This window comes from Malus sylvestris, chromosome 10, assembly GCF_916048215.2.
Source record: "Malus sylvestris chromosome 10, drMalSylv7.2, whole genome shotgun sequence".
NCBI classification, from domain to species: Eukaryota; Viridiplantae; Streptophyta; class Magnoliopsida; order Rosales; family Rosaceae; genus Malus; species Malus sylvestris.
Genome location: NC_062269.1, coordinates 6951584 through 7021870, shown reverse-complemented (window position 1 = coordinate 7021870; position 70287 = coordinate 6951584). Strand labels below are relative to the sequence as shown.

Below are 70287 nucleotides of genomic sequence, written 5' to 3'. Positions count from 1 at the left end.
CAAAAAAAAAACGGCAAAGCCCAAAATAATGGGTTGGAATGTTATGTGGAGGGCCAATGCCCATATGCCTAAAAAAGCCAAGCCCTATGGCTCCAAAATTATTCGGTAACCTGATGTTATTATCACCAACCAGGTGATCAAAAGTATGCCCAGTACTCCAAAATTATTCAGCAGCCTGCCACTATTATCACCCATTAGGTGATCAAAAGTACGTCCAGTACTCTAAAATTATACATGAGCATTACTCATGTCAATCATACATAAACATACATGAGCATTACTCATGTCAATCATACATAAACATTCATGAACATCATTCATGTCAACATTCATGAGCATTACTCATGTCAACATTCATGAGCATCAGTCATGTCAACATTCATGAGCATCAGTCATGTCAACATTCATGGGCATCACTCATATAAACATTCATGAGCATCACTCATGTCAATCAACTTCAAAAGCTTCATTTACAGAGCTCTAGCTTCAAAAGCTTCATTTACAGAACCCTAGCTTCAAAAGCTTCATTTACAGAGCTCTAGTTTCAAAAAGCTTCATTTACAGAGCTTTAGCTTCAAAAGCTTCATCAGAGCTCTAGCTTCAAAAGCTTCATCAGAGCTCTAGCTTCAAAAGCTTCATTTACAGAGCTCTAGCCACAAAAAAGCTTCATTTACAGAGCTCCAGCTTTAAAAGATTCATTTACAGAGCTACAGCTTTAAAAGCTTCACTTGCAAAGCTTCACCTACAAAGCTTCAGTGCAAGGTATAGAAATACCGCCTCCGAACAACCGCCACTTCGGCCCATAAATGGATTTAATTTGAAGTCTCTAGCCAATAGACTCTATTGACCGAAGACTTGAGGGACTACATTCTGTACCATATATTGGGCATCAACTGAGCCTCACGAAAAATACTTGGGGGACTTAACCCATTATTTATGTACTGAGGAGCGAGCCCTTATTCTATAAAAGGGACTCCCTCACTCTCATTAGAGAGCACCCATTATTTATGTACTGAGGAGCAAGCCCTTATTTTATAAAATGGACTCCCTCACCATCATTAGAGAGCATCGCCGCCTGCTGAGCAACCACCTCGCCGCAAGCACCAACTCTAGCCCATCATTTTTTGTATTGAGGAGCGAGCCCTTATTCTATAAAAGGGACTCTCTCACCTTCAAATGCCACAAGCCAAGCCAACCAAGGCAACATAAGCCACAAACAGAGTAGCCTCGCAACATGTGCTACTTTTAGTTGAGCATCATTTCAGATTAGGCACCGCCTCATATCAAGTATCAAGTTTTAGACGACATCTAGTTACTTCAGCCCACACATGGACTGAATTTCAAGTCTCCAGCCAAAAGACTCTCTTAACTGAAGACTTGGGGGACTCAAATGTAATTATGCAATAAAGGAAATGGCAAATATGTAATAAGTGAGAGCCTTTATTCTATAAAATGACTCCTTACTCTCCTCATTAAAGGAGGCCAATTCCTAGGCCATGAGGATCCTCACACTCTCTCCCTCACAATCATCTCAAAAATACAATATCAGTGTGGACATAGCCCATACCTTGGGATGAACTACGATACATCTTGTGTTATTTAATTTCTTGCAGATTCACAGTCGAATTTACGTTGTTCCAATACCCCTCCGGTTTTGTGCATCAACAAGGTCAAATTGCAGATATACATAGAAAGTGATTGTCCAAGAATAGGTTTTTGTTCTTACAGTCCAAGCTTTCACTTGGAAGCTTTGATTCTTCCAAGTTTAGCTTGAGGGGGTGTAAAGATGAAGATGTCACATCATGACTACAGTTTGTTATTAGTTTGTTACTAGGTTGTTACAATGTAATTAGTTTTAGTCAGTTACAATGTAAATAGCCGAATGCTATATATTAGTGGTTGTATCATTCATTGATGACTTAATGTGAATATACACTTTTCTTCTTCTGGTAAGATCCAAATCTCTAAGCCCTTAATCAATCTGCAAGTAACACAGAGGATAGAAAGGGAAAGGGAATAAGGAGAGAGAGCAGAGCTCTGAAATGTTTTTTGTTTATATTTCTTTTTATCCAATTAACCACTCCGCAAAGCCATTACAATTGGACTATTTATAGTACTCCCAAACCCACTGCCAGCTAGCAGAATCTAACAAACTTTCCTAATTACTTACAATAGTCCCATTTAACTAACTAATTCAATGACTAACTATGATTAAGCTAATCAGGGTCATAACATTGCCTACCCCTTAAGAACAACCTTGTCTTCAAGGTTAAAATGAAGAACTGGTTGTACTTCTCAATTACTTGCTTCTGCATAACATGCTCCTATTTGCAGCCTTTGCGGTTGCTCTTCCCAGAAAAGATTTATGCCCATAATGTCAAATGGAGACACACCATGGACTGGCAACCCATCTTTTGATGCTGTATCACCAATAATGGAAGTGGAGTTCTTAAAGATTGTCACCTTTCTGACAAAACCAAGCTGCTCAACTGAAGTGTTCTCAACTAGTAGACTCAGATCACCGGTTCCCAAAACATCCACATTTGCTTCCTAAGTTTTGTTTGAACTAGATAGGATGGATTTACCAATCATCAGCAGCAACGGACTTTCGAACCTAGTCACCATATCCACAGCCTTGCTCACGCTTAAATCATGCAAACTCTTCATCTCAGCACTATATCCACCATCTCCAGTTTTTTGCTTTTTGCCTTTATTCAAAGCTTCAACACTTATATCCCATTGTACCATAAAAATACCAAACTTGGTTATTTTCGTAACCCTGTTAAGCCACTCAGCCTTGCCAGCTTTAAAATAGAGTATCATCTTAACAGTTTTAGCCATTGCATCTCCTGGATCCCATAAAAGCCGAAAGTCAACGTTACAAGTGAAAAACAGAGAGAACTCAACATGTAAATCAATAACTAAGGCACTACCAAAATTGCTTTCCAGGTGACTAAGAGAGCATACTAAATCCAAATAGGTGCTCATAGCGCATTCACTCATCTTCAATGTATTTGTTGTTCCGTTCCCAGTAAAGTCATTGCTCTTGCAAGCTACCTCTCTAATTAGAGCTTCAACAACATTTGCCATTTTATGCCTTGTCACATACATCACATCTGAAAATGACCAATCTCTCCACCACATGTAACAATAGCCCATTGCAAAAAGTGCAGCAACTGGAACTAAATATGAAACATAATTCCCACTAGAGGAAGAATTCTCATTGTAGATGGTTACAGGTTGAGATGAGGTTAACTCCGTGATTTCTCGAGCCAATTGTGGAATCTAAGCTTTAATAACTGCACTATCAAACTTCTCCGGCAAGATATCAGCTTCATTTACACCCTCCAGTATATCATGCAGTTTTGCAATAAGATCAGACATTCGCCCATTCCCCAAAACTATCAAACTGGTCAAGCCTTGTTCCATCTCCTTTAGCTGTTTGGCACTAGGAGCAGCATCATTCATATTCCCAACAACCTTCTTAGCCTCTTCTAGTGACCCAAGTTTAGTAAACCCAAGACCTTTTGCCTTGACAGCTTGGAAATAGAGCAACAGCGTAAAAGTTAGCTCATCACCATTTTTGATACAATCAGAAAAACCTTCATAGTTTGCTTGTCCTTCGGTATCGATCATAACAGAAGTCTCCTTCTCATTCAGCCATTTGATCTTCCTAATCACATCGCAGTGCCACGCCCTCGTGTTATGACACATATTGAGCCCTACCATGTTCATCAAATAAATTTCTTCCAAATTGTTTTGTGAACTCAGAAGTGACCCAAATGCATTGACACCATTTTCGTCCAAGGCATTGTCTGAAAAGTCAAGATACCTCAAGACATATCCATCCAAGGCCGAAGAAAATTCGTGCATGACTTTAAAAGCCTCTTCTTCTGACCTCCCTGCAGTAAAATCTAAAAGGTCGACTTCATGCAATTGATCTTTGATACATAACAAGATTGGATCAGTAACACAAACTGCATCCATACCAAAGCTTCTCTTGCTAAAACATATATTGGTACACGATTTTTTATCATCCCTTGATGGTAGTAATAGTTCATCAGCCTTGCCAACATCAATAAAGGACCTGCGACCAACCGAAATATCAAAAACACTTTCACAGGTAGCAAAAGCTTCCTCAATTTGCATCACATGTAGTAAACAAGTAAAATGCATTGCATGATTGATGAAGTGCAGCTGTGGGATAAAAAATTGAGGGTACTTTTCACAATGGTTCTCCTGGTGCTTGGAACAGAGCATCACCCCTAGAATTTTTGCTAATCTACCACTCGGGTCCCATACATTCCAGAATTCACCTTAAGTTATGCAAAACTGAGAGCATACAACCATGCTATGAAAAATAGGGGTCATTCGATCGAAGATGTTTCCTGCATTGTCCCCGCTTTGTCTCTTAGCTATTTCATCAAACACTTTCTATGCATTCAAAACCATCACCAATTTGCCAACCTCATACGTGCCGATCCACCCATTAATTTCATTCAAATAAACATCAGTCTTGACCACCTTGCCATCGGTATAACACGCAAGGAAACAATGGAAAAACCAATGCCACATGGCCTTCCGATTTTTAAAATTGTTAATCAATAATCTCAATACCTCATGTCGACGTATCATTCCTAACTCCAATAGCCCACTCGGTAGCTGACACCAAACATGAAGTTTCTTCTTGATGAAATAACCAATGTTGTCATCGTAATTCAACCGTGCAATCTTCTCCACCAGCTTCATTTGACAATCCTCCAATGACCTAAATTTGGAGTCGCCACCCTTATCCCAAATGCCATTGCAGTAGCACATGTCACGATCAAGAATAACATAGCAACTTGAGTCTGGAATTGCATCAAACAATTTCCATGCACAAAAATCCTCAGGTCCAGTTGTTGTAGTATCGGAGAACGAGTGCGTATGGAGTAAATGCGAAGCAGAGGTCATCGTCTTTGATTCCGAAAGCAAGACTGTAGATGCATTGAAGTTGTTCGAGTGTGGCTTGACGACCGAATTTGCCAATGCTCGCAACATCGGTGAAGATGAGAGCAATGGCGGAATGGAATTGGTGTGGATTGTCGACAAAATTCGTAGTGGGTTGCCGTTTCCATTGTGCGGTTTTTGGTGACCAACCTCGATCGATTCAGCTTCCTCGGAACACATCGAGGCTTGATCAGAATCTCCCTCGACACCGAGAGCCAAGTCATGGTGTAACTGAGCAAGTTCACTGCGGATTTCGGCGAGTATAGGATTCACAGCCTTGTGAATGGCTGTGAGTGCAAAATCCATAGCTTCGCGAATTGCATCACTGATCGCAGCACGCAGCGAAGCTTCAAATGAGTCGATTGCAGCGGAGAAGCGTGCACCATGGCAGGAAGACGGGTCGGGTGGGCGTGCACAAGAGGGAAACCAGGATTCGAGAAAGATGATACCATTGATAAGATTCAAATCTCTAAGCCCTTAATCAACCTGCAAGTAACACAGAGGATAGAGAGGGAAAGGGAAGGAGGAGAGAGAGCAGAGCTCTGAAATGTATTTTGTTTATATTTCTTTTTATCCAATTAACCACTCCGCAAAGCCATTACAATTGGACTATTTATAGTACTCCCAAACCCACTGCCAGCTAGCAAAATCTAACAAACTTTCCTAATTACTTGCAATAGTCCCATTTAACTAACTAATTCAATAACTAACTATGATTAAGCTAATCAGGGTCATAACATCTTCACTAAGAAAAGCTCTCTGAAAAACTTGGGTTTCTATAGCCTGCACACCAAGTTAAGCAGGGGCTCAATATGGCCACCAAATGGAAATGCAAGAATAGCAACATGCCGTTGCTTCGAGCTTTCGATCACGGACATAACTGATGATTGAATGAGGAAAGGTTAAGAAATTTGGATTGAAATCCTACTAACAGATTGGATGGATTTTCAAGAAAAATGTTTTTTGAAATGTTCAACAAACTATATATAAGAATGTTTTGGAGATTTATTTCTAACTGGTTTTGTTTAAGGGTTTTATGGCTTCAAAAAAACTCAAGAGAGACAAGAACGTTCCAAATGGTGAGATGAAACTCCTACCATGAATTCAATCACTAGGAGAGGGAATTAGGAGAAATATATACACGTTTTATGTTTCAATGCCATATCACATGTGTCATTTAGTTCATATCACTAATGGGTCTTTAATTTGCCGGGACCCTTTTTTTTATTCTTTTTATTTTTGTGGCAGATATAGATATTTCATTAATAACATGAAGGTGTCAAATTTGTATATCTTTTCAAATAATCAATTTTTTGATCTGAAGAGGAATTCAAATAACCAATAATTATGGTAAACACATGCTACGTCGGCTACCACGAAAAATAAGCCCCGCATGCACATATTTACCACAAAGACGACAAATCTGTATCCGTAGCATTTCTTTACCATTACCGGTGTCACTATACTACTATATATTACATATACCAATTTTTTCAATTAATTAAGAAAAAAGGTTTAACAATTTGTCTCTTGGAAAATGATATATGAGTTCATTAGTAACATTTACCAACCAGTTTGTAGTTTAGTGATAGTTGTCTCTATTTGACTAAAAAAGATTTAAGGTTTTATTTGATATGAATAGAATATTTTTATTTGTGACTAGTTCAATACCTAAGACTAAGAGTAATGACATTCATTTGACATATTGATTGGATCTGATTTTACACTATCGGCTCATGCAATCAAGGCCATTGAGTAAACATAGTTCTCAACTGTTGGATGGCAGAATAGTGAAGAATTGCAATTCATTTCCAATTCACTAGTCGGCACATGCATACACGTGGAGGGTTGGAATATGTGATCAAGTTGGTTTTTTGATAATGCATGATTGCACCTGGACATTTGGTGGAAAGATCAAGAGTTAAACTTGCATTCGAATTACTAGAGGCAGTGCCCCCTTTATTGCTGAGTCCTGTTGAAATGCATGGCTAGGGGATAAACTTGCATGCTAATTATTTGCATGCCTTGGTTCCAGCACCGTGGAGGTCTTTAGATAGGCTGTTGCATGCTAATTATTTGCATAAAATAAGGAGATAATGATGGTATCTAAAAGATAAGTTGTTGCTTACCTTGAGAAGTCTTTGACTGGAACCCTAGCCGACGATTTTGAATTGAAATCAAATCCTACACTAGTGTGAAGCCGTGCCACACAACATTTGCTTCTATAAATACAGTGTCGCGGACAACATTCAAAGCCTCCAATTCAACACATAAACTGCTCTGCGCAAACTCTCACTCTACACAAAACCTCTCAATAGCCTTGAGATTTTTATTTTCTTTTTCCCGCCGACACATCTTCAGTTTGAATAAACACCATTGTAAAGGCAACCGGTGACATCTTTAGTTTGGATAAACAACACTGGAGCCGTAGAATCAGCCGATTAAAGAGCACCTTCAGTTTGGATAAACAACACTACTTCTCGGCCGATTACCTATCCAAGTCTTGGTTGACAAGGATTTTCGAGTCCTTGTTGGTAGAGGTCATCTCATCAGCTTTCTCGGCAAAGTGGTGTGTTACCAGGTTACTATATTCGGCACATTGAAAGCCGAATCTGATATTGAACTTCGCAAAACTAGCAGCCTTGTCTTCAGGCTATAAAACCTGAAGGCCGATACGTGTTCCTTTCTCGACCACAGTCGCAAGATCAAGAAGTCAACAGTGCGCTCAACACAACATCAACACATTTTACTCCTCAGCTGAGCTCGACCAACGAGTTGGTACACCCCGCACACAACCAAATGACGTAGTTAACTTATTAATTACTCGACCTGCGTGCCAAGTAGGCTTAGTAGATTTTAAGGTCAACACATATATAGGAGAGGATCAGAGTTGTTGAAGTGCAAGAGATGGTAGCTTCACTAGAAAATCACATAAAACTAATTTTTTAAAAAGCTAAAAAACTGAAAGAAATGAAATGGCAAATAGGAAACATTCACTTTTACTTTATTCAGCCGTTCTTATCTCAGCCTGATTAATAACATAATCAATTATCCTAGAAGGCCTCATAGGAGGAGAGTTTTTTAATTTTTAATTTAATTTAATTTTTTTGAAAAGACATAATGGGAAAGTAATTATTTATTTATTTAAAACAATCGATATTATCTATATTAGGGGAAAGTGGTGGACTTAGCCTCACAACAGGCTAGCAACAATATGGTTCAAATTTGCATTTGGCAAGAATCAAGTATAAGACTTCTCACTTACAAGTGAAGAGGAATATTACTAAACCGTAGTACTAAATGACGACATAGTAAGAGAGTTACATAATACTATTTTCTGTTTCCAACCAAATTAATTTAGACATTTAACATTAATTGGTTTAATACTAAAAGATGAAAATTAGTGCAGAATATCTGTTGAGTTTTGGTTTCAATATTTGTTGTATATTTCATTATGAATATTACAAGAGAGTGAAGGCAACTCTTATAGAGAGCCAAAAGAAATCTATAATAGATTGTAGGATAACTACACAAACACAATCCCTAAAATCTGGCCTAACAGGTGGAAAAGCAAAAACCAAATTACAAGTAAAAAAGCTTTTACAAGCAACCAAGAAAGGTTGATGTAAGATGAATGACAAGCTATGGAAAGGTTGATGTAAGATGAATGACAAGCTATGGAAAGTGACTTTAGCCTATGACTTAGCTAAAGTGAGGATGACAACTCATACATACAACCTATCCATAAAAACCAGTTTCAATAATATCACTTGTAATAAAAAAGAGAAAAAATTCATGGGGAGACTAAAATGCTTCTGTAAGTCTTCCCTGCCTCTGAAATTGGTGGATTACCGTGATCCCTCTTTTTAGAGAAAAAGAAAAAAAGAGAAAAAAAATTAAAGAGGTACATTTCAAATAGAAGAAACAAAAGATGGCGAATGCACCAAATGTGTCAGCAGCTGCAAAGAAAATCCCAGAGGTGGTGCTAGCATCGTCGACCGGCCCGAGGAGCAGGCCCGCCATTGGCTTCGGCACAGCAGCGAACAAGTTCGAGCCTCATGTTCTGAAAACAGCGGTTGTGGAGGCCATCAAGCTCGGTTACAGGCACTTTGATACGGCTTCTATGTACGGTTCTGAGCAGACTCTGGGAGAAGCCATCCAAGAAGCACTTGGACTTGGTCTGGTTGCTTCTCGAGACCAAGTCTTCGTCACTTCAAAATTATGGATTACTGATGCTCAGTTGCAAGAGATAATGATATGAAGAGCAAACATGACATTGATTATGGGTTATAAGCATTTCCCTTTGATTAAACCCGACAGCGCATTCATAATGAATGTGCACGTAAAGCCGAAATGGTACGAATAGAATCGCACCCAAACCAACACATCGAAAGATCCCCGATCGAGCCACTAAAACACAACCTACTCGAGGCACTAATGTAGATTGACCAGACATCAGCAAAAAGCAACATATCCATACAAAAAGCTTAGTAAAAAAAAAAAAACAAAAACACTTCTAGGTAGCGAAGAGTCTATGCAATTTTGTTACTCTCAAAACAAAACAAAATTAAATGTCATTGAAACATTGATATACCTAATACAATATTATCCAGTGCTGAAAATGTAAATACTCTTAAGTTGTGTACAGGAATCTTCAACTGAAGTACTTGGACCTGTATCTCATTCACTGGCCCATCAGTGCTAAAGCGAGGAACATTGGTGTACCGACTGAATGCAGAGTAACTTATGCCCATGGACTTCAAGGCTGTGTGGGCAGCCATGGAAGAATGCCAGAGACTCGGCCTCACCAAATCCATTGGACTAGGTAGTTTCTCTACCAAAAAGATAGAAAATATACTCTTCTTCACTACGATTCCTCCTTATGTGAATCAGGTCGAGATGAACCCGTTATGGCAACAAAAGAAGCCTAGAGATTTTTGCTAAGCCAATGGTATAATTGTGACTGCCTTTTCTCCTTGGGGTGGTATAGGGTCCTGTTGGGGCAGTAATCATGTTTTCGAAAGCAAAGTCCTTCAAGAGATCGCTGAGGAATGGGGAAAGACTATCGCTCAAGTAATTCTCTATTACCTCTTCATCATTTTTTTATTCTTTTTTCTTTTCTTTTTTTTTTTTGTGTGGAGGTGTCAATAACGGTATGGTTACTTGTTTTACAAGAATACAATGACAGCTAGGAAAAGAAATCCTACCCTAACAGTATACAGACAATTGTGGTACTTTGGCAGGTATGTATTAGATGGGTGTATCAAGCGGGGGCAACACTTGCTGTTAAGAGCTACAACAAGGAGAGGTTGAAGCAAAATGTCGACATCTTTGACTGGGAACTTTCCGAAATTGACATTGAGAAGATCAACCGAATCCCGCAACGCAAAATGATGCTTAGAGAAGACCTAGTTTCAGCAAATGGACCGTCACACTACAAGTCACTTGAAGATTTATGGGATCAGAGCTATAAGCCTTTTGACCTCTGTTATGTTAGTACGCATGGTGATGGGAGATTCGAATTTAGATTATCTTTCAACATTAAGAAGAGAAATACTGTCACTAAACTAAGAGTTAGTTATAAAATAAACGAATTTTGAACGGGACAAGCATGGGGACTCCCTTGGCCATGGGAATTACAAAGATGGTTAGTTATAAAATAAACGAATTTTGAACGGGACAAGCATGGGGACTCCCTTGGCCATGGGAATTACAAAGATGGTTAGAACTGAATTCAAATTTCACACTGAGAATCTTGTAAAAGCTAATGAAATCCCTCTCACCCAACTCGGCCTCCGCAATAGATATAGCGACCACATTTTATTTCTTACTCCATGTAACCAAAAAAAAAATTACATCGATAAACCGGAAAAGAATAAGATTGATTATTTGAGCGCTATACATATCGATTACATTGATCATTTGATGAACCAAAAGGAAAATATTGCATTGATCACTAGTAGTAATTAACTTTATGGATTATATTGTAGACAAGGAAGAACTGGCAAGAGAATTACCGCTTCTACTGCAAATGCTAGCTTCTAAATGGTCCCGATACTTAAGATTACACAAAATAAAGAGTTTTTAAACCAATTTATTTATAGCTCTACGTCTCTAAACTGTGTACTCTCGATTAGAGGATGTTATAGAGAAGGTAGATGCAGATTTGGGTCGTTTTTGCTTGCTGCTTGTGTTTTGTTCTGTTCTTCAGTTATTTAAGAGGCTTTTGCAGATATTTCTAGGGATTTTGGGGATGGAGTGTGCTTCATGTATCAAGTTTTTGAATCAGGGAAGTGATTTTGGATGCGGGTTTTTCATGTTTGGCCGTTTCTTGCCAGTTTTCAACTTGTTGGGGTTGTTTTCGGTGTTTATTTTGGGGCTAAAGTTTTTGCAAGTTGGGGTTCATTCGGAATTTTCTATGGAATTTTTATTTGATTTTAGAGGTAATCAAGAGATTTCAGAAATCGGGTTTGTTCGAAGTGTGGTTTTGGTGATGATGTCTGTTCTTCAAAGGTGGAATCATAGGAAACTTCGCCAAATGCAGATTGCTTGTTGTTAAGCAAAAATGCTAATGTAGAAGAGAGAGATCATGTCGGTATTAACGACAACGGTGATGGTGATAGTGATGGTGATGATGATGGTGATGGTGATAATATTGAAAATGTTGGTTATGGCGAGGATGGGGAATTTGAAGTGTTTGCATTGAAAAAAAAAATGGTGAATATTGAGAAAAATGTGATAAATGGAGGTATGAATGTCCATTATAATAAGCAATTAAGTATGATCATACCTTTACAACATTGTCAAAGAGAGTGGCTTAGTAGGTATGGTAGGTTTGTTAGACCTTTTTCCTATAAAAGATTGAAGAATAAAAGAAAGAGAAGTGAGAAACATATAAAGGAAAAGAAAGAAAAGAAGAAAGGAAGATAGAAAAGAAAGAAGAGATAGAAAGAAAGGAAAGAAATAAGAGAGATGCAAAAGAAAATACCAGTGAATCTGGCTAGAGATGAGAGAAAATAATGACAATTATTTTAAATAATGAAGCCCCAAAGACGTAGACATACTTACCGAACCTTGTAAATATTGTGTCTCATTTATTTTATTTTGCTGCACACATATCTTCAATTTCAAAACAATCACTAGATTTTGCAATAATTTTTAGAATTTTAGATTTATTTCTAGTTTTTCTTTTTATTTGGATATCCATGAGACATGTACCGTGCGCTAATGCAAAGAAATTATGTCCACCAAAGTTGTAAAATCTTGTACAGCACTCCCTAGAGGCCCAGCAGCCTCTGCTATAATCTCTTTGAGAGCTCTGGCCTTCTCCCTCATCTTCTTCCCTTGTTCACTTCCCAAAACGAGCTCCAAGCTCTTGAGCACTCCACTCTTTGTGAGTATTCCGCCCTCAATTTTCACTCCGATCCCCCACACATCGTCCACCATCCGCCCGTTCATTCTTTGGTCTCCGAATAATGGCCTGCAGATCATTGGCACCCCATTTGCAACACTTTCATACACCGAATTTGTCCCGCTGTGCGTAATAAACATACCGATTGCAGTATGAGCCAACACTTGAGCTTGGGGTGCCCACGGCACTAGTTTTCCATGCTTGTATGTGATCTTTTCTACAAATCCGCTTGGCAATAGGTCCTTAAAATTGTCTTTGAGAGACCAAAGAAATGATACGCCGCTTACTTCCAATGCCTCTGCCAAGGCTATCATCTCATTCGGAGATGGAGCGCCGATCGTCCCAAAACAGATATATGCCACAGACGAAGCTGGTTGCTCATCTAACCACGAAAGGCAACCCGTGGCATCCGAACTTGATGGTGCAACCATTGGGACTGCTGGTAACGAGGCTGTGAGAAAACCTACGTTGAGTAACTTAGGGACCTTCGATTTGAGATCGTTATTCAGAAGTGTGGGATTTATCTCTTGATAGGAATTCAAGACAAGAGCTGTCATTTGATGCAGCACTCTCCCCATTTGACTTAGCATTTGTGACAAAAGTGAGTCACATGGAACTACTTCTTCAGGCAAGTCCGCAATGTGCATTGCGGACAGCCCTGGAACAATTTCCAGTGTATTATCTTCGTGCAAACAATCGTCGTCATTACCAATCTGGTTATCACTTTCGAGGCCAACATAATTTGGAAAGAGCTCGCCGCGGATAAGATCAGTGTAAATGTGAGCAGACAGGTTGCATGGCATGGGTATCCAAAGAGGAATCCATGGAACACCCCAATTCTGAGCCATCTCTCCAGCAAAGACCAAGAATGCATCTGTAATCAAACAAGTAACCTTCTTGCCTGTCTCCGCCACCGCCTTCTCTATTGCAATTTTGTAATTTGCAGGTGTGGCTTTGAGGAATAGCTCCACTACCTCCATTGGATCCCCTTTCAAGACATGATTTTTCGGCACACCATCTGACACATTGTAGTGTTTTAAGTTTCTAGGAATGTTGGATTCTGATTTCTCCGAAAATAGCACGTTATTTGATCTTTCTGAGTTGAGGAAAGAAAAACACATATCTGGGGATGTGCTGCTAGCTAGCCTGCATACCAAGTTAAGCAGGGGCTCAACGTGGCCACCAAATGGAAATGCAAGAACAGCAACATGCCGTTGCTTCGAGCTTTCAATCACGGACATAATTGATTATTGAATGAGGAAAGGTTAAGAAATTTGGATTGAAATCCTACTAACAGATTGGATGGATTTTCAAGAAGAATGCCTTTTGAAATCTTCAACAAGCTATATATAAGAATGTTTTGGAGATTTATTTCTAACTGGTTTTGGTTAATGGTTTTATGGCTTCAAAAAATTAAGAGAGACAAGAATGTTTCAAATGGTGTGATGCCATAAATTCAATCACTGGTAGAAGTGAAAAAAGTTGAGGTTTCACTATAAAAAGTTAGGTCTCAGCCATATAACTGCTTTTAAGAAAAATAAGAGTTAATAATGTTACATAAATTGATCAGTTCAAGAATTTAATACATTTAATACATTTAACATAATTATCTTACACGTTTCCAAGGTTTCAAAGAATAAGAGATCTTTATGTTATTGATTTGACTTGTAAGAGAGGTTTTAGATTGGATTCTCGTCAAAGATTAATTTAAATCACATTATTGCTAGCTCATTGTAAGGCTAAGTCTTTAGTGTAGATAATATTGTGCGTTCAAAGAAAAAAAAAGCATAGAACACGTGACCTTTTCAGGTCTGAAAGTCTATCACTCACACACGACTATAAAATGTCAATTCCAATTTGAGAAATGCATAAGTGGGACTCTATGGAATGAGGATCCTCTCCGGATCCTTTTTGTGATGATTCCGGTGATCCTCTAATCGTGTTCATTCATCGTACATCGTGAGGTCAGAAATTATTTTAAAATTTTTATTTAAAATTGAACACAAATAATACCTAACGAAAATTGACCGCATAATTTACGATGAACGAATATGATTAAAGGATCCTCTGGATCCTCACAAAGAGGATCCTGAGAGAATCCTCGTTCCCCTCTATGAACTCTCCTCAAAGTATGAGAATTGTGCAAAAATATGAGGAGGCAGAGAGTCCATAAAGAGTCTCACTTTTGAGAAAGTGTCTCTAGCATTTCTTTTCCAATTTTCATAAGTTCAAACCTTTTAGCTTAGTCCACCTGATGAGTTGATATTTTACTATATATTTTACCCTATTTTTAGTATTAATTTATTGGTTATTTTGTGAGAAGTTTGATATTTTGATTTATATTCTTAATGTAGGACATTCGACTTCTTCTGGAGCAAAAAGTAGTCAAGCGGATGAATTTGGAGGATGTTTATAAGTTTATTGACTTGATCGTATCAAAGTTTCATAATTTTCTACCATGCGGTTTATTTGTGGCAATGAAATAAAGGAGCAGCATATAGTGCTGTCAAACTGACGTTTTGGGATTCTTTGGGCTTTTTTGACGTCCAAGATGATGTATTTTGTGTTCAAGACCTTCTGCATTATGTTCAGAACATCTCAAGCTTTAATTCTAATCATTTTGGGCTTGTTTTGGAGCCCTGAAGATCCAGAAACGTGGCTATTTTGAGACTATGCAGATTTTGGACGAATTTTATTAGTCAATTCAGGATTATGTTTCCTAATTTATTTTAATTTATTTGGTTTCCTAGTATTATTCTAAGACCTTTTCTAGGTAGGTTTTATTTTCTAGTAGTATAAATAAGGCTTTTTAGCCATTAGGGTTTGGGGAGAAACCAGAGAACGCACGCACTATTTGGAGAATTGCTTTTGACGATTCAAGTTTATTTTCAAGGTGTTTCTATCCTTGTTTTTAATAATATTTTGTTTTATGATTATTCGTAACTAGTTTCGTTTGCTAGGGCGATGCCTTGAGCCTTAGCATGAATATGTAGTCTTTATTTAATTGCTTATGATATTATACATGCATACTTTGAATTATTAATCACTGTGCTCAAACTGTCTCTATATCTTAATGCTTAGCTACCATTAGGATGTTTAGATAAGTGATCGGATGCAATTCGGTCGGAATGCCATCGGAGGATTGAGTATTGTTTCTTGTGATTGATAGTTGTAATTTCACCTAAGGCGAATGCCACGTCTTAGGGGTTTCATGGTTTTTTGAAGGGTTTTCAAAAAGCTTAATGAGTCATGCATGTTTATATTTGATCTGAATACCACAGACGGATTGCATGTTTGATATATGTTCTAGCTTGAATGCCACAAGTAGAATATGCATAAAGAAAACCTAACCTTCAAAGTTGCATGGGTAATTCATAAGTAATTGATAAATCTACATAAGATTGTTAAGGGGATGACGGAACCCTAGGCTTTTACAATTTGGTTTTCAAAACTATTTTCTTTTGTTGTCTTTACTTTGTCAATTTATTTAATCATTTTAATTAAATTCGTTTTTATTATTTTTAAATTCATAATCAACTTTTTCCAATCTTTGTTTTCAAATAATTAATTAAGATTTGGTATTACATAAATTATTCATTCAATCCCGTGGAGAACGATCTTACTAAAGCCATCTATTTTGTTTTTAAGATTTGGTATTTACATAAATTATTCATAAATTATTCATCTCATGTTCCTAAACATGTCCCAAATATTTTGTTTAATTCCCATCAAAGCAGTTGTGACGCTAACTATTGTGTTGCAAAGCTGTCGTAAATAAACTTTGCGACGCTTATAATGCGTAGCAATAAGTTGTGAAAACTTTTGCGACATGGGTTTGTTACGACGCTATCACAAGCGTCGCATGACGATCGTTAAAACGCATAAACGACGCTTTCATGACTTTACACGACGAGTTTTTAGCATCGTATTTAACAAGTTTTTTTGTAGTGCCTAGTTGTTATTTAAATGTAGTTTGAGCTCTCATTTCTCATTTCCAACAAGCTGTTGTTGGAAGGCCTCTGTCTCTCATCTTCTCTCTAGCCTCGAGCCCAACGCCACTCCACTTAATACTCATCTCTCTACCTTCCTTGTATGTCTTAGCCTTCTTGTGAGACCGCACATGAATTTCCTCAAGTTTAAAGGGTTGTGCAGGTGCACAGATTGTTACAGCATCTAAAACATTGATATAAGTAGCCTGCCCCGTGTCCAATAGTTGTCCATGTAATTTCCAAGATTCTGATTTGGTGTGAGCATCCCCATCCAGTCCGTTAGTTTCACTGCATTCCTGCAGTTTTTGTGGTAAAAGTTCATGTAGCACATAAACATGGGCAGCACTCGGTTCTGGGAGGATTTCAGGATCAACATGTGTTGTTTCCTCCCTTGGGTGTGAATAAGTGGCCGAATGCTCCTCAGTTCCTGTACCAATCTCCTCTTATCATTAAAGCTCTTCCCATAGTTTAATGCTTGAATAAAAAAATCCTTGATTGGTTATTTCAATGTACAACTCAGTTGATTCCAACAATTTAGAGAGCTTGTCCTCTACCGGAAGCTCCTATGGCACATTAAATTGCTCAAAATAGTGCTCAAGATGCCTTTGCAAGCTTGGGGTGTAGAACTCTGAATATGGATTGTTCCAATTTCTTTTTGAGTCGTTTCTCATATTGATATGCTCTTGGACAAATCCTAGAAAATATTCCTTATTGGGGCACTACAAAATATCATGGGTCTTCAAGCAACAAAGTGCACAAATTGTAGGTTTAAATCCATAAAAACCCCATTATGCAGATTTGACCCATAAAGGCGGTCCTCGGGGTTGTATATTGAATTCAGGAGGAGGTACAAATTCCATTGTTGCACAAATTGTAACCTAAAAAAAATCAAGTAAATAAAAAAAATATGTACAACAATAATTAACTAAGAGTTGATAAACACAAATTATTTAAAACAATCCCTAGCAACGGCGCCAATTTCTTGATAGGGATTTTACCACCAGTAAAAGTAGGGATAAAAACACGTAAAATACTTGCAATAGTTCAAGGTAATTGTAGTATAGATGGCTCTAGTAAGGTCATTATCCACATGGATTGAATGAATAATTTATGTAAATACCAAATCTTAATTAATTATTTGAAAACGAAGATTGGAAAAAGTTGATTTTGAATTTAAAAATAATAAAAATGAATTTAATTAAAATGATTAAATAAATTGACAAAGTAAAGAAAACAAAAGAACATAGTTTTGAAAACCAAATTGTAAAAGCCTAGGGTTCCACCGTCCCCTTAACAATCCTATGTAGATTTATCAATTACTTATGAATTACCCATGCAACTTTGAAGGTTAGGTTTTCTTTATGCATATTCTACTTGTGGCATTCAAGCTAGAACATATATCAAACATGCAATCCGTTTATGGTATTCATATCAAATATAAACATGCATGACTCATTACGCTTTTTGAAAACCCTTTGAAAAAACCATGCAACCCCTAAGACGTGGCATTCGCACTAGATGAAATTACAACTATCAATCACAAGAAGCAATACTTAATCCTCCAGTAGCATTCCGACCGAATTGCATCCGATCACTTATCTAAACATCCTAATGGTAGCTAAGCATTAAGATATAGAGACAGTTTAAACACAGTGATTAATAATTCAAAGTATGCATGTATAATATCATAAGCAATTAAATAAAGACTACATATTTGTGCTAAGGCTTAAGGCATCACCCTAGCAAACTAAACTAGTTACGAATAATCATAAAACAAAATATTATTAAAATAAGGATAGAAAACACCTTGAAAATAAACTTGAATCGTCAAAAGCAATTCTCCAAATAGTATGTGCGTTCTCTTCTTTCCCCCCTAAACTCTAATGGCTAAAAAGCCTTATTTATAATACTAGAAAATAAAACCCTACCTAGAAAAGATCTTAGAATAATACTAGGAAACCAAATACATTAAAATAAATTAGGAAACATCATCCTAAATTGACTAGTAAAATTCATCTAAAATCTGCATAGTTTCCAAACAGCCACATTTCTGGATCTTTAGGCTCCAAAACAGGCCTAAAATGGCTAGAATTAAAGCTTGAGATGTCCCAAACATAATTGCAGAAGGCCTCAAACCCAAAAGACATCATCTTGGACGCCAAAAAGCCCAAAGAATCCCAAAACGTCAGTTTGACAGCATTAGACGCCAAAAAGCCCAAAGAATCCCAAAACGTCAGTTTGACAGCACTATACGCTACTCCTTTATTTCATCGCCATAAATAAACCGTTTGGTAGAAAATTATGAAACTTTGACACGATCAAGTCAACAGATTCACAAACTTCCACCAATTGGAATCACTCCAAAATTCATTTGTTTGACTACTGTTTTCTCCAAAGGAAGTTGACTGTCTTACATTAAAAATATAAATCAAAGTATCAAACTTCTCACAAAATAACCAATAAATTAATACGAAGAATAGGGTAAAATATATAGTAAAATATCAACTCATCACCACCCACCAAATATTTTTTGGCTCCGCCATTGTTGGCAGTATGTGAAGTAGCCCAACTTACCTAAGACGTGGCATTCGCACTAGTTGAAATTACAACTATCAATCACAAGAAGAAATACTTAGTCCTCTGGTGGCATTCTGACCGAATTGCATCCGATCACTTATCTAAACATCCTAATGGTAGCTAAGCATTAAGATATAGAGACAGTTTAAACACAGTGATTAATAATTCAAAGTATGCATGTATAATATCATAAGCAATTAAATAAAGACTACATATTTGTGCTAAGGCTTAAGGCATCACCCTAGCAAACGAAACTAGTTACGAATAATCATAAAACAAAATATTATTAAAATAAGGATAGAAAACACCTTGAAAATAAACTTGAATCGTCAAAAGCAATTCTCCAAATAGTGTGTGCGTTCTCTTCTTTCCCCCCTAAACTCTAATGGCTAAAAAGCCTTATTTATAATACTACCCAGAAAAGATCTTAGAATAATACTAGGAAACCAAATAAATTAAAATAAATTAGGAAACATCATCCTAAATTGACTAGTAAAATTCGTCTAAAATCTGCATAGTTTCCAAACAGCCACATTTCTGGATCTTTAGGCTCCAAAACAGGCCTAAAATGGCTAGAATTAAAGCTTGAGATGTCCCAAACATAATTGCAGAAGGCCTCAAACCCAAAAGACATCATCTTGGACGCCAAAAAGCCCAAAGAATCCCAAAACGTCAGTTTGACAGCACTACATGCTACTCCTTTATTTCATCGCCATAAATAAACCGCTTGGTAGAAAATTATGAAACTTTGACACTATCAAGTCAACAGATTCACAAACTTCCACCAATTGGAATCACTCCAAAATTCATCCGTTTGACTACTGTTTTCTCCAAAGGAAGTCGAATGTCTTACATTAAGAATATAAATCAAAGTATCAAACCTCTCACAAAATAACCAATAAATTAATACGAAGAATAGGGTAAAATATATAGTAAAATATCAACTCATCACCACCCACCAAATATTTTCTAGCTCCGCCATTGTTGGCAGTATGTGAAGTAGCCCAACTTACTTATAAGCTCATGCAAGGTTCCTCCTCCCATCATTGTGAGATTCATTTTCAATCCCCACCGTCACGTGTGATGAATTTTCAAGCCTAACACAAGGTGACGTGGAGCACGTGTGACCGTTGGGCTTCACACGTAGGACAATCTGCTCTGATACCATGAAGAAAGTTGAGGTTTCACCATAAAATCAGTTGATAGTATGAGGAGTAGCCCAACTTACTTATAAGCCCATGCAAGGTCCCTCCTCCCATCATTGTGGGATTCATTCTAAGTCTCCTCCTTCTTATGTGACGAATTTTTAAGCCTAACATAGGGTGACGTGGAGCACATGTGGGCATTGGGCTTCACACGTAGGATAATTTGCTTCGATACCATAAAGAAAGTAGAGATTTCACCATAAAATCAATTGACAGTATAGGGAGTAGCCCAACTTATTTATAAGCTCATATAAGATCTCTCCTCCTATCAATGTGAGATTTATCCTCAAGAGAGGAGAGGGAATATCAGTCTTGTATTAGTCTGCATCAGTTATACACGTTCTATGTTTCAACTTACAATGACATATCACATGTGATTTAAGTTCATATCACTAACGGGTCTTTAATTTGTCGGGGCTTTTTCTTATTCTTTTTTTCTTTTTGGCAGATTGAGATATTTCATTAATAAGAACATAACAAATACAAGAAGTTGTCGAATTGGTATATCTTTTTTAGTAACTAATTTCTTAATCGGAGAAGAAATTTGAATAACCAGTAATTAAGTAAACTCATGCTCTTTCGACAGTGATGGAGCTAGGATTTCATGTGAGGAGGGGTCTTTAACAAATGCAAAAAAATATGACGAATAACAGTTACACAACTACTAATCAAAACACCATAATAACACATGTATCTATAATATTTTATATTTTCAATAAGCAAAATTGTCTCTCACGAATTTTCATATTTTGAAACCATTAAATTTAATAACAAGAATTAATCAAAAGGTCCAAACTCTAACACTTAAGTAAGATATAAGATAGACGAGAAACAATAAAAAAAAATTATAAAAAGTAAGATAGATTTTACAAATAGTATTGTTTTTGTTGAATTAATTTGATATTTATATGAAAATAGATACGAAATTTCAAGAAATGAGAAGAGTAACAGCTTTTTACTTGGACTCTTGCTCCTGGGTTGACTGTGAAAGAAGGACCAGAGAAGTGTTTTGTTTTAATTAAAAGTGAACGGGTTTAATGTTAAGAGATTTTTTTTTTATTAAAATGTAAAAGGTTATTGATATTATGTCCAATAAATAAATATTAAATTAGTGTTGGGATGGAATCAAATATGGGAGTTGGAATTTTAAATAGGAGATAGTTTATAATGTGTTTTGTATTATTGACTAATAGGAGAAGGGTTGTAAAGAAGAATAATGAAAGATGTTTATAGGGGAAGGCTTGCGAAAAAAATGTGAGGATAGGCCTCTTCTTCCCTCGGCTATCACAAAAACATAAGCCCCGAAGGCATATCTACCACAACGAGGACAAATATGTATCCGTAACATTTTTTTTTACCATTATCATTGTCACTATATTAATATATGTTATATATATTACCAATTTTTTCAATTAGATAAAGAAAAGGCTACCAATTGTTTCTTGGTAAATGATACACGAGTTCATTACTAACACTTACGAACTAGCTTTTGATTTAGTAATAACTGTCTCTATTTGATTAAAAAAGATTTAAGGTTTTACTTCACTAGAAAATCACGTAAAACTAATTTTTTTTAAATTTAAAAAACTGAAAGAAAGAAAATGGCAAATCGGAAACATTCACTTTTACTTATTCAGCCGTTCTTAACCTAATTAATAACATAATCAATTATCCTAACAGCCTTACAGAGGAGAGTTACATAATCCAATTTTCGGTTTCCAACCAAGTTTGACTAAAAAATTCGACAATTAATTAATTTTAGACGTTTAAAAGCAACTTTAATTTGTACCAAAAAGAGAAAAATTAGCGTAAAATATTACTTGTAATAACGAAGGAAAAAAAAATACATTTCAAAGAGAAGAAACAAAAGATGGCGAATGCACCAGATGTGTCGGCAGCTGCAAACAAAATCCCCGAGGTGGTGCTGGCATCGTCGACCGGCTCGAGGAGCATGCCGGTGATTGGCTTCGGCACAGCAGCGGACAAGTTACAACCTCATGTTCTGAAAACAGCTGTTGTCGAGGCCATCAAGCTCGGTTACAGGCACTTTGATACGGCCTCTATGTACGGGTCGGAGCAGACTCTGGGAGAAGCCATCCAAGAAGCACTTGGACTTGGTCTGGTTGCTTCTCGAGATCAAGTCTTCGTCACTTCAAAGTTATGGATTACTGATGCTCACCCTCATCTGGTTATTCCTGCCCTGCACAAATCACTTCAGTGAGTACTCTACTCTCACTATCTCATCACAATGTTTATAATTTAGTTTAGTTTTTCATTATTTCAAGCATGGGAATTTTTCTGTTTTGCTGCAATGCAAAAATTACATTGCAAAAGCAATGTAACATGAAAAAATGGACGGTACTTATCTCAATTGCAATAAACATCGATATGAAGAGCAAGCATGACACTAAATATGGGTTATAAGCATTCCCGCTTGACTAATCCCAACATCACATTCATAATGAATGTGCACGCAAAGCCGAAATGACATGGATAGAATCACACCCTAACTAACGCATCGAGAAATCCCTGATCGAGCCACTAAAACCAAACCTACTCGAGCCACGTGCATGTGACTGTACCTAATACTCTAAATTGTGTACAGGAATCTTCAACTGAAGTACCTGGACCTGTATCTCATTCACTGGCCCATCAGTGCTAAGCCAGGAACATTGGTGTACCCACTGAATGCAGGGGACCTTATGCCCATGGACTTCAAGGCTGTGTGGGCAGCCATGGAAGAATGCCAGAGACTAGGCCTCACCAAATCCATTGGACTCAGCAACTTCTCTACCATAAAGATTGAAAATATACTCTCTTTCGCTACGATTCCTCCTTCAGTGAATCAGGTCGAGATGAACCCGTTATGGCAACAAAAGAAGCTTAGAGACTTCTGCAAAACTAATGGTATAATTGTGACTGCCTTTTCTCCTTTGGGTGGCATAGGGTCCTGTTGGGGCAGTAATCATGTTTTTGAAAGCAAAGTTCTTCAGGAGATCGCGAAGGAACGGGGAAAGACTATAGCTCAAGTAATTCTCTATTACCTTGTCATTCATTTTCTTTAATTTGTTACGAGTAGGTGTCAATGACGGTAATGTTACTTGCTTTGCAAGAATACAAAGAGAACTAGGAGAAGAAATCCTACCCTAACCCTAAACAGAAAACTGTGGTTCTTTGGCAGGTATGTATTAGATGGGTGTATCAAGCAGGGGCAACACTTGCTGTTAAGAGCTACAACAAAGAGAGGTTGAAGCAAAATGTCGACATCTTTGACTGGAAACTTTCCGAAACCGACATTGAGAAGATCAACCAAATCCCGCAGCGCAAAATGATGCTTAGAGAAGACATGGTTTCAGCGAATGGACCGTCACCATACAAGTCACTTGAAGATTTATGGGATGGAGAGCTTTAAGCCTTTTAACCTTTTATTATGTTAGTAAGAACGGTGATGGGAGATTCAAATTTAAGTTATCTTTCAACGTTGAGGAAAGAAATACTGTTACTAGACTAAGAGTTAGTTACAAAATAAAACGAATTTTAACGGGACAAGCACGGGGGAATTCCCTTGGCCGTCGGAATTACAAAGATTGTTAGAACTGAATTCAAATTTCAGTGAGAATTTTCTAAAAGCTATAGAAATCCCTCTCACCCAACTCGGCCTCAGCAATAGATCTAGCTGCCACATTTTATTTCTTACTCCACGTAGGAAAAAAAACAAAGGATTACATCGATCACCCGAAAGAAAACATTGATCACTTGACCGCTATACATCGTTTACATTGATCATTTGACGAACCAAAAAGAAAAGATTGCATTGATCACTAGTAGTTAACTTTATGGATTATATTGTAGACAAGGAAGAACTGGCAAGAGAATTACCGCTGCTACTGCAAATGCTAGCTTCTAAATGGTCCCAATACTTAAGATTACACAAAATAAAGAGTTTTCAAACCAATTTATTTATAGCTCTAAGTCCCTAAACTGTATGTACGCTCGATGACATACTTCTCCCATCTACATCCTCTGTGATAGTACAGCAAACGGAAAACAACCAGGCTGCAAGGGACTTCACAATTTCCTGTCTACGGTCTTGGCTGAATTATCGCCATTAGCTGAGGAAGGGGCAACGTTGGCACCCATGGCTACAACATCAGAGTCTTGAACTTCGCCGTTACTCTGATTTACAACAAACAAAAAATGAATCCATGAAGAAAATTCCAGATATCAAATAAATTAAAAAAAACACCAAAAAACAAAAAAAAAACCAACTTTATCATTTTTCAGGGGGTGCTTGAGGTGATGTACCTGTTCAATTCCTTTTAAAGAAGGATCGTGGATACCTACATTTAAAACCTTAGGAACACCTGTTAGAGATCCCTGCAAAATGTTGAGCATACACTGAGATGAGTGAACAATCACCAGCAATCACTTTCAATAAAGTTTCAGTATCCACCACCAACAAAGATGTCAACTCCATCATATTTATAGTACACAAATGAGATGCAAGGTGGCTGAAATGGTCTTTAGCCTAACGATTGGTAAAAATACTCCTTTTCAAGAACATTGTTTCCATTTTTTGGTTCAATGGATTCAAAAACATTGTTCAACAATGCCTTTTATAGAGGACAATTATTCTACATGTCAGGTCCAGTTTCGCCATACACTTGAACTCATTAATCCACATGCTTATCTCTATCCTTCCATTAGGGGTGGGTTGAAAGCATGAAGTCTTACATCGGGACATTCTAAGCTTTTGATTTCAGTATATAACAATTAAAGTCTCTCCGATTATTGGTAAATTGCCAGCCACCTATTTTCTTTTATTTCAGGACTGAAATTTTGCAAGCTGACAAAAATTTGTTTTGTTCTGACCTTGGACGCATTGTCCACTACATTGGTGTAAAGGTTGCGATTAATAAAAGTTTCTTTTCTTTAAAGAAAAACAATCCCACTGCAGGCGTTTGTCACAACCGTGGAATAAAATCTAAAGGAATAGAAACGGTTACTTATTTCAACTAAGAACTTGTAGACCAAAGAGTTGTTCTCTGCTACGGTCCCCACTAGGAAGTTCTTAGGATTGATATAAATGACTGAAATGCTTTAAGATGCTCTAAGCAGACACTTGTTACACAGACGAAAAGTGACATAAGCGTTAAGAAGAAATTAGAATTTAACCCCAACCTCTCAAAACACTTAAGTGGGTAAGTGAAACAAAAGAATGCAGAAGTGGAGATCACGTAAAGAATCCATTTCTTATTGTGCATTCATTACTTGATGTTTCTTGTGTGGCTATAAGTATGTTGTCTCTCATAATTAGATGGGTCTGTTCTCTCTCATTTACGCGTCTGAATATTCCACAAGGCAGTTATGACAACGCAAACAATATAATGTCTAATTTGCACTCATATATAACTTTTTAAATATGCATACATAGTAAAGACGATTAAAAGACAAAAATAACTAAGGATTTATAAATCCTACAAACCTTGTTGGCCCATTTCAGCCCACATGCATTACATAGAGTCCTTGGACCTGCTGGCCCACGACGCATCATCGGAGTTGACTTTGAGCTTATCCCACAGTGTGTGCACCTGAAAAGGCATTAATCGTTATTTTTCAGAACACAGAGGATGTTAGTATTTGTCTTGAAATAACAAATACACAATTGGAGTACAACAAAAACAAAAATCTAATTGTACTAAAAACATAATCAGCGATATATGAATATGGAATGACACTCACGAAGTTTCCCGCATGCTTTCATCTTGACCAGAGCCCTGTGTTGATGAAGCAGGGCCTCCATCATCGGAACTAGCCTTGGACGATGTAAATTGACCCTTTTTACGCTGCATTCTGAAATATATACACACCACATATTTAAAGTTGGCTAGGACAAAAAGGACTCTGAAATAACACAAACGTCAAGTCATTAAAGAAAAAGGAATAGGAGTAAGGGACAGGTGGTTTTCCATTAATATTTTCCTTAAGCTGTCTATCAGGTCTATGGTAACTACATAGATCATGACCTTCATTTTCATTTCACATCCATGTCATTTGCACTGTGCTATTGAATGAGACAACCTTTACATTTCATTTTAAAAGTACTCAACTGAAGAAAGAGAAAAAAATCATATACAAAATATCTACCAACCAGTCTTTTGCACACAGATTCTTATGCGCTACGAACTAATGGTAATTGTCCTGACATGAGGTTATCAAAATGTCTAAAAAAATCTATACTATTCAAAAGTGAAGGCAATAGGAAGAAGAAGGGAGGATTATTTCCTCACTGTCCTATTGCTTTAGATTTGTGGATGAAGTTGTGTTTAGCGGAGGACTGAGGTGGTAATTCCAGCGGATCGTGTATCTATTTCCTGGGAGATACTTAACTCTTTGGGGGGAGGAAAAAAGGAAACGATTACATGGAACCATGCAGTGTTGGCCTAGTTTGGCTTGGAAGAGAAAAATAAGAAGTTTTGGAAATTATAGAGAAGTGGTCGACATTTCCTCAGATGAAGTAAGGTTGTGATCGTTTGGGCTTCAGTTTCTTCTGAGTTTTGGGAATTATCATCTTACATTTTATTTTCAGACTCGAGGGCGGTTCTAAATTAATTTTAGGAATGTCTTTTTTCTCTCTTAATTGCTTTTAGCAAACTGAAAATAATATGAATAGCTGAATATTAAAAGATAGGCTTTTTAGTCAAAATGGTCCCTGAGATTTTCATAACACATAACTTTGGTCCCTGAGATTTAAAATCAATAGAAGTGGTCCCTGAGATTGTCCACCATCCATTATTTTGGTCCTTCCATTAAAAAACTCCATTAAGCGGTCCTTGAGCTTTTTAATGGAAGGGCCAAGATGATGAATGGTGTACAATCTCAGGGACCAAAGTTATGTGTTATACCCTCAACTTAACAGAGTTTTTTAATGGAATGACCAAAATAATGGATGGTGGACAATATCAGGAACCACTTCTATTGATTTTAAATCTCAAATCTCAAGAACCATTTTGACTAAAAAGCCTAAAAGATATAATATGTACATCAATCCATACAACAAAAATTCCTCAAAGGAAGACATCTTACTATTTTTTAAAATAGTACAGATTGCTTGATGATGAGCATACCAACATCAAGACCATACGAACACTAATGACCGCAATTTACATATTATACCAATTCTCATTCTTCAGTATATATTTTGTCTCATAAAATAAAAAAACTACATTATCAGAAGCTGTGGTGGTATATACATTTCCGAAGGAGACAGAGTGTCTTTGTGAGAGGAAGGAGAAATAATTTTCAATTACGAAAAGTTAAAGAAAATGATTAAATAAGTAATGATCTTGCCATACCTTAGTGCAACTTCTTTCCGGACGGTGTAACGGATTTTCTTATCAAAACAACGTTCTTTTCTCTTCTCGCGAAACCGACTTAAAGATGCAGCTCTCTGCGGTTGAATTGGCTTTGCAGGTAAGTCATTCATACCCTGGAAGAAAAGTCATTACAGCAGCAAAGTGAAAGGAATTAAAAAAGTTAAAACCAACTGAAAAACTACGATTTCGAGAAACTTGGCATGATTTATACATATCTAAAAGTACATACTTGCTGGTTAAGAGGAACCGGCCCCATGGAAGGAATGCCAGAAGGGATTTCATATCCACCCAAAAGTAGCAGTACCGCCTGCACCTGTGAAAGAGAACCACAAAAGCTCAAGCTCCTTATGCAACCCTTTCTCACAAGTTGATCAAAAATCAAACTTTCAGAGAAGAACAAGACATTTCGGGAATGCCAAACTGGTACAAGTCAATCACTACCACAGCACAACTCACACAAGTTGAGCACTAAACCTTACCTTATCAGGCGAAACAGCGTCGAAGACATAAACTTCACCCTGGAAGGACAGAGTAAGCTGATCAGAGGCACCGTTTGCGGCGGGCGGCGGAGGGTATTCGGAGCTGGGAAGGTAGAGTTGATTTGGAGGAATGGCGGTGCTATCTTCGAAGCGTATGTTGGGGTTGTCAATGGGCTCTTCAACGTCGTCGTCTTGGTCGTCAACTTGGTTACTCTGTGTCACTCCTCCGGTGCTGTACATTGAATTCTGGTGATCGGATTCTGCCATTTCTGATACGAAAAATATTTAACCCAGAACCCAAAATTCAAAACGAGTCGTATCACGCGCAAATTATGAGTTGATTGAAAGCAATGGAACTTAATTGGGGAAATCCAAACCCTAATTTTGATTTCCTTGAATTTTTTTATTAAAAAAAAACAACAACAAACAAATTTATCCGAAAGCAGTAGGGAAGGAGATGGGAGTTTGAGGTTGAGGAGGATGACCGGTTGGGAAAACGACCCTGCAAGTTTTTCACATTTACAGGATATGCCACTGACTTGGACAATTATTTTATTTTTTTTATTTATTTTATTTATTTTATTTTTTTTTTTAACAAGAGGACAGTGTAAATTACTTGAAGTTAATTCACAAAATGAGGTTTCGAACTTGCAGACTGTCCTACTAAACTAGCCTTTGGGGACTTTGATAGAAACATGATTTGGTATACCATGTGTTATAATATAAGTGGTTAAAAAAAATTTAAGTATATTACTATTTGTATTATAACACTTAGAGTACCTGATCGTATTTTCGACACATTGAAAAATTTCTCATTTATTGGACGGTTATCTCGGGCTTGTACTGTAAAGAAGAAAATGAAGTCTTGGTGTCCCTCATTTTGGAGTTAGCAAGAACTAGACTCAAAGCATCTCAAAGAAAAAGTGTCTTAGGAAATGCATTGTTCTTCCACCAGCTCCAAGTGTTGGGGTCAACAATTTGTCGAAATTCTTTCTCCTATTAGTCGTTTTATTTTTATCATATAAGTATCTAATAAATTATTGTACTTCTATCTCCCTAAGATAAATTTATTTTGCTCTCACTATGTCTTTTTCTTTTCTCCTGCAAAGTTTCATTTTCTATTTATCAAAAAGGTTCATCTTAGGTTTTTTAATATGGTTATTTGTGCAATGTTGGATTTTCTAATTTTGGTACTAAAAACAGTGGTAATGAAAAAGATGTTTTATGTAAAACTTTAATAATTTTTACTATTTGCTCATCAACTTGATCTAATTTTTCTGTTAAATTTAATACTAACTGGATAACTAAATTATTTGTCCAAAATTGAAATATTTTTTTTAGCTACTTGTGATGCAAAATTTGTAAAACTAACTTGTTCCTTATCCAATTTACTAATTTCTTGTAAAGCTTGAATATATTTCCTATTGATTCGAGAATCAAAGATCAAACAAATAACCCAAGAGTTGTTGAATTAACTTTTTTTGTACTAATTGAATTTTCTGGACTTTTAGTTTTAATTTCTCAACTATTTCTAATGATCTAATTTCTACGTACTTAGGTTTACTATTTATGAGATCAATTGACACACCCCGACCTAAATCAGGGCATACTGGCCTTCACGTGAGAGTGACGTAACCATGTGCACAATTCGGAAGCAAAATTGATATAGAGAAATACGAGTGAATAAAAACCAAACTACTAGTAGTACTAGCTAAGATAAAGTGCTAGAGCGAGATTAAGAGTGAAATACACAACCAGAACATAATTAGCCTAAGTGCAGTCAGGCATACAACACCCAAGGGTGATCCTACATTTATGACGTTCTGTCAGAACCACCATTGAAATCCCATGAGCCACCAAAGCACTTCTACTTAAAACCTGGAGGAGCGCAAAACAGATAGTGTGAGTGAGCAAGAACAAAGTTTTTCAAAATCATTTCATTTCTCAAAAGTTCTAACCCATCATCGTAAAACCTATATAATTTCCCAGAAAATATAATATATGCTATAAAAGAAATCAAGCTCAGGATGAAAATCCATAGAAATATACCATGCCAAAGTATCTAAATGAGATGTCATAAGTAGTCCAATTAAAATATGTCAATGCCATATATCATATCAGCCGAATCCACCTAATGTGACCTGCACGGCTGAGTCTAAATTCTTAATTAAATCATGTTTTTCATGTATGCATTTCTACTATTAAAATATGCATTTTAGAAGGGGTCCACTTACAGATACTCCATCGTTGAAGAGCCGTACGAAATAAAAAGGACTGAATCGCCACTAATAGTCGCACATAAGCACATAAAGGGTCCAATTAATAAAACTTTATTATAACGATTGAATTTCAGAAAACAAACGTCATAAATGGATTCAAGATGCCGAAAAATATAAAGGGAGACCTCGGGTACCCCCACGCGTAGCCGCAAAGTGGCAGCTTCGACAGCCACGTGCCGTCATGAGTCGCCGAAAAGTTAGCTAGAAAATTCGCCCACGCCGCTATGGACGGCGATGCGTGTGCTCCACAAGTTTGGATTTGGGTAGGGTTCAAGGCCCAACAAACGAAGAAGGAAGCCGAAGCTTCCCGAGCTCCGTTCAACGTCGTTGCTCAACCCTAAGACTCGATTTAAGTACCAAAATGAAGTGCAAGATGAGAGGAAGGGTTTCGTACTTATTTCACGTCATAGGGTGGGGGTGGCCAGAGCTGGCCAGATTTTAGCTCGAAGGCCACAGGCTTGCCGGAGAGGTTTGGGTGGCCTTTGGGTGTCTCTGGGCTTTGCAGAGATGAGGGAAAGAGAGAGAGAGAGAGAGAGAAAAGGTTCACACTAGGTGGTGATGGTTTCATGGTTTGTCGTGGGTGGTTGTGTCGTCGGAGGGATGAGTGCACAGAGAAGGAGAGATCTGTGAAAGACAGAGAAAATAAGTTCGGGGGAGAAAGTGAGAGTTGAAAGAGAGAGAGTGAGTGAGAGAAAGAAAGAAAGAAAGAAAGAAAGAAAGAAAGAAAAAGTGAGAGAAAGAAAGAAAGAAAGAAAGAAAGAAAGAAAGAGAGATGGAGAGATAGAGAGTTGACTCAGGGAGAGGGGAAAGAGAGAAGGATATGGGGTGCTGCCACGTGGCATGCAAAGAGATGAAGAGAATTATAAAATAATGACAAGAAAATCTAAAAAATGAAAATGGGATCCGGATAGGGTAAGGGTAAGGGGCATAAATGTCATTTCATAATTCCGTTAAAATGACAGTATACAAAATTTGGGACGGGGTTTCACACAAGGACACTCAACCAACAATCAAAAGACATACAAACTCTGCTCTCAAGCCAGTTCATACCCAGAAAGCTGAAACATGTCCAGACTCGATCCTATTAGCTATAGTTCCTTTAGAAAAGCCATCTTTTGTCTAATGTAAAAGCTATGCTACCTTTCCTTAGTATTGTTGTATCAATTCCCTCATGTAAAACCTATTTAATGCACTTTCCATCATGTCTTCAAGTTATGTTCAACTGTTTTCTACTTAAGAGTCCTATTTGCATTCGAATCTGGTTAAGTTAATAAACCTGGTTTCATTAAAAGTGAACTGTGATCGAGGAAATGGTTGAAAAGGGCTTGAACTTCCTTTATTTTTGACATACAAGATTATGAACTAAAAGTCCTTGTTTAAAAAGCAAGAAAAGAACTTAATACAGACTTAACTCATCTGTGACAATCCTTATAAACAAGAAGTTTGAGTAACTTGGGGTGCAAGTAATCAACTTAACAAACACATATTCGACAATTTGTTATGTAAGGATAACAGTGGCACGCTCAAATCCTTATTAGTTTTGATTGCGAGCCTTAAGGCCTACACCAAAGGCTCCACAAAGACACATTTCAAACTAACTATAAACTTATCTTGCAGCACACCAAGCTGACAACCAACAAAGTGCCACCTCCTCGGGGAGTTGTGCAAGGGAAATCTTACCCGAACATATTGCTAATTGGTTTTGTAAATACTCTCTTTCTCCTCCTAAAGTTTCTAAAGTATGAATACTTGCTTCTAATAACTTATGGAGAGTTTCTTTTACCTTACTAGTAGACTTTAGTTTATTTTACCTTACTAATAAATTTTTATTTCTTTGTGCTAAATATCTCTTATGCTAGTAATAGTAGGGTGTCTAGGACAATAAACTTCTACTAATGGTTTGTAAAATGGATTACAAGGAAAAGTATAAAACATATTCATGCAAAATAAGCGGGTGTGTGATGTTACTTGTTTTGATAACTTATGTCTTCAATGTACTTTACTATTATAATTATACTATTAAAATACTAAACTAGGGATCTGATACCAAATTTAAATTGAGGCTCGGTTTAATAGTCAAATGACCATTATAACAAGTTAAGAACTAGACATAAAACCTTGCACATGAAACTCGATATGGTTCATATAAGGCCAAAATGGCTGAACTAATAGGTACTGAGAATTGTACCCTTGTTGTTGTCAAGTTATCTTTATGGCAATCATTCAACTGTAACATAGTGCTCAAACAAAATATGGTCGTCAGTTTAGCAAGATAATAATATAACTAAAATAATATTTGGGCTGAAAGCCTACTTAAAGAAACACACAAAAGAAAGAAAAAAAAAAGAGCAATACAAGAGAGCAAAGGGCTTAAACATTTTCTCCCTGTGTTATAATTGAATACAACATTCTTTGTATACAACTAAGTGCCTTGCAATCTTGCAGACATAAATGTTATAGTGAAAAGAGACTCAAAGTTATCCACACATGTGTTGCTCTTGGTAGTTTGGTATTGTTTCTGGAGAAAAGAAATTGTTGCTACGAAATCTGCTCTTCCTTTCGCTAATGAGTTGGAACATATTATTGGATTATTGTGATCTTATTGGACCATTTGAACCTTTATGTAGGAGCTCATGTAGTCTTTCTCATGCCTAGTTTTATTATTTAGAAAGAAAAAAAACTAGCAATGGTGCCCACGCAATGCTGCGAGTTTTAAAACTGTATAAAACATGTGTAAAGTTCTCAATACATCCAATATGCCATACAATTTACATACACGTAGAAATATATTTACAACCATATGGATTGGTGGTCTTATTGCCATTGTTCTAGCATACACATCTTTTACAAATTGAACTCCTAATTGTCCTTCATCATACGAAATTTTTTGTATATAGTATTATTTGCATACAAAAAATAATATTTGATGTGTATGTACATACTATTTACACATAAAAGATTTGGTATATAGTCCCTATTGATATTCTCATGAAATATGTAGATAATCAGCCTATTTTCCCCAATCATAACCAAAATGTGTAGTTGCAGTTGATTTTATGTCATCAATGGAACAAAATACTTGAAGTCGAAGATTTTTTTTTTTTTTTGTTGAGACGACTGAAGTCGAAGATAAACTTGGTGAACGTAGAAATCATCAAGCCCTAAAAACAAACTAGCCTTGCTTTTTCCAACAAAATAATCCTTTTATTACAGAATTACAGGAAAAACTTAAAAGTGGAAACAAAATTAAGTCAAATGATTGGGGAACTAGAATTTTTCTGGAGCATACACATAAATAAAATTTAAATTAAAAAAGAAAAGCAATCTCAAATACACAAAGCATAACAATTTTACACATACAAAAGCGAAAGAAAATCATCAAAGGAAATAATAACATGAAATTGAAAACTCATTAAACAATTTATTAAGCATATATAGGTACACCCAACAGATAATCTTATTTAATCACACCGTTTAATTTATCAAATTGATTATTTAATACTAACATGCAAAACAATTGTTCTTAAAATACCCTCTCATCCCACTACGATAAACAAAATTCTTCAATCTCTTGCATGTCCATTTCAGTTATTAAAACCAAAGAAAAGATTATAATGCTAAGAAAATAGGCTCTCTTTTATAGCGACAAACTGTAAGTTTAAGAAATTAAATTACCATATCACTTGAGAAGTATAAAGTTCAAAAAAGGTAAGTAAATAGACACACAAAGATACACACACACACACACACACACACACCTTTGATGCACAGTCTACCCTGGTTGTCAATGGATGCATAGCATTAGTAACACTAAAAAGTCTTAGCAACTTTTCATAATGTGGGTGGAAAGTTGAAGTTTAAACAGTAAGTTAACAACTAAAAGCACTAACTGGGATTGTAGCATACCTTGTAACTTCTGCAAGTCGGACACCTGCAATATCAATAGAGACAAAAAGGATTAAGGCCTGTTTGGTATCAAACTTGAGAACGAAACTCAAAATTTTAATTTTTTCTAAAAACACATGTTTTGATTTAAAAAATTTTAATTCAAAACTTTGTTTGGTATGCAATTTCTCAAAACTAATCCAAACTGAAAAAGTCAAACACCCAGCCTAAGCAATTACCCAACCACCGCATCCCTCACTTCCCTAGTGGCAACTCCTTTGGCTATTTACCAACTCCTTACTCCAAACTCGAGCTGATAGAGGCTAATCATGTTGGCGGTCTCAAACCTGAGATCCAATGACCATAGGGAAGATGTGGTGGCTATGGTGGATACAAGTGAGAAGAGATAATATTGAATAGGCAATATAGAAGTGAGGATTGAAGAGGCGGAGAGATCGATTTGTCTTGGCCGAAGGAAGAAGGATAGAGGTGGTGGCTATGGTGGATAAAAGCGGGAAAGGATTGGAAAAGCAATAGAGAAAAGAAGATTGCAGAGACAAAAGGGAAGGGAGTACATCGAATGGGAGAGAGGAGAGAGAGGGAGAGAGACGGGAGTGATAATCCATAAAATAAAAACTCTAAAAAAACACTTTTTGTGTTTTCAACCAATAGCCCTTGTTTTCAGATATTTTTTAGTTATGGTTTTAAGAATTGTATTCAAATCCACTACCAAACAAAGATTTTAAATTTGTTTAGTTATGGTTTTAAGAATTGTATTCAAATCCACTACCAAACAAAGATTTTAAATTTGTGACTCAAAACTTGTTTTTGAGTTAAAAACATTGGATCCAAATCAAATACCAAACAGGCCCTTAAATTTTTGAGAAGTAGTTGAAAAAAAAAACAAAAAATTTAGAGAAAAAAAAATGGTAACAACCCCCATAGTTCCTGTTAAGATACATATATCTACAGAGACAAAACTTTATCTCACCTCAAAGAGAATACCAACCAACCACACTCAATTGCCTGATGAAAAGAAATTGAACAAATTAGGATCCAGTTGATATGAAATTGAAATGGGTTCAATATTATAACAGAGTGATCAAGCAATTTTACGATGTAAATTTGATTTGTTCAGTTGTTGCAGTACAAAGACAAACAACTGTCCACAAACAGCAAAATTTCCAATTGCAGCAATGAGCTAAGTAGAATGATGTTAGTTGGTTAAGAATTACAAATTTAAGAACAAAATTTGCTTTTTACAGTGTAAATTATTGACAAATAAAAAACAATCATCTTTTCAATAAATTTAAAGAGTTTAAAAGGCAATTAAGATTCATAAATCAAATTAATAAATGAGAACAATGGATTTTTTCAATTTACCTGAGCCTGTTTGGGGTGAGTTCCTTTTTGTATCAACAATAGGCTACCTACTTGAGCATCTCTTTTCAAACATGTTTGTGATACTTTGGTGATTTGTACACATGATTCGAAAGTGCAGAAAACTGCAGAACAATATGAAATCAATATAAATCAAAATACGATCAATCTATTACATTGGATTGTTAGTGTTGTAGATAGCTGGCAATTCCTATCACCAAAAATTCTTACTTCGTATAAACCATAGGCATGTAACCTACAAGAAAGTAATAAGAAATTCGCTAAACCGTCACTGAAAAAGAACTTAAACAGAAGTGTGGACAATACAAAACAAATATTTACTTTACCAAAGCCAATACTTTTATAGAATTAATAAAAAAAAAACACTAACCTTGATTGGGACCAAGAGAGTGATCGACCATTAGATCACTAAGTTTTATAAGATTGTCCATGTTCACAGCACGTTCATAGCTAAATTTATATAAAGGCTCAACATTCTACATTGGAATACAATGCGGCATTGGAAATTATGATCAACAAAATATGAAAAAACTGAAAAGGATACGGTAAACAGATAAACAAAACTCCCTATATTACAAAAACAAAATTTAAACAAACAGAAAACTTGCAAATATAACATAAAAAACAAGTTGTTCAATAAAACACCCAAAAGGAAACGGATATATTATATATCCGTTTAAGGTAACAGCATAAAGAAAATTGAGGCCCCATGAATATAATTGCCAAATTTATACATTTTAGAATAATTTAATTCAACTTTGAACAGACAAAACCGATAAAAAATTAAAAAAAAGAGACCCAAAACTTGTAACATGACAGACAACATTATAAATCTCATCAAAATAAGTCATCAAAAGGAGTCAACGTTTTTTTATGGCAATATCAATCCACCGCACTCATTTTGAAATGGCATGTTTCATTCATTGGAAAAAATAGGGGTTTTAGTTGGTGTATATAATCTTTCATACAAAGCCTTAAAATGTAGGAAATGTTGAAACCATTGGCAGTTGGCAGTCACTATTGGCAGTTGAAAACATTAGCTGATGAAACCATCGGTTATTTGATGAATGCCCACATAAGTTTTGTTTGTCAACACCCACACAAATATGATGAAGACTTTGGAAACAAAGATGTTACATTTTCAAAATCATGAGTTGTAAGTTTCAAACCTTAAAAATTTATACGTATGGATTCGCTCTATAAATAGAGCACTCAACTGATGTTAAAACATACAGAGAGAATACATCAGAAAGAAGGAAAGTTCAATAAGATCATCTATTCCTCCCTCTTTAATTTGCCATCCCCTTGTGTTTTAATTACAGTGTGATATTTTACATCTGCTTCGCATCTATCTAAAAAGGTTATCTTCCTAACTTTGATATATTTATAACAGGAAAAAATTATTGCCTGAAAACTAACTTGAGGGGCGTTTTAGTCTATTTACTGTTAATGAACAGTAACTTGTGTTGGGTTTTAGTATAAGTATAATAAATGTTGTCCCAACATGAAATGTAGCCCAAAATTTGCTCATCTAGGCAATTTTTTTCTTGAATAAATCACACAAAAATATCAAATAATGTTAAACAAGGGTATAGATCTAGACCAGTTTTGCTTTGATAATTCTCATTCTCGTTAATTTAGTTTTGTTCATGATGATCAATTTGGAATGTTCCGGTTTAGATTTATTATTGAATAATTTTATTTGGGTTATCAGTCTAGTTTTTCGACCAAAAGATATTAAACAAAGGTATGAGAAACTAAATAATGATGTGTTTTTGTTATTATCCCAAATTTTCTTTTGGGTGGTTATTTTCACACATCATTTTTACAGTAGAGATTTGATCCGACGGTTAAAATTTAAGAAAAAGTACCTGGATAGCAACTTTATTTTTACGTTATCCGAGGCTAGAGATAGAGCAACTGGGGGGTTGTGGTCCGGTCTTGAGTCTTTTTCCACACCCAACACAGGTAACACGGACAAGGAGGATTGCAGAAGTGAAGCCATCAAATCATCAGCCATGAATGTAGAAGAAGAGGTCGAGCGTCTCAGAGAAGAAATCCAAAGGCTCGGCAAGCTCCAAGACGATGGTTCTTACAAGGTAACAACGCTCACACACAAACACCATCATGCAATCCAATCCCACTCTTTCCACCTCTCCTCTTCCTTTTTCTTACTGTTAATATGTAATTGCAATTGTAATGCTGCTCTAGAATTCGAATTACAAGTATTGATTTCACTGTTTGGATCTAGAAATTGTTGGGCCATGTCAATGCTGGATCTGTAATATGCCTACTTGTTTACAAGTTTCTGCTGGTGTTATTGATCTTGGCTGAGTAATTTATCATTCATCAAAAGATATAATTGCCGAAAAAACTCGAAACGATCGGTACTTAATTCGTGCAGGTACTACTATTGCTCATCAGATTTGCTTGACCGGATTGTTTCTGGGCTTTGATAAGATTTACTTGTATTTTTACGCATTTTTCCATGATTCGTCTCAAGATGTTTGCTTCTTTTGATTCAAGTTTGTAAATGTATATGATCCTTTCAGATGGTAAGTGAAAACTCCATTATAAGTTGAAAAACTATGACAGATGAGCATATGTTAGGTTACAAGTTCTCTTCATTCTGCATTCCTCGTGTCGGAAAACTGCAATTTTCTTCCCATTTGTCCCCTGAGAGGGACAGAGAAAGAAACAGACCTCGTCCGGATTGAATGAAGCAATTATAGCTGATGCACTTTCATGATAATTAAATTAGCTGGTGTTTGATATGTTGTAAAATCATCGTCTGTCAATTCAGCTATTTCAGAATGTCAGATTTCTTCAGGTTTCTGTTATCTACTCTGCTGTTCGGGGTATGTCAGTTCAATGGCCTCAAAGAGTACAAAACTTTGACACACACACACACCACAACAAGATTTTAACTATTTTGAACGACCTTTTACTCGTGTATCTTAAGCTTCAATGTTTGTGTAAATCATCTTTGTGTTTCCTACAATGTATGAACATTTGGGGTGCTATTTCTGTAGGTCACATTTGGGGTGCTATTTAATGATGATAGATGTGCAAACATATTTGAGGCGTTGGTTGGGACGCTAAGGGCAGCAAAAAGGCGGAAATTTCTCACATATGATGGTGAGCTACTACTGCAGGGTGTCCATGACAATGTAGAGATCATACTCAAACCAAAACTGGCAGCAGCGGCAGAGGCAACTACTGCAGTGCCAGTCGGGACAAGTTAGAAGTATCATGCACCTGTTTCAATTTCATGTATTGTCTGTGTGAAGGAGACTGTAAAATACTTTTGAGAAACCCATACTTGCCAGTTGAGTTGCCTCCATTTACTTGTATACTTCCAGTGATTTAATGCGACAGTGTTCATTTCAATAAGTAGAAGGGTCTAATAAGACTCCAAGGCCATCCTCTCTTGATCCTAAAACCATATGGATCATATTTTAGGCCCTTCATGGTGGTTCAGGCGAATGTGATAACTATAGATAGGAATCAAGCATCTTGAGTTTAATTTCTTTAACACACTATTACATTAGTATGAGTTCAATATATTGGTATTACTACTTTTTCTGGCCTATTGTGAAAGGCCTTAGCCTAGGCATAAACCTCTCTTGATCCTCTAATGTAGTTTGTTTTATTTGTTGTGCCTTCGAACCCGTCCTACCTCTCCCCAAGAAGAAAAATGAAAAAAGTGCGGGCACGGGCAAAACAATATTGTAATCTACACTAGTTTACGAGAAAGAGAACTTGAACTCATGTGCCTGCGTATGAGCATTGCCCTAGATAATTGACCTAACTCACGTTCACATGCTTTTACCCAAACAAAACCCTACTCATTAACGCTTAATTCCACCGTCATCTAAATTAAAGAGAGGAATTATAGACATCAACACATCACCTTGTTAACTTTCACAGAGTAATTGAAACACATTTTTTTTTCTCTTTCTGAAGTGCCACATTACAATAAAATTTACATGGAGCAAAAAAGATTAATTCTTTAAAAGACGGAGGTAACCAGGCAAAGGCTCTCTTTGTCAAACTCTTTCCACATTGTTTCTGAAGAATACATAGTAAATCATGGCAGGACTCTTCTCCATTCAACATAATGACAAAGCCGATAGAGCAAAATTTACGTCGCTTAGCTCCGGATCGGCGTTAAAAAGGAACCCTGAAGGATGAATCTTCCCACCTAGCGTACAGTATTTGACAAAATCAAAACCCAATTGGTTACCAAACAACCTGCTGGAATCTCCTCCTGCAAACATGTCTCACAGACAAACTATTTGTCATGATGGTCCAGTAAGAATGAATGCATGTAGAAGGCTCTGTGCTGCCTGGGTTTCATCAGGTGTCCCAGATATGACAATAATCCTGTCAGTTGTTCCAGGACGGGGCTCATGCACTATGACCTTGGCACTAGAAATCTGATTGCACAGGGAAAAATAAGAAGGAGAAAAATACAAAAGATAAGTTTAAGTTGATGTATAAACAGAGACATCTGTGAAGTTTGAAACAGTATGCAACTGTGATATCCTTGAAGTTCATGATGGCGTTTGCCCAAGCATCTTATAACAAGGCCCCTTCGCCCAAGCAAAAACAACTATTATATGGCAACATAATTGTGGTCTTCCCAGCCACTTCAATGTGCTCTTAAATTTTGCACAATTCCTTATCAGTAATAAAATACCGATTAGAAATTTAGTAGTCATGGGAAGCCCTCAAAATATAATAGAGCCAAAGTGGATTTAGTAGACATGGGAAGCCCTCAAAATATAATAGAGCCAAAGTGGTTATCTTAAGGTTTGAAATCCAGCAAGCAAGAAACTTGATAGAGAAGGGTGCTTGCTAGGCACATACGAAGAGCACAGTTTCCTTAAAACGAAACCAAAGAAGCAATACTGCTGCAAAAGTTATGACGTATACCTGTCTCAGACGAGCCAAATTGGCACCATTCTCTCCATACACAGAGCCAATAACATTTTCAGGAACTATGATCTCTACAGTTGTATTTGTCACAATAGCAGATTTGCTCCCGCTGCTATTACAGAAGGACAGAGTTTAAGAAACAAAAATTAAAAAAAATGGAAGGTGCATCCCATTAGAAACTTTAAGTACATAATTGCACGAATTTTCAGTATCCGTTTGAAACCGAATGAGGTGGGTGTTTCAATTAAGTGACAAACTGAGGAGTGATATGGAATAATAGAGAGGTAGCTAGTCTATGATTACTTTTAGGCGACAGTCAAGGGTATTTCAATTAATTATGAAAAAATGCTGTGCGTGACAATCAACTAGCATGAGCGGTCAAGTTCCTAGAAAGTGGTGAAATGTGAATCTAGTTATAAATGTTTTTAATGCCTAATATCATTGGTTGACGTTAACTGCAAGAGAAAGGAAATTACTAACAATGTCTAATTTAACTACTAGCCAAATTTAATCCAATATATTATACAAATTTCAGTTTCAATTCGTATCCATAAATTCAGATACAGCCCACTAAATGGTAACTCAAGCCAGGAAAATCATAATGAGATGACCTCCTATCTAACAACTTTGTTCACACCAAGCAGCTCAGATCTCGTGATCTGAAGCTATTTACTTATGCTTTCAAGACAGCATTCATTTGATATTCATATCCATTTATAGCTTAGTGGCTTAGCCCAATCTCATAATTTTCTAACCTGCCAATATCTGTGCCACTTTTTAAAGAAGTCAGACCCCTTCCAACATCTGTGAAAGCTGACATCTGCAATACAATCCATAAATCAACTTAAATATATTAAAAATAAAATAAAATAAAATAAAATAAAACAGTTGAGACCATGTGAGAGAGACTTACCTGTGATGCCCATGGTCTTGGTGGGGAAGGATGATCTAAACTATGGGAAAGACCAAGATGATCCATATTTTGAATTAGTGTTGAATGACGGCTCAGACCACAAGTAATACCAACCGATGATGATGGCTGATATCCAATAGGATTCGGATCCTTGAGTCTTCCATAAGGACTTGTATCGGTTAACATGGATGAATTGCTCCTTCTTCCAGGATTACTTACTGTGCTGGAGAAAAGGTTATCTCGTAACCTACCAGTAATATTGTACAAAGCATCTTGCACATTTGAAAAATCCCCTGAAATCTGGGAAACAAATGATAAATATATGAGAAACTTGCAAGTTCATATCATCAACTTCAAATATAACGAATTTCACCAATAGGACCAAAACAAAATCCAATTATATGCCTTCCTTAAAGAATGCGATAACACCACACCTGTACAACTTCATCATTCTCTAAGGCACACTTGGGGACCTGGTCACCCCCTACTATTCGTATACCAGTGCCAGTTGCCTTCCGGATCTCTGAAACTATTACACCCCCTTTTCCCAGCAAACAACCAACTTGGTTTGATGAAACTACAAGCCGTGCAGTAAGGGGTGACCCTTTATTTGAGCTTGAGTCTCGCCCCTTTTCAATGCCTGCCTCTACGGACCTTGAGAAGACAAGAACAGCAGCCTTTTGTGCTGGCGAGTACCTTGATTCAGGATTCTATAGAATATGACGCAGATATAAGAAAAATATAGATATTAAAAAAAAGGAAAAAGAAAAGAAAAAAGACAGAATGACAAACCTCCGATGCAGAAACAGTAATTAATCGTTCATCGCACTCAGCCACAGAGGCAGCAACACTTATTGCAGCACCTGTCTCATTTTGAAGAGCCCTAACAATGGAACCCCCCCTTCCAATTACACCACCAATCTTATCATTGGCACAAAGAATCCTGAAAGAAACTTCCTGTTGTTTTGTCTCAAGTGTGGGGATCCTTTCAGCCTCTCTTGATGATGGACGAACTCCTGAAACATAACTCATGGAGTTGCTTGCCAAATTAAGCATTGAGTTCCTCTGTGAAAGATGATCTAAACGCAGATCAGGTAGAGTCTCACGAGGAACTGCCTCAGGCCTGCTTACACTCATCCTTGTCTTGTCAACTGGTGGACATTCTTGAAGACAGCCAGAAACAGCAATAAGTGCTTTCTTTACAGCCAAAATATCCCCTTCTATCTGCCACACCACTGAGTCAATTTCCGGGGAAGAAAAAAAATTATGATAATTCTTTTTAATTAGTAAGATATGCTAAAGTGGAGGCAAACAGACAATCAAGAACTAGAAGCTTTAGTATAACACAACAGAAAGGAATATTTTGTTTCTATTTTCTGTTACAACAAACCTTAAAGGCAAGTGAAGTCAGAAGTTAAGCTACATAAATAGTACATATGTAAGAAGATCCTGAAAAAAAATGATAGCCTTTAACAACTACCAAGTTCATTCCGCCTATTTGGTACCTAATTCAATCCAGTCAACGGGCTATGGTTGAGGTCAAAATTAAGTATGCAAATGGCACACGCCCAACTAACCCAACTTAGCAGATCTACAACTGCCAGCCTTTGTATCAGTAACTGACAGATATTGTTACCATTTATAACCCCCTATAGATTTCATTCATTTTGATAAACAGTCATTAAAATCCTAATTATAAGCAGAGCAGACATGATAAACCTTGGAACATTCTAAAAGTAATCGTACATAAGTATCCACCCCCCTCATCACTGATATATGTAGACTCCGCTTGTGTTATCACATCCTATCACATTGGTTCCAAATTAGCATCATAATCGTCAATATCCAATTGAAAACTTTTATTTCCAGAAATTACATTACCTAAATCAAGCTCTTCGTACCACTTTGGATGACAAAACAGATATTCTAGTTTTTCCCTTGTCTCTAACAATGATTCGTCAGTATTCTACTTGCTATCTTCTTGGTAAGTAAACCTTCAGCTCAGTTCGTATTCTATTGCTGTCTTCTTGGTATCAAGTCCTACTTCAAAACAATTAGCCCAGATACAGTTCATTTCTATTTGTATGTCATTGAAAACATGCGAAAAAACCCGAAACCACAAACAACTTTGAGAAGAAACAAACATTTTATAAAAGAGAATAGAAATACACTGAAGTGGATAAGAAATCCACCATTTACAAGATACAAGAAAAACTCTCAATAGGATTTGACTACAGCAATAAAAGCTAGACCTAACTCACTTTACTGCTGCTAACAAATCCCACAGTAATTGAGAAAGAGAGTAATTATTAAAATCATTTGAGACTGAAGCCCATAGGGCTGCCCAATATTTTACTCTTCCCCAAAGTACTTCTACCCCCACAACAACAACAACAACAACAAAGCCTTTTCCCACTAAGTGGGGTCGGCTATATGAATCCTAGAACGCCATTGCGCTCGGTTTTGTGTCATGTCCTCCGTTCGATCCAAGTACTCTAAGTCTTTTCTTAGAGTCTCTTCTAAAGTTTTCCTAGGTCTTCCTCTACCCCTTCGGCCCTGAACCTCTGTCCCGTAGTCACATCTTCGAACCGGAGCGTCAGTCGGCCTTCTTTGCCCATGTCCAAATCACCGGAACCGATTTTCTCTCATCTTTCCTTCAATTTCGGCTACTCCTACTTTACCTCGGATATCCTCATGCCCAATCTTATCCTTTCTCGTGTGCCCACACATCCCACGAAGCATCCTCATCTCCGCTACACCCATTTTGTGTACGTGTTGATGCTTCACCGTCCAACATTCTGTGCCATACAACATCGTTGGCCTTATTGTCGTCCTATAAAATTTTCCCTTGAGCTTCAGTGGCCTACGACGGTCACATAACACGCCAGATGCACTCTTACACTTCATCCGTCCAGGTCGTATTCTATGGTTGAGATCTCCATCTAATTCTCCGTTCTCTTGCAAGATAGATCCTAGGCAGCAAAAACGGTCGCTTTTTGTGATCTTCGCTAGATTGCTCCGGTCATTAGTGTGGATAAGTATATAAATGAATAGAGATAGGAAAGCAAACACAAGATGTACGTGGTTCACCCAGATTGGCTACGTCCACGGAATAGAAGAGTTCTCATTAATTGTGAAGGGTTTACACAAGTACATAGGTTCAAGCTCTCCTTTAGTGAGTACAAGTGAATGATTTAGTACAAATGACATTAAGAAATATTGTGCGAGAATGATCTCGTAATCACGAAACTTCTAAGTATCGGAGTGTGGTATCGTCTTGACTTGCCTTATCTGTCTCATAGGTAGATGTGGCATCTTCTCTGGAAGTACTCTTCCTCCATCCAGGGGTGGTATCTTTAACTGGTGGAGATGCACAAGGTAATGTATCAATTTCACTTGAAGCTTACTTGTAGTTTCAGGCTTGGTCAAGCGCGATACAAACCATGTAGTAGGAGTCTCCCAAGTCGCCGAGCTAGGGGATCTGCTGAAAGAGGTGACAGACAAGGTAAGCAATCAGAGCTCCGGCTGATTGTTCACCTTCTCCCCATCTTGCAGCAGCATGAAGGATAAAGAGAAGAAAGATGAGAAGAGATGATATGGGATACTTTTGCTTTTGAAGAAGTAACTTTCCACAGGCTTATTCTTGAACTGAGCTGGAGGGTTTTCTGGTTTCCTCCCGAGCCGACTGAAGAATTTGAGGGTCAAAACAAGTCCATCAAATCTAGAGTACGTTCGACCCTGCTGATATGGGATACTTTTGCTTTTGACAGAGTAATGGATGTATCGGCACGTGTGCTGTTACGCTTGTCTCCACATGCTTCCTTGTATCCTTCGCACTTGCCCTATCTGTTCCTCAAGCAGATGCGGTATCTTCCCTGGAAACATAAGATGTTGAAGATGAGTACTCGAGAGCAATGCCAGGTAAGTAATCAGGTAAGGGGTTCCAGGCAGTCAGTTCCTGGCTGGAAGCTTGATTCCAAGTGCTGACTGATTGCTCTCTTTCTCCTTGTCTTGCAGGTAACAACAAGGCCAAAGGAAAAGACAGGGAAAAAGCATGATATGGGATACTCTTGCTTTTAACCCTGATGATATGAGATATTCTTGCTCTAGTATAGCTTGTTTGCAAAGGTATTATCGGGGGGAAAGAAAGCTGAATATTTCGAAAGGCTTCGTTGGGAGTGCCCTCTCAAATATGAGGAAGGGTTGAACATTTTTGCAGGTCTGCCTGTCCGTTGGGGATGGAGGTCGACATATATAGGAGTCTCCCTAACAACAAGTAGTAATGCTATTCCTTTACCCTGCTTGGTCATAGCACGGTAGTGGGAGCTGCCAGCTTCACATGTTTTAACTCTGTCAGAGCACTTTGAAAAAGTGGTCTGTGCTCTCGAGAAGTCTTCGACAGAATGCCCATAATTTCCGCAAAGCTGAGTGCGTGTGACAGGTGCTGACAAGGCTAGAAAAGTAGGTGCCTCTTCGATTTCTGAGATCGGCCCTCGTGGTCTCTGAGCAGCCCAGCTTTTGAGAAAGCGAGCGTCTCTTCGATTGATTCGGAGAACGATGCATCTTCGATTTTTAAGAAAGCAATCATGATGGGGGTCTGGCTCTCGAGATTCGGGGAGCAGTGTCACTTCGATTTTTGAGAAAGTAATCATGTTGGGAGTCTGGCTCTCGAGATTCGGAGGGCGGTGCCTCTTCGATTTTGGAGCAAGCAATCTTGTTGGGAGTGTTTTCTCGAATGTGAGTAAAGGTTGGGCATGTTTGCTAGTCTACCTTGCCACGAAGCACAGAGGTTGACACACAGGGATTTTCCAATTATCCAGCAATGGTACTGTTCCTTTACCCTCTCTTCGATTTTTGAGAAAGTAGTCATGTTGGGAGTCTGGCTCTCGAGATTCGGAGGACGGTGCCTCTTCGATTTTGGAGCAAGCAATCTTATTGGTAGTGTTTTCTCGAGTGTGAGTAAAGGTTGGGCATGTTTACTAGTCTACCTTGCCACGAAGCACAGAGGTTGACACACAGGGACTTTCCAATTATCCAGCAGTGGTACTGTTCCTTTACCCTTGTGGGTAATAATATGGTAGCTAGACCTTCAAAATTTATGGGTCTAAACTTTGTTAGTGCTGTTTCTTTGCTATTCTTTTACCTTTCTTGGTCAGAGCGATGTAGTGGGAACTGCAAGCTTTACGTGCTCAATTTTGGCAGAGAACTTTGGCAAAGTTATCTGTGGTACCCATGAGCTAGTGTTGCGTGTGGGAAGTGGGTGATTGAACAGTAAGATTCATGTGTTTTCTACTTCCTCAGAAGTCTTCGACAGAATGCCCATAATTTCCGTAAAGCTGAGTGTGCGTGTGACAGGTGCTGACAAGGCTGGAAAAGTAGGTGCCTCTTCGATTTCTGAGATCGGCCCTCGTGGTCTCTGAGGAGCCCAGCTTTTGAGAAAGTGAGCGCCTCTTCGATTTCTGAGATCGGCCTTCGTGGTCTTTGAGCAGCCTAACTTTTGAGAAAGCAAACGCCTCTTCGATTTCTGAGATCAACCCTCGTGGTCTCTAAGCAGCCCAGCTTTTGAGAAAGCAAACGCCTCTTCGATTTCTGAGCAGGCGCCTCTTCGATTTCTGAAGATCCGTCGAGTGCAGATTTTTATAGGGGCTGGCATTAAGTTCCAAAGCACACTTGAATCTCCACCAGTAGAAGCTCCATTCTTGCACTTCTAAGATCTTGATTTGTCCAACCTCTTCTCTCTTCAACACCTTTGAAAATGTCTGGCCCCTCCGACCGTCGTTTTGACTTGAACCTTGTTGAAGAGGCAGCCCCGCCTTCTCCAGACAACATATGGCGCCCATCCTTCGTCTCCCCTACTGGTCCTCTTACCGTTGGGGATTCCGTGATGAAGAATGATATGACTGCTGCGGTGGTGGCCAGGAACCTTCTCACTCCCAAAGATAACAGACTACTTTCCAAACGGTCTGATGAGTTAGCTGTTAAGGATTCGCTGGCTCTCAGTGTTCAGTGTGCAAGTTCTGTGTCTAATATGGCCCAACGCCTATTTGCTCGAACCCGCCAAGTTGAATCATTGGCGGCTGAGGTGATGAGTCTCAAACAGGAGATTAGAGGGCTCAAGCATGAGAATAAACAGTTGCACCGGCTCGCACATGACTATGCTACAAACATGAAGAGGAAGCTTGACCAGATGAAGGAAACTGATGGTCAGGTTTTACTTGATCATCAGAGATTTGTGGGTTTGTTCCAAAGGCATTTATTGCCTTCGTCTTCTGGGGCTGTACCGCGTAATGAAGCTCCAAATAATCAACCTCTGATGCCTCCTCCTTCTAGGGTTCTGTCCAGTACTGAGGTTCCGAATGATCCCCCTCCGGTGCCTTCTCTTTCTGGGGCTCTACCGACTGCTGAGACTTCTCCTAAGCAACCCTTGTGAAGGCTCCCTCTTGTTTGTTTATTTTGACTCATGTATATGTACACATTTGTAGCTTATCGGGGATATCAATAAATAAGTTTTCCTTTATTTCAACGTATTGTGTTAAATACACCAAAACCTTCTTCGCTAAGTTCTTTGAATTTTCTTTTGTTGAAGCTTGTATGTTGAAGCTTTCTGAGTGGAGCATGTAGGTTGGGGTAGTGTTCCCTTAATTTCCCGAGTGAGGAAAACTTCTCGATTGGAGACTTGGAAAATCCAAGTCACTGAGTGGGATCGGCTATATGAATCTTAGAACGCCATTGTGCTCGGTCCTGTGTCATGTCCTTCGTTAGATCCAAGTACTCTAAGTCTTTTCTTAGAGTCTCTTCCAAAGTTTTCCTAGGTCTTCCTCTACCCCTTCGGCCCTGAACCTCTGTCCCATAGTCGCATCTTCTAATCGGAGCGTCAGTAGGCCTTCGTTGCACATGTCCAAACCACCGTAACCGATTTTCTCTCATCTTGCCTTCAATTTCGGCTACTCCTACTTTACCCCGGATATCCTCATTCTTAATCTTATCCTTTCTCGTGTGCCTACACATCCAACGAAGCATCCTCATCTCCGCTACACCCATTTTGTGTATGTGTTGATGCTTCACCGCCCAACATTCTGTGCCATACAGCATCGCTGGCCTTATTGCCGTCCTATAAAATTTTCCCTTGAGCTTCAGTGGCATACGGCGGTCACACAACACGCCGGATGCACTCTTCCACTTCATCCATCCAGCTTGTATTCTATGGTTGAGATCTCCATCTAATTCTCCGTTCTTTTGCAAGATAGATCCTAGGTAACGAAAACGGTCGCTCTTTGGTATTTCTTGATCTCCGATCCTCACCCCTAACTCGTTTTGGCCTCCATTTGCACTGAACTTGCACTCCATATATTCTGTCTTTGATCGGCTTAGGCGAAGACCTTTAGATTCCAACACTTCTCTCCAAAGGTTAAGCTTTGCATTTACCCCTTCCTGAGTTTCATCTATCAACACTATATCGTCTGCGAAAAGCATACACCAAGGAATATCATCTTGAATATGTCCTGTTAACTCATCCATTACCAACGTAAAAAGGTAAGGACTTAAGGATGAGCCTTGATGTAATCCTACAGTTATGGGAAAGCTTTCGGTTTGTCCTTCATGAGTTCTTACGGCAGTCTTTGCTCCTTCATACATATCCTTTATAGCTTGGATATATGCTACTCGTACTCCTTTCTTCTCTAAAATCCTCCAAAGAATGTCTCTTGGGACCCTATCATACGCTTTTTCCAAATCTATAAAGACCATGTGTAAATCCTTTTTCCCATCTCTATATCTTTCCATCAATCTTCGTAAGAGATAGATTGCCTCCATGGTTGAGCGCCCTGGCATGAACCCGAATTGGTTGTCCGAAACCCGTGTCTCTTGCCTCAATCTATGCTCAATGACTCAAAGTACTTCTACCCCCACACCCGTATAATCCTCAAAAATTCTTTTGTTACGCTCCAGCCATATGTTCCAAAAAACTGCCGAGACCAGACAACCCCACAAAACTTTGGCTTTCCTCCCAATTCCTAGGGCCTGAAACTTGGTGCTTAGAAGCTCGAAGCAACCCTTTGGAATGACCCAACTAGCTCTAACCTCCTGAAACAATTTCCACCACAATTGAATCGTGTAAGAACAATGGAGAAAAATGTGGTTTACACTCTCCTCGCTAGCTTTGCACAAACTGCACCAATGTGGGGATAAGCATATAAAATGGCTTCTCCTTTGAATTTGGTCACAAGTGTTGAGCTTCCCTTTGGCCACCAGCCAGACAAGAATTTTGACCTTCGGAGGAACTTTTGATTTCCAAATCTGTGAATAAGGTGGAAAATATTGCATAATCCCATTGTTACTCAAGAAGGAGCGATAGGATTTGCATGTGAACAATCCTGATGCTTCCAGTTTCCACCTTCTGTTGTCCGTTCTTGATTGAGATAAGCGAACCTCTTCCACTTTCTGTAATAATCTAGCCGCCTCTTCTATCTCCGCCTCATTCAAATTTCTCCTGAAATCAAAATTCCAACTCAAAGAATTGGTAGAAAGATCCACAAAACTTGAAATGTTCTGATTGTGCATCCTCGATAGCAAGAATAGTCTAGGAAATTGCTCTTTCAATGGTCCTCCTTCTAACCACCCATCCTCCCAAAACCTCACCCTCTCCCCGTTGCCCACCTCAAACTTACAGCAATGAAGAAACGATTGGGAACCACTCGAAATATCTTTCCATGACAACTTTTGAAATTCAGAATTTTTAGCTACAGGCTGCCATACTATCTTACTCAATGTTTTGGTCCTATTGGCAACAAAGTCAAGCAAAACTAAACTACACCTTTCCTAACCTACTAGTTCAGTCGCATATACATACACCGAGTGCACCAACAAGTTTCTATTTCCACATAACCCTAAACAGAATTTACAAATCAAGTTCGAGAGTCCATAGTAAATGGGACTAATTCACCACATCATAAATAAATATCAATACCAAAACAATGCAGGAGTCACTCAATCATAAACAATCCGACTAACTAAAACCTAAAACTCAATTCCCATTTCAGAAAAGCAAAGACACAACCTTTACCTCGATCATCTCGTCTGTGGCAGCAGCACAAGCAGGTAACTTCTCATTCAAAACCCTAATTTTACACCCAGTTTCTTTCCTAATTTCTCTACCACCTTCCCCCTTCCGCCCCCCCCCCCCCCGGTTTTCCCTAATACTGACCCGACCTGCGCCGCCTCCGCCAAAAACTGGCACAACACCACCCCCCGCCGCAATCGCCCCCGTCTCCACCGCAACTTCCAGAATCCTCTCAAACACTCTCAGAAGCGCCTCCTGTGCCTTGGAAACCTCAATCTCCTCTTCAAAACCACCGCCCCCACCATTATAGACATTGTTTAGAACTGGAGTTCTCAGCCAAATCTCGTAGCCAATTGTTTAGAACTGGACTAGTTCTCAGGCAAGTGAAGTCAGAAGTTAAGCTACATAAATAGTACATATGTAAGAAGATCCTGAAAAAAAATGATGGCCTTTAACAACTACCAAGTTCATTCCGCCTAATTGGTACCTAATTCAATCCAGTCAACGGGCTATGGTTGAGGTCAAAATTAAGTATGCAAATGGCACACGCCCAACTAACCCAACTTAGCAGATCTACAACTGCCAGCCTTTGTATCAGTAACTGACAGATATTGTTACCATTTATAACCCCCTATAGATTTCTTTCATTTTGATAAACAGTCATTAAAATCCTAATTATAAGCAGAGCAGACATGATAAACCTTGGAACATTCTAAAAGTAATCGTACATATGTATCCACCCCCCTCATCACTGATATATGTAGAATCCGCTTGTGTTATCACATCCTATCACATTGGTTCCAAATTAGCATCATAATTGTCAATATCCAATTGAAAACTTTTATTTCTGGAAATTACATTACCTAAATCAAGCTCTTCGTACCACTTTGGATGACAAAACAGATATTCTAGTTTTTCCCTTGTCTCTAACAATGTTTCGTCAGTATTCTACTTGCTATCTTCTTGGTATGTAAACCTTCAGCTCAGTTAGTATTCTATTGCTGTCTTCTTGGTATCAAGTCCTACTTCAAAACAATTAGCCCAGATACAGTTCATTTCTATTTGTATATGTCATTGAAAACATGCGAAAAAAACCCGAAACCACAAATAACTCTTGAAATTCAGCATAGCTACAGACTGCCATACACACTATCTTACTCAAAGTTTTGGTCCTAATGGCAACAAAGTCAAGCAAAGCTAAACTACACCTTTCCTCGCATATACATACACCGAGTGCACCAACAAGTTTCGATTTCCACATAACCCTAAACAGAATTTACAAATTAAGTTCGAGAGTCCATAGTAAATGGGACTAATTCACCACATCATACACAAATATGAATACCAAAACAATGCAGGAGTCACTCAATCATAAACAATCCGACTAACTAAAACCTAAAACTCAATTCCCATTTCAGAAAAGCAAAGACACAACCTTTACCTCGATCATCTCGTCAGTGGCAGCAGCACAAGCAGGTAGCTTCTCATTCAAAACCCTAATTTTACACCCAGTTTCTTTCCTAATCTTCTCTACCACCTTCCCCCCCTTCCCTATCACTGACCCGACCTGCGCCGCCTCCGCCAAAACCCGGCACGAAACCACCCCAACCCCCGCCGCAATCGCCCCCGTCTCCGCCGCAACTTCCAGAATCCTCTCGAACACTCTCAGAAGCGCCTCCTGCGCCTTGGAAACCTCAATCTCCTCTTCAACACCACCGCCGCCACCGTTATAGACATTGTTTAGAACTGGAGTTCTCAGCCAAATCTTGGAGCCGATTTTGCTAGGAGCGATAACCACGACGACCCGGTCAGGGGATTCGACATGGGGTTCTTCGATTCGGATCTTGGCTCCGGTGGCTTGCTGGAGCTGCTTGATCACGCTACCGGACTTTCCGATGACGCCGCCGATGCGCGAGGCGTGGCAGAGCATGCGGAAGGCGACGTGGGCGGGAGGGACGCTGAGGGGAGGAGGGGGCCTGGAGCGCTTGGAGGGTCCCTTTTCGAAGTTGGGGTTGGAATCAGAAGACATTGTCGTCGATAGGGAACGCTTCGCTGGTAGAGAGAAAAAGGTGCTTCCCATAATACTCTCTCTCCCACTAGAAATAGTTTCGGTTTCGCTCACACAACCTCTCTCTCTCTCTCTCTCTCTCTCTCTCTCTCTCTCTCTCTCTCTCTATCTCTCTATCTTTCTCTTTCTCTCTCTAAATATACATACCTGCGCTGCGGTTTTTCTCTCTCTAGAGTCAGAAGATGATTTTCTCTCTCTAGCTTCTCTCTCTTTCTGTCACTTACTCTCGTCTCCCCAAGAGGCCGGAGTCTTTGGTGTTGGGTTGCAGAAACTTGGGCTAAATTCCCATCAGAACGAATACTTGAAGAACACTGTTAGAAAAATTTTACGAATTTTCAGTAAACCATTAATTAATTTACAGATTTTATAGTTTTGTGAAATTTTCATCATCGCCTTGGTTGTAGGTTTTTAAATTCTGACAATTTAATTGGCTCAATTTCTATTAAAACGAATACCTCTCAATCATCATGCTCCTCTTTTGATTTTTTCCATACGGAAAAATTGAAGGAAATTAATTAAAATAGTTTGAAAACTTTGAGTTTTAACGAAAATAATAAAATAAATGATAAAATGAATAGTACAGATGCTTTTTGTTAAAGTTTCCAAAAATCAAACCCTATTAAAAAAAACTCATTTAAAGTGAACAGTACCCTCCAATTAAAGTTTATTCCTAAATTACTTTGTCGGTTCCACCTACTTTTTTCGTCAAATTTAAGGGAAAGTTAGTCATTCTTTCATCAATTTTTACTTAACTATAACCAACAATGTAATTATGACATGTAAAAACAAAATAATGTGTAATGATAATGTGAGATGGTCCGTTATGTAAACATTTGGTTTTTTTATGTTTTCTCATTATGCTATATATTTTTGAATTATTTTGCGTTCATGTGTCAAAATTTTATTAGTAGTTATAGCTGACAAGTAACAATTAATGATGAAATGATTTGACATAATTGATTCCACAATCTAACTACAATGGGTTAATTGACTAATTTTTAATGGTTCAAAGAGTTAATTTACCAAAAAAATAGTTTAAGGAATCAATTTCAACTAGATAATAGTTCAGGAAGTCAAATCGCAGTTTACCCAACCAAAAAAAAAAAAAAAAAAAAAAAAAACTCCTCTCTTTTGGTGTTTGATTTTCAATTTTGTGGGTACTTTGGTCAATTGGTATGAGTTTTTAGCTACGTTTTAAATTTTCTTTAAAAACTGATATTTGTGTATTTTTAAGGGTTAAAAATCTTCTCTCTTTTTCTTAAAATGTGACCTACTGGTGGTTTCGTCACGGTAGTCTACTTTTTCAATGACCAAAAAGATTCACAAAAACATTTCATCATCTTCTAATTACCATCATGTTATTCACAAACGCGGACCCAAGACTGCCGTGTTGGGGATTGTGCACTTGTCCAGCTGACCCACACCCCCCCTTTTGTAATGCTTGTTTGTTTGGCATGGGTTCATCCTTACGGACCCCGACACAATTTGCCTACCCCAACCTCTGATTTTATCAGCATGAAACCGCCGTTTTTTACTCCTTTGGGGAATGCAGTCGTTTATTCGTGCGCCTACGCCACATTTGATGATCCTCTTCAGGTTGCCAGAAACACTCATCCTCAGGTAAATCAGGCTTAACATGTCTCTACACAATGCTTCTGTGCTGGTCAATCGTTAATGACATAAGATTTATAAAAAAAGAGATTGGTTAGCAGAGAAAATAAGGAGGGGTGGTCGAACTAGGTGTATGTAATCTAATCGCTATAAGAAAACTCTTGTCCATGTTTCGAAGAATGGTTTCTTGAATCCCATTGAATCTAAGATACAATATTTGGTTTACGGTATGGGGGAAAGGCATGCATATGTGATATTAGATATTAACTAGGTATATATGAACGAAAGATATATCTAATTTGTCCTAATTTAGATAGCGCGCACAGTTCAACAAAAGACTTCTTGCGTGCAAGCTTAAGTCGTACGCCTTAACATGAGAATAATCTTTTTAAGCTTTGGCAGGAACTGATGCATGCATGGTAAAAGAAGGAGGAGCCAAAACAGCAAGCCATTTGTGTTTGGCTGCAGCTAAAAAATCCATGGGTCTCTAAATGGAGGAGTATTACTTGAGCTAAATGGAATATATACATGCGTGTGTGTTTTTTAAGCATGCGCTTGTGCTCATCCGAATAAGTTAGAGAAGTACGCAGAATGTACTTGATATGTGTCGTTCAGAGGCCGCTTAGGAGGAGCAAAAGGTGCAATCGCACATAGTTCCAAAACGTTGCGACGTTGCTTTTGAGCTATCTATTCTATTCCATTCCAAAGCTTCAGCGCGGTTGCTTTTGAGCTAACATGCTTGCGAGTGCACCAGTAGACATATAGTAGATATCTTCTAAACTGCATAACACAAGAGACAACAAAGGAAACCTTCATCAGAGGGGAATGCAACAACTATCATGCTGGTGTTGTATTCAAATAACTTGTTATTCGCATATTACATAGGAATACAATCACACAGGAAAGCCTGCTAACGATGATTAGCAAATGCACGACGGATGTCCATACAAGAAAACCACCAAAATGTCCCACCTTTCAAAGAGCATGGCTGGTTATAGTTGATAGGGTTATAATAAGGCCCTCTTTTGAGATGATTACTAAAAATTTCAGATAAGTACACCATAATCATATCGGACAACCCACCTTATGGTTTATTGCATTACGTATCAAAAGTTAACTATCAACTCAAATTAAAATGATGCTGTGTAGCAAAAAATTGTCACTGGAATTTAGAGAACTCCAATATATGCGAGCAACTTTCAGGAGAAAAGGGACTGAACTACCTCCCTAGACAAAATATGGGTTTATGACGAATTGCAGAGTTGATTAGCAGAAAACACAGCAACATTTGTGGTATTACCCTAAAACATCAATAGTTTGAATGAATAATTTTAATGAGAAAGAACTTACCCTACAAAATTTCGCAAAAATATCTATCAACTGCAATGTTATGTACAATGGAAAGCTACTCTTGAAGCCTCAACCGATTGAAGAACGCCAAGAAATGATACTCGGGAGCCCAGTAAACAAATCCAACAACAGGTCCACCCTTAATGTACTGCAACAGTTTCATAAAGGTATATCATACAGTCACTATGCATTCTAGAGATACTGAATGAGTACTTTCTGAAATAAAAACACAGGAAAATATATAAAGCAGAGAAGTATAAAACCTTCCCGTCAAGAATAACAAGTTCACCATCGACCCAACGGGGATTGCGAAACCCTGGCTCAGCAAGCCTCCCCTGTCCTTTATATCGAGCAACCTGAGTTTCCAAAACAAATAAAAATCAATAAAAGAAACTCTTCTGAAGAAAGGAAACACACACATGCCAAGTGGACGGAAGATAAAGAAAAATAATAAGTGATCAGAAAAAATTCTATCTAACAAGCTAAGAATATACCACTCCAAATTCTTCTGGTATAATCCCTTTATGAGGAAGCTGATATCCTTTCCCAATCTTTGCACGAAATGCCACCTGCAGAAACCAATTGATAAGGTACAAGGACCAAGTTTCAGAAAAACTAGGTAACTGGTCAATGAAAAGCAAAACTTAAGCTCAAATGCTCATTCCAAAGTTGAAAGGAGCGCTTTGGAGTAACCAAGGTGGTTTCCAGTCAACCAAGTCTTAACAACTTGTATCTGAAAGAAAAATAGCCTACAAGTTTTGTTTCAATACAAATACCTTCGTCGTACCCAGTGCACAAGGCTCTCGCTTTACGCAGGGTCTGGGAGAGGTGAATGTCGGCTAGCCTTACCCCCATTTATGGAGAGGCTGCTCCCAAGTCTCGAACCCGAGACCTACCACTCATGGGCGAAGGCACTTGCCATCGCACCAAGTGCGACCTCTTTCAATACAAATACCCTATGAGGTTTTATTTCAATATAATGTTATGAAGCTAGAAATAATAAAAAAAATAAATTACCTGGCCAGCAGGTACATAAGGATCCCCAGTAAGTTTTAAGGCTTCTACATATTCATAAAACTCAAGGTTTAGAGGCTCTTCAGTCCCTCCATCCTCTTTCCATTGACCAAATTTACGTCTCAGGCGAATAACTTCTGAGGTGTGGAGCCCATGTGCACCAATGTAAATCCCTGATAAAATGAACCTATGTGAGCTGAAGAGTTTATCAAGGATTCTAGAAACAAAACAGGGTAATCAACCATAAGAACTTCTGCACAGCATCAAACATTACTTTTTTCTCTCTTTTTTTTTTTCGGAGGGAGAGATCAGAAACCAGATTTCGGTAATCAAAAGGTGCAAAAGACAATAAATCCACTGAATTCAGAGTCTACAAACTAACAAGCTCCTACTAATAAAAGTATAATACAAGCAAGTTTGGCAATAAATCCTTTTAAAGAATAGCAACCCTCTGGTAAGAAAAAGTTGTGTACAAAAAACTTCCCAAAATTATAAGGAGGGGAAAGGACGATATGCTTATTTGGGATATACCTAGAGTGATGGAAAAAGAGATTAGGGTGGGACATTAGATGAAAGGAAATTAAGTGTTACTCGGGAGATGGTTGTGGAGATCTCCATTAAAGAGGCACATATGAGTCGCATGAATATAGCTGGGATTCCAAGATAGCGATCAAGGGATGATGTCTCTGTCTATAGATACACAATTCTCAAGGGATCAACTTCTTTTTCTACTTCTTGCCACTTTATGGTGGGACAAGGAGAAACAGTAAAATTTTAGGATCGGTGTTGGGTTGGGGAAACAGGTTTGTGCTCTCACTTTCCTCCTCGTTATAGCATCAAAAAGTGGAAAAGATAAAACATAATTTTGAAAAAAATCACCATTTAAAGGATCTGGTGAAGCCCGCATTTCAATGCGATTGAAAGTGGTTGTTCCTGACAGTGGTTGATGGTTGTTAACCTGGCTGAGAGCAAGATTTATTAACTCGCCGACATCTTTGAGTACCTGATAGTCAAAACATAAAATAGAATGGCAAGAACTTTTAGTGTATAAACAGTGGTGGATTTGCAGGTTGTTCAAATTGTACAGTGAAAATTCAGCCCACCTTCTGTGGTATCTTCTCTTTACCCATGAACTTAGAGAGATCAAACATAACATTATCAATGCTTCGTTGACCTCCAAGTTTAGCTTTTTTATCCACAGAAGACTGTTCCTTTCCACGGGAATCCTGTTGGTTAATATCTTTCTCAACAGTAAAGGAAAATGATAAACGTCCCTTCTCTATTTTAGCAGGTACTAGGAGCAAATTTTTAGTAGGCGGTTTGCTTGATAGTCTCTGCCCAAGACCACCAACAACAACTTTGACAGCAATTTCACGTCGTTCTGCATTTTGAATAATTCCAGGATCAGCATCCAGTTCAATGACATCTGTCTCTTCGTCACCTTCAACCTGTTCTTCATCTTCAGCATCTAAACTCTCTATTTCACTATCCTTATCTTCATCATCTTCCTCAATAATCTGTTCAATCACTTTCGATATTAGATCCCTGTCTACCTTCCCTGGTGAGGTCACTTTCAAAACCTTGACCTTCACATTAGGAATTATATCTCTCAAGAAACTTTGAAAACCAGAGATGTCCTCAGAAAGATCAGAGCCATCATCTGCATCTTCACCATCTGCAACAAATAGATCACCTTTTTCTTCAGTTGAATCAAAGGGATTCAAGCTGCCACTGGCATCCAATGATTTGGAGCTAACTTGTGAAGAATCCTGAAACACCCCTCCCTGCTTTAAATACACAGCCTGAAATTTATGGCATAGAAATATTAAGTACATTAGCTGCACATTTCTAAGCATACAACAAATTGATATATCATACTTGTGCATTAGACAAGCAATAAGTAATCAATGAAATACCACTTCAAAATTATCATTTGTTATTCCAATCCTATTTCACACCAAAGAATAATTTAAGTTTTCACTAACTTACACCAAATGCCATTGCTTATTTATTAAAACCAGACATGATCGACACAAATATATTGTCCAGGAACTAGAACAACTGGCCACTTCATTTCACCCCTAAGTATAGTTTCCTTAACTAACCCCCAAAACCGGTTTGGTCAGTTCAACCAACATTAAACAAAATTGTTGTTAAGAAAAATAACCTCTTTCGTATCTAGAGACTGATAGGCAACTCGGAGCACAAACTATACCCCATAGTTCTTTCACACTACACCTTTATAATTCTCTAATGTCCTATTCCTTTCCAAACAAATGATCCAATTACCACCAAGAGCTGTGTTGATGCACAAAACCGGAAGGTCTTGGAACAACGTAAATCTGATCGTGAATCTGCAAGAAAGTAAAGAACACAAGATGTATCGTGGTTCACCCTAATGTTTGGGCTACATCCACACTGATGTTGATATTGTTTCACTCTGAATGGTGAATATACAAGAAGGCTAGAAGCAGTATACTCTCTAGCCTATTCTCTCCCCATAGCCTAAACCTTCACCTCTCTTAATGAGGAGAGTGAGAAGTCCTTTTATAGAATAAAAGCTCCTCACTTATTACATATTTCAAATGTTGATGCACAAAACCGGAAGGTCTTGGAACAACGTAAATCCGACCGTGAATCTGCAAGAAAGTAAAGAACACAAGATGTATCGTGGTTCACCCCAATGTTTGGGCTACGTCCACATTGATGTTGATTGTATTTCTCTGTATGGATTACAAGTGTGAGGGGGAGTCCCCCCAAAGAAAGAGAGAGTATGAGAGAGTTTCTCTGTTTGTGAGCTTGGTGGCTTCTGTATGTGAGGATGAGACCTCCTAAGTGTGAGGGTAAGGAGACCCTTTTATAGACTAAGGGCTCCTCCATGTTTACATAAATCATGGGCTCAATGTCTGGAAGCCCAAATAACGAGGCCCAATATAATATGGTACTAACAGTAGTCCCCCAAATCTTCAGTCAAGAGAGTCTTTTGGCTGGAAACTTGAAATTCAGTCCATGTGTGGGCCGAAGTAACTAGATGTCGTCTAGAACTGATACTCGATATGAGGCGGTGCTCAACGTGAAATGATGCTCAACTAGAAGTAGCACATGTTGCGAGGCTACTCGGCTTATGGCTTATGTTGCCTTGCTCGGCTCGGCTTGTGGCGTTGAAGGTGAGGAAGTCCCTTTTATAGAATAAGGGCTCGCTCCTCAATACATAAATGATGGGCTAGAGTCGATGCTCGCAGCGAGACGGTTGCTCAGCAAGCGGCGATGCTCTCTAATGATGGTGTGGAAGTCCCTTTTATAGAATAAGGGCTCGCTCCTCAATACATAAGTGATGGGTTAGGAGTGATGCTCGCGGCGGGGCAGTTGCTCAGCTAGCGGCGATGCTCTCTAATGGAGGTGAGGGAATCCCTTTTATAGAATAAGGGTTTGATTCTCAATACATAAGTGATGGGCTAAGAGTCTCTCTCTAATGAAGGTGAGAGAGTCTTTTATAAAATAAGGGTTCGCTCCTCAGTACATAAATAATGGGCTAAGTCCAAGTATTTTTCATGAGGCCCAGTTGTGGAAGCCCAATATATGGTACATAGTGTAGTCCTCCAAGTCTTCAGTCAATAGAGTCTGTTGGCTGGAGACTTCAAATTCAAACCATGTATGGGCTGAAGTGGCGGTTGTTCGGAGGCGGTCTTTGTATACCATGCACTGAAGCATTGTAGGTGAAGCTTTGAAAGTGAAGCTTTGAAGCTGGAGCTTTTGTAAATGAAGCTTTTGAAGTCGGAGCTTTGTAAATGAAGCTTTCGAAGCTGGAGCTCTTGTAAATGAAACTTTCGAAGCTGGAGCTCTGTAAATGAAGCTTTCGAAGCTGATTGACATGAATGTTTATGTTGATTGACATGAGTGATGCCCATGGATGTTGACATGAGTAATGCTCATGAATGTTTATATATGATTGACATGAATGATGCTCATGTATGATGGTGATTGTCACGAGTGATACTCATGTATGATTTTTTTGAAGTACTGGACGTACTTTTGATCACCTAGTTGGTGATAATAGCGGCAGGCTGCCGAATAATTTTGGAGTACTGGACGTACTTTTGATCACCTAGTTGGTGATAATAGCAGCAAGCTGCCGAATAATTTTGGAATACTGGACATTTTTAATCACCTAGTTGGACGTACTTTTAATCACCTAGTTGGTGATAATAGCGGTAGGCTGCCGAATAATTTTGGAGTACTGGACGTACTTTTGATTACCTGGTTGGGGATAATAGAGGGTAAACCTTAAGTGGAGGGATGGAAATTGAAGTATGAAGCCATAGAGCCTGGCTCTTTTGGGCATATAGGCATTCACCCTCCACATAACATTCCAGCCCACTATTTTGGGCTCACCGACATTTTGCCTGTCTTTTTTTTTTGTCATGCTGCCTTATTTCTTTATTTATGATTACCCTCATGTGGGGTTATATAGATGTCGCCATTATATACATGAATAATATAATAAAGATAAAAAATATTTATCTTCATAAGTCTTTTTTCGGTGGTATTGCAGAAGGTGGGTATGGCAGATGGTTGGATAGTGGGATAGCATGTGCAGCTGGCAGCTGCGGGGGGCAGGGCCTGCTCAATAGGTCACGCCCATAATTCCCTTCTCTGCATGCCATCACCACCGCAATTATGTCTGCTTCTTTTTTATCTTCTGCTTTTGCTTTTGTTTCCCATTCCATTTCCTACAACTTTCAAAACTGCAGAGGTTGGCAAAGCCCATCTGCATAGTTGAATGGGAATTTGAGCTTTTGCTTTTGCTTTTACTTTTCTCTTTTCCACCGCATCTCTCTGTTTCTCCACCTCCAGACATACTTTTTTTTTTCACCTCCGCACCGTACGGACCCCCACCCTTAAAGGCGAATGCAGGATTGGCTACGAACAGAGAAGCCGAGTGCAAAGCGACCAAGCTCGCCTTACAGACGGACTCTCCCAACGACAATACAGAGCTTCCAGAAGTTTCCAGGCGATTCTTTACAACCTGGGGCGGAGGATAACCGGCGGAGAGAGGGAGGTGTTGGCAGGAAGGGTGAAGTTTATGGGGGAACGCGAAGCTTGATCAGGTGAAGGCGACGATGGAGAACAGGGTGCTAACTGTAACTATCCCGAAAGAGGTGAAGAGGCCTGATGAGGGAGGTGTTGGCCTTAACCTTGTCCCACTCGTTTTATAAAATCCTTCACCCCATCCAAGAATGGCGCCGGCACTGGAGTAGTCGTAAGAAGATTGCCAGAAGATGGCGTAGGTCCAGCTTTCACGCGCGCCTTCGATCAGGGCCTGGAGGCTCTACATGAGGGTTTCCTGGTTGAAAGGCATGGCGGACGGCTGGAATTGGGTGGCAACAGGGGCCTTGGGGTAGTCTGAGGTGGACGCCGAGGATTGCGGCTGGAGCGGAGCGTGAGTGGGTTGAGGTGTGGGCTGGGACGACGACGCCACCCAAAACGACGCCATATCAGATAAGCTCATAAACGCCTCCATTAAGGACGCGTCGTCGTCTATCCATAGATTCATCGTCGGCGGTATCCGGTAGTCCGTCATGTGATCCGCACTGTTTGAAGGGTAAAAGGATTGGTTGGGAGTTGTAGAGAGAGAAAGTAGAAAGATGTAGGAGGAATTTGGAGGAGCAGAGGGCAGAGCAGCAAGCCATGTTTGAATTCCTTGAAAGTGTTGACTGCTGCTGGGGTTTTTGGGTTGTGCAGATTCACGGTGAAAAAAAGAAAAAAAAAGTATATCCGAAGGTGGAGAGACAGAGAGGTGCGGTGGAAAAGAGAAAAGTAAAAACAAAAGAAAAAGCTCAAATTCCCTTCAACTGTGCAGATGGGCTTTGCCAACCCCTGCAGTTTTGAAAGTTGCAGGAAATGGAGTGGGAAACAAAAGCAAAAGCAGAAGATAAAAAAAAGCAGACATAATTGCGGTGGTGATGGCATGCAGAGAAGGGAATTATGGGCGTGACCCATTAAGCAGGCCCTGCCCCCCGCAACTGCTAGTTGCACATGTTATCCCACTATCCAACCATCTGCCATACCCACCTTCTGCAATACCACCGAAAAAAGACTTATAAAGATAAATAATTTTTATCTTTATTATATTATTCATGTATATAATGGCGACATCTGTATAACCCCACCTGAGGGTAATCATAAATAAAGAAAGAATGCAGCATGCCAAAAAAAATAAAAATTAAAAAGGCAAAATGTCGGCGAGCCCAAAATAGTGGGCTGGAATGTTATGTGGAGGGTGAAGGCCCATATGCCCAAAAGAGCCAGACCCTATGGCTTCAAACTCCAATTTCCATCCCTCCACTTAAGGTTCACCCGGCAGCCTACCGCTATTATCACCAACCAGGTGATCAAAAGTACGTCCATTACTTCAAAATTATTCGGCAGCCTGCCGCTATTATCACCAACTAGGTGATCAAAAGTACGTCCAGTACTCTAAAAAAATCATACATGAGCATCACTCATGACAATCACCATCATTCATGAGAATCACTCATGTCAACATTCATGAGCATCACTCATGTCAACATCCATGAGCATCACTCATGTCAATCAGTTTCGAAAGCTTCATTTACAGAGCTCCAACTTCGAAAGCTTCATTTACAAGAGCTCCAGCTTCGAAAGTTTCATTTACAGAGCTCCAACTTCGAAAGCTTCATTTACAAGAGCTCCATCTTCGAAAGCTTCATTTACAGAGCTCCAACTTCGAAAGCTTCATTTACAAGAGCTCCAGCTTCGAAAGCTTCATTTACAAAGCTCCAACTTCGAAAGCTTCATTACAGAGCTCCAACTTCGAAAGCTTCATTTATAGAGCTCCAACTTCGAAAGCTTCATTTACAAGAGCTCCAGCTTCGAAAGCTTCATTAGAGAGCACCCATTATTTATGTATTGAGGAGCGAACCCTTATTCTATAAAAGGGACTCCCTCACCTTCATTAGAGAGCATCGCCGCCAGCTGAGCAATCGCTTCGCTACAAGCATCACTCCTAACCCATCACTTATGTATTGAGGAACGAGCTCTTATTCTATAAAAGGGACTCCCTCATCATCATTAGAGAGCATCGCCGCCTGCTGAGCAACCACCTCGCCACGAGCATCTACTCTAACCCATCACTTATGTATTGAGGAACGAGCCCTTATTTTATAAAAGGGACTCCCTCACCATTATTAGAGAGCACCGCCACCTGCTAAGCAACCGCCTCATCACAAGCATCAACTCTAATCCATCATTTATGTATTAAGGAGCGAGCCCTTATTCTATAAAAAGGACTCCCTCACCTTCTAACGCTACAAGCCGAGCCTATTAGGGAGAATGACAAGTCATCAAATATAGTTACTGTTAAATAGTTTGTTAAAGCTAAATGTAATCAATTTTGTTAGTAACTGTAGTTAGTCAAGGTAGTTGAGGGTATTCTTGTAATTAGCCTAAGGCAGCTAAGGCTATATATATTCACATCTTTACAACTGAATTATTCATTCAATACAATCAAGAAAACTTACTGTTGAAGTTTTCTGTTTCTATAGAGTCAACCAAGGCAACATAAGCCACAAACCGAGCAGCCTCGCAACATGTACTACTTCTAGATTGAGCACCGCCTCATATTGAGTATCAGTTCTAGACGACATCTAGTTACTTTGGCCTACACATGGACTGAATTTCAAGTCTCCAGCCAAAAGACTCTCTTGACTGAAAACTTTGGGGACTACTGTTTGTACCATACTTAGGGCCTCTGTATTTAGACCTCGTATAAATACTCGGGAGACTCAGTAATTATGTAACAAATAAAGGGGCAAATATGTAATAAGTGAGGAGCCCTTATTCTATAAAAGGACTCCTCACTCTCCTCATTAAGAGAGGTGAAGGTTTAGGCTATGGGGAGAGAATAGGCTAGAGAGCATACTGCCTCTAGCCTTCTTGTATATTCACCATTCAGAGTGAAACAATATCAACATCAGTGTGGACATAGCTCAAGTATTAGGGTGAACCACAATACATCTTGTGTTCTTTACTTTTTTGCAGATTCACGGTCGGATTTACGTTGTTTAAAAACCTTCCGGTTTTGTGCATCAACAAGCTGCATCCTCACAGGATTTTACCCTTCATTCCACCACCAAAAGGAAAAGGCCCTTTGTTATCAGTCAACAATGCGCAACATCCTGCTGGAACCACACAGCTCACCCAGCCTCACCGAATAATTTTGACCATAACCTATAGCTAGTGGACAGTGCACAAGTAAATCATCAGCACTTCCTCTCATCTCCTTACACAGATTTTTTTGGGAAAACAATTGTTAACTGTCATAAAAGTCAGAATTTTATTTTTCAAAAATTTCAGTAGACAAAATTTAAAAAGTATTCAACAATCTAAATTTTTGTAGTTGAATATTCAACACTACAATTAAAATACTGATGTGCGTATATTATGTCATTCTAATTGAACCTCCAAACTGGCTTTGGTCAAACCTCTACGCTTGCCCATCCCTCTTCTATATTGAAGAATATATAGTTCGGCAACATAACGATATCATCCTATGAATCTAGACAGCACATTCAAATTCATCAATGGTCCAAACTCAGTTTGTCAAAAAAACCATCTTATGGTGCCAGACTATCTGGCAAGATAAAATTCCATAATTCAAGATTTCATCGACTCTGGATTTCAGATGCATGTGATAACAGATTCTTTAAATAAAGAAAATACATAAATAAGAACTGTCTATTTGACGAAGGACACTCAGTGGCATCTTACCATTATTTGTTTTGGGATCTTGTGTGATTTTTATATGTTTAAAAATCCTACCCCTTTTTGTTGTGGAACATTACTTCCTCTTTTATATTTCTTTCATTATGTTTCACTGTATTATTGAAGATTAAAGGTTTCTCTTAGGGTTTGCTGCCTAAACGAAATTTTTTTTAATGTAATATTTTGAAAGGGGAGGTTTTGAGAAGCAATATTTAAAGAGAGAGTTTTCTATTTTCCTAAGGTTCTTGACCTTTTTCAAAGGCATGCAAAGAAATTAAGTCAAAACAGTCCCAAGCATTTACTGGAAAATGCAAGCCTATTACTGCCCATTTTAAATTTCAACCACTAGAAAGTTGTAATTGATGCATTAGATTAAACTAAAAAATGATAATTGACAAAGATACCTGCTGTCTGTATTCACCATTCTTATTTGCTGTTAAATAAATCTCAAAGAGTGGAACACCAGCTGCAGCAGTAGCAAGCTGCCTGAAGAAGATGAAAGTTAATAAAAAAAAATACATATTGCAGGAAGCACCAGTAGCGTGCAGAAGGGAAAAATCCATTCAGCAGAAATTAATTAAAGCCCAAAGTAAAATTTTCAATGGAAACTACATAATAATATATGAGTCTTAACAAAACCCAAAGTACAACAAAAAATGAGACATGAGAAGTATTCCATAAATATATCTCATACAGTATCTCAATGGAGGAAATATCTTATAATTTAACAAAAAATGAGTTTGTTTTATTTTTCCCATTCTTAAACGCGATATTCTCAACACCTACACCGCCTAATAGCCTGGCTGATGTAATGATGATTTCGGGTTAATCACGGAGGAGCACCGCCTACACCACTTTTTAGATTACTGGTGATAAGTAGGGATATAAACGGGGAATTTTTAAAACAGTATCTTGCTATTAGTATTATCAGATCCAATCAGTAGCATCCCTTGTTTTTAGACTCCTGTTCTTTTTTGGCGAGAACATATGCAAAGCCACTCGGACAAACTAGCATCTAAAATGGGTATAGATAAAAGTCGGCAAAACCATTGACTAGCCATCCCACATTAACTTAAGAAAAGGACAAAAGGGGTTATCCCAGACCCTCATAAATCTTCACGAACAATAAACGAATAAGATGCTGAAAATCAATTTCAAAAGTCTTCGTCAGTTTGGATTCCCCTATGCTAACATGCATCGACTGTTTGTCTTCTCAACCCCCATACTTCTCCCTACTGCTTCACATTAAACCTTTAGGTCTTACAATTCAAAATAAAGAAACTATAAACCATTAATTTTGAACTTTCTCTTACTTTTTATTGGTTGAGAAGCTAGTGTTACCAAATAACCAATTCTCTGCTGGTCTTGGTTAAAACAAAAAACAAATGGTACTCCCTAAATTAAACAAACAAAGCAAACAACTTACCGGGGACTGTAACTCCTTGCGACATATCTTCCATGCTCCGCAGTCACTCGAATAATTATGCCACGGGGATCCTTCTTATCTTCAGAAAGACCAGCCCACCAACCCACCTAGAACCCAAAATCGGAAGCGCACATATAATTAAACCAAGCGCAGTTTTACCAATGCCCAATTGAAATTCGACAACCCAAACACACTTAATCCAAATGCATCAAACTGAAACACAGGTACATTTTCACATTAGTAATCATAAACTCATTTCCTTGTTGGACTGACTCACCAATCCGGCACCAGCATTATCTCGGAAAAATGCGGCGTCCTGGTATCGTTCTTCCTGTATAGCTCTCTGATATTTGAAAACGAGCAAAATTTCTTTTCAGAAAGTGAAACCAAAATTAGAGTGCAAACAGAGAAAGTAAGTGAAGGGAGGTGTAAAAGCACATACATTGAGATGAGAAATGACTCTGCCAACGACGTCGTTTGTAGCTGCAGCGGCAATTGCAACCTTGAGCCTCGCAGCATCCTCAAAGTCCTCTGCAGATACAGCCCGACGCAACTGCGACTGTTCAAGTTTCAAACACAAAATTCACATAAATAAGCAAAATCATCATCGCTTCAAAATATATAAATACACATATACATATACATATAGAGAGAGAAAGAGAGGGGCAGAGAGAGAGAAGGAAATGTGGTAAAAGTAGAGACCTTGAGAAGGGAGACAAGGCGCTCTTGTTGTTCGACCTCTAAGAAATGGCGGCGCCAGCGATCCCAGTCCCAATCAGGGTCGTCGGTCTGAAACGATGCGGATTGGGCGTCTGGTTGTGGTTTAAAATTGACGTAAGAATCGAAGCTTTTGATGGCGTTTTTTATGAGGTTCTGGAGCGCAGAGTCCCATCTCCACTGAGTTGAGTCGGAGGAGGAAGAAGGGGTCTTCTGGCATCGGCAGAGGGACGAATGGGGAAACCTCGAGGAGGAGGTGGTTTGGGGATGGGAGGAAGGGTGGAATGGTCTTTTGGCGACGGAGGAGGGGTATGGTTTGGGGTTGGGAAAGTTGAGCTTGTGAGGACTTGGGGTTGGAGCAGATACGGAAGCCATTGATACAGCAGAGAGAGAGAGAGAGAGAGAGAGAGAGGATATGTGTTGCGTTGGTGCGTGCGCGCGTCTTGTTTTTGTGTATGAAAAAGAGGGGCGAGAGAGGGGTTGCTGTGGCCGCCAAATTATTTTATTTTTTTTTTATTTTTTTTGGAAACCCTGTGGCCGCCTAACTTAGGGATAAGGTCGTCTCGTGTTTTACACACTCGTGATGTTCGAACAACATGAAAACAATAAACCAATTATTTATAGTTACTTAAGTATTATAATTTAGTAATATTTTTCTTCATTTGGGAGAGGTTTTAAATTCGTTGTGAGACTAAACCTACTTCCCTCCCTTCAAATTTATCTTTATCGATAATTAAACTTAAGATCTCTCATTAAAGAAATTTAGATCTAATAAATTGTACATAGAAATATTACGATGATCAGGAGTATCACACTCAAATAGAAAACTTGTAACGCAGGACATGCTGCTGAAAATAATGTCAATTCTTTATTCAAAAGCAAGCAACCAAAACAAACAAGGTTTTTCAAAATTTTAACTTAAAATTTTTATTTTTGTGTTTTTTATCAAATATTTAACAGTTAAAAATTTAGGAATCCCAATTTACAAAGCACTAAAAAAAATTCAAGGTTTATTATAATAAGATCATAAAGGAGGAATTCTTTTATGCGCTGCTCCGTATACGACAACCTTATGGATCATAAAAGATAGGGGAATACAACGTGCCGCAGCAGCACGGTGACATGCTATATCCATTTGATTTTGTACATTAGAATTTCTCCTCAAAAAGTACACCTCTATCTCTATGGGGATAAAGCAAAAATGTAATGTTATTTATATCATATTTTTGTACCGTATTTTTATACTATTTTAAGTGACATTTAATGTGGATAGTCATATCATTTAAATTAAGGGAATTTTAACGAAAAGCTCATGGTACTGTTCACTTTAACGAAAAATCACATTATTACACTAAAAAATCAATCATGGTACTATTCACTTTACCCTTTATTTTGTCCTTATCATTAAAACTCAAGATTTTCAAGTTATTTTTATTAGTTTTCTTTTAAATTAATTAGATTTTTAAATTTAGTTCATTATTTAATAAACTAATAATTTAAAAAAAAACTAGTTAATTAAATGATGATTGTGGTTGTGAACACGAAAATTTCCTGAAACGAAAGAGACAAGAACAACGTGCACAAACAAATATTTGTATTTGATGATTTTGGGTTACAATCTCTCTCAAATTTGATCCTCTGATTCGATCTCCGTAAGGTATTGATTTGTGGATGTTTCGTTGATCCAAGGGCCGTCGAGGCTTGATCTTGGATGAACTGTTGGAAGTTTCTTCAAAGAGCCGTGGGCTTGATCTTTGAAGGTGGATTTGAGCGGATCTTCAAGGAGCCGTTGGGGCTTGATCTTGAGGATGAGTGTTTCTTCAAGGGCCGTTAAGGCTTAATCTTGAATAACGGTGATGAACGGATCTTCAAGGGCTTTTGGGCTTGATCTTGAAGAACGGTTGGATGTGTGGATTTGTTGATGTTGTTGATCCAAGAGCCGTCGGGGCTTGATCTTGGAAGAACGAAGAACACTTTCTTCAAGGGTCGTCGAGGCTTGATCTTGAATTGGTGGATTGTTGATCCAAGGACCGTTGGGGCTTGATCTTGGAAGAACGATGAACGAAGAACGAAGAAAGCTTTCTTCAAGGGCCGTCGGGGCTTGATCTTGAATTGGTGGATGATTGTTGATCCAAAGGGCCGTTTGGGCTTGATCTTAGGATGAACGATGAACGAAGAACGAAGAGAGCTTTCTTGATTCTTCGGGAACCTGGATGCTTGAGAGCTTCGTAGTTTCAGAGCTTCAGAGCTTCAAGAATTTTGCCTAATGATTTTGGTTCCTCTCAAATGAATGAATTAGCCTTCTATTTATAGAATTTTCCAAGGCCTAATTTTGAATATAATATTCCAGATGAAATAAGTCGTTTATGCCAGGTGTTGACACGTGTCCTGTTTGATGACTTTTCCAACTTATTTTGATTTTTTGTTTAAACACACGCTACGTGTAAAATTTATGTAATACATGAGCGTTGAAACTTTGATTTATCGGTCAACATTTATTTACCGAAATTTCGATGTCTACAGTGGTATATGATGAGTCTTTCTTATTCATTTTCTAGGGTTTTGCAAATTTTTCAAATGATATGACTATCCACATTAGATGCTACCTAAAGTGGTATAGAAATGTGGTATAAAAATATGATATGAATAGTATTTCTCAAAAGCAAAAACAACCAACCCCTCCACCAGCCGAATCGATCTCATTCACCCAGTTTGGTTCCGTTTTTAACTCAAAATTGTGATCTTAGACAACTTTAGTTAGGCCTAAACCCAAATAAGCAGTTTTACCACCTATATTTACTTGGTGTTGATGAT

At 38.2% G+C, this 70287-nt stretch overlaps 8 protein-coding genes and 1 pseudogene across 11 annotated transcripts; 3 read left to right on the top strand and 6 right to left on the bottom strand.

Moving 5' to 3' along the window:
• Positions 1–2036: 2036 nt before the first annotated feature.
• Positions 2037–4272, bottom strand: LOC126586527 (uncharacterized). The gene is made up of 2 exons (XM_050251381.1): positions 4223–4272; positions 2037–4087 (listed from the first exon to the last, which is right to left on the bottom strand). Exons 1-2 carry the CDS (start codon positions 4258–4260, stop codon positions 3286–3288), a joined length of 840 nt encoding a protein of 279 aa, XP_050107338.1. The 5' UTR covers positions 4261–4272; the 3' UTR covers positions 2037–3285.
• LOC126586526 (uncharacterized) lies at positions 2037–5561 on the bottom strand. Its single transcript, XM_050251380.1, has one exon. The coding sequence runs from the start codon at positions 5293–5295 to the stop codon at positions 4435–4437; it is 861 nt and encodes a 286-aa protein (XP_050107337.1). The 5' UTR covers positions 5296–5561; the 3' UTR covers positions 2037–4434.
• A 3359-nt stretch (positions 5562–8920) lies between these two features.
• On the top strand, positions 8921–10615 carry LOC126584182 (non-functional NADPH-dependent codeinone reductase 2-like; annotated as a pseudogene).
• Positions 10616–12015: 1400 nt separating this feature from the next.
• Positions 12016–13623, bottom strand: LOC126586521 (anthocyanidin 3-O-glucosyltransferase 7-like). The gene has a single exon (XM_050251375.1). The coding sequence runs from the start codon at positions 13519–13521 to the stop codon at positions 12214–12216; it is 1308 nt and encodes a 435-aa protein (XP_050107332.1). The 5' UTR covers positions 13522–13623; the 3' UTR covers positions 12016–12213.
• Positions 13624–21809: 8186 nt separating this feature from the next.
• Positions 21810–23596, top strand: LOC126586523 (non-functional NADPH-dependent codeinone reductase 2-like). Of its 2 annotated transcripts, none has more exons than XM_050251378.1 (3): positions 21810–22388; positions 22777–23200; positions 23353–23596. In XM_050251378.1, exons 1-3 carry the CDS (start codon positions 22042–22044, stop codon positions 23581–23583), a joined length of 1002 nt encoding a protein of 333 aa, XP_050107335.1. In that variant the 5' UTR covers positions 21810–22041; the 3' UTR covers positions 23584–23596. The 2 variants fall into 2 exon arrangements, with proteins under 2 accessions (XP_050107335.1, XP_050107334.1); XM_050251377.1 differs by having other exon boundaries at positions 23332–23596.
• Positions 23597–23957: 361 nt separating this feature from the next.
• LOC126586525 (GATA transcription factor 28-like) lies at positions 23958–28492 on the bottom strand. Its single transcript, XM_050251379.1, has 7 exons — positions 28027–28492; positions 27777–27860; positions 27527–27660; positions 25914–26024; positions 25657–25762; positions 24477–24548; positions 23958–24347 (listed from the first exon to the last, which is right to left on the bottom strand). The coding sequence occupies exons 1-7, from the start codon at positions 28291–28293 to the stop codon at positions 24240–24242; spliced, it is 882 nt and encodes a 293-aa protein (XP_050107336.1). The 5' UTR covers positions 28294–28492; the 3' UTR covers positions 23958–24239.
• Positions 28493–37488: 8996 nt separating this feature from the next.
• LOC126586529 (costars family protein-like) lies at positions 37489–38984 on the top strand. Its single transcript, XM_050251386.1, has 2 exons — positions 37489–37690; positions 38624–38984. The coding sequence occupies exons 1-2, from the start codon at positions 37610–37612 to the stop codon at positions 38834–38836; spliced, it is 294 nt and encodes a 97-aa protein (XP_050107343.1). The 5' UTR covers positions 37489–37609; the 3' UTR covers positions 38837–38984.
• Positions 38985–39483: 499 nt separating this feature from the next.
• Positions 39484–52964, bottom strand: LOC126586520 (KH domain-containing protein HEN4-like). Of its 2 annotated transcripts, none has more exons than XM_050251373.1 (7): positions 51945–52964; positions 42238–42669; positions 41880–42155; positions 41446–41745; positions 41288–41352; positions 40530–40644; positions 39484–40030 (listed from the first exon to the last, which is right to left on the bottom strand). In XM_050251373.1, exons 1-7 carry the CDS (start codon positions 52581–52583, stop codon positions 39893–39895), a joined length of 1965 nt encoding a protein of 654 aa, XP_050107330.1. In that variant the 5' UTR covers positions 52584–52964; the 3' UTR covers positions 39484–39892. The 2 variants fall into 2 exon arrangements, with proteins under 2 accessions (XP_050107330.1, XP_050107331.1); XM_050251374.1 differs by having other exon boundaries at positions 40530–40641.
• A 1698-nt stretch (positions 52965–54662) lies between these two features.
• On the bottom strand, positions 54663–67923 carry LOC126586519 (protein EXECUTER 1, chloroplastic-like). Of its 2 annotated transcripts, XR_007610833.1 has the most exons (12): positions 67459–67923; positions 67199–67315; positions 67034–67099; positions 66757–66863; positions 65735–65816; positions 57650–58348; positions 57426–57549; positions 56550–56719; positions 56027–56101; positions 55796–55888; positions 55533–55680; positions 54663–54962 (listed from the first exon to the last, which is right to left on the bottom strand). XR_007610833.1 is itself a non-coding variant. In XM_050251372.1 (11 exons), the coding sequence occupies exons 1-11, from the start codon at positions 67846–67848 to the stop codon at positions 55588–55590; spliced, it is 2016 nt and encodes a 671-aa protein (XP_050107329.1). In that variant the 5' UTR covers positions 67849–67923; the 3' UTR covers positions 55515–55587. The 2 variants fall into 2 exon arrangements, 1 of the variants encoding a protein (XP_050107329.1); XM_050251372.1 differs by lacking the exon at positions 54663–54962 and having other exon boundaries at positions 55515–55680.
• Between the last annotated feature and the right edge of the window lie 2364 nt (positions 67924–70287).

Bases quoted from the DNA above. Each gene is read 5' to 3' on its own strand.
- LOC126586525 (XM_050251379.1), bottom strand. From the start codon at position 28,293: ATGGCAGAATCCGATCACCAGAATTCAATGTACAGCACCGGAGGAGTG. The intron at 27,861-28,026 runs GTAAGGTTTAGT...TCTCTTTCACAG, and splicing joins ACGCTGTTTCGCCTGATAAG to GTGCAGGCGGTACTGCTACT. The intron at 24,348-24,476 runs GTACATCACCTC...GTTGTAAATCAG, and splicing joins CTTTAAAAGGAATTGAACAG to AGTAACGGCGAAGTTCAAGA.
- LOC126586526 (XM_050251380.1), bottom strand. From the start codon at position 5,295: ATGGATTTTGCACTCACAGCCATTCACAAGGCTGTGAATCCTATACTC.
- LOC126586523 (XM_050251377.1), top strand. From the start codon at position 22,042: ATGGCGAATGCACCAGATGTGTCGGCAGCTGCAAACAAAATCCCCGAG. The intron at 22,389-22,776 runs GTGAGTACTCTA...AATTGTGTACAG, and splicing joins GCCCTGCACAAATCACTTCA to GAATCTTCAACTGAAGTACC. The intron at 23,201-23,331 runs GTAATTCTCTAT...AACCCTAAACAG, and splicing joins GGGGAAAGACTATAGCTCAA to AAAACTGTGGTTCTTTGGCA.
- LOC126586529 (XM_050251386.1), top strand. From the start codon at position 37,610: ATGAATGTAGAAGAAGAGGTCGAGCGTCTCAGAGAAGAAATCCAAAGG. The intron at 37,691-38,623 runs GTAACAACGCTC...CTATTTCTGTAG, and splicing joins AAGACGATGGTTCTTACAAG to GTCACATTTGGGGTGCTATT.
- LOC126586520 (XM_050251373.1), bottom strand. From the start codon at position 52,583: ATGGGAAGCACCTTTTTCTCTCTACCAGCGAAGCGTTCCCTATCGACG. The intron at 41,353-41,445 runs GTAAGTCTCTCT...ATTGTATTGCAG, and splicing joins CAAGACCATGGGCATCACAG to ATGTCAGCTTTCACAGATGT. The intron at 40,031-40,529 runs GTATACGTCATA...CTGTGCAATCAG, and splicing joins ATTTGGCTCGTCTGAGACAG to ATTTCTAGTGCCAAGGTCAT.
- LOC126586521 (XM_050251375.1), bottom strand. From the start codon at position 13,521: ATGTGTTTTTCTTTCCTCAACTCAGAAAGATCAAATAACGTGCTATTT.
- LOC126586527 (XM_050251381.1), bottom strand. From the start codon at position 4,260: ATGCTCTGTTCCAAGCACCAGGAGAACCATTGTGAAAA. The intron at 4,088-4,222 runs GTACCCTCAATT...GGTTGGTCGCAG, and splicing joins CAGGAGAACCATTGTGAAAA to GTCCTTTATTGATGTTGGCA.
- LOC126586519 (XM_050251372.1), bottom strand. From the start codon at position 67,848: ATGGCTTCCGTATCTGCTCCAACCCCAAGTCCTCACAAGCTCAACTTT. The intron at 58,349-65,734 runs GTATCTTTGTCA...CATAAATTTCAG, and splicing joins ATGGTGAATACAGACAGCAG to GCTGTGTATTTAAAGCAGGG. The intron at 55,681-55,795 runs GTTTTATACTTC...AAACTGTTGCAG, and splicing joins TTGTTATTCTTGACGGGAAG to TACATTAAGGGTGGACCTGT.